Below are 72089 nucleotides of genomic sequence, written 5' to 3' on the forward strand. Positions count from 1 at the left end.
CTTCTTCTCCTTCTAGGCTTCAAGAACACTCCAACTCTTCAACAATGGCTCACACACTCAAAGAGAGCACTAGGGTTTCGTGGAATAGCTTCTGGACAATGGGTGCTACAAAATGAGGCTGATAGAAGGAGAATGAGATGCTTAAATAGTGTACAAGTCCCGGAATTAGGGCTTTCTCAACCCAGACCAGACTCGCCGAGTCAGTCTCCCCGACTCGTCGAGTCAGACACTTAAGCCGCGACACAGATCACGCTCCTTCGCGTCGAGTTCCTCCCTAGACTCGATGAGTTGACACTTTGACTTAGGGTTTTCTTTCCTTTCTTGGCCTTTCCGATCTTGGGTGCTACAACTCTCCCCCACTTAAACTATATTTCGTCCTCGAAGTTTCTCTACGGCCAATCTCCCCACAATCTGCTTTCTATACTCTACTTATTAATCCAACACCAGCTGCCTACCTTCGCTGGCCTTTCGCCCGGTCATCCTGAGGACCCTTAAGCTTTTTGAATAGTATCCTCAGGTTCACCCTAACTTTGGTCATCCTGGAAACACAACTTAATCAAATGACAAACCCTCTGGTACTCCCTAAGTACTCATGTTGAACACCCTGGGGATTCACCCCTTTCTTTCCTTGTGCGATTTTCGGCCTTTCCAAGGCAACGTTCCATAACCAACTACTTCCTCTGTCATTGTGAAGGTTCTATCCTTCACCAACTCCATCACCCTCGCTACTTCCAGTACGGGTCATTACCGCCAGTATCCACTGGACACTTCTTAACTCCACTGCCACTGACTGAAAATCTATGTTGTCCCTTATCCGCCTTTCGGTTGAAACGAGACCACCCTGGTCCCTACCAATCTATCAATATCTGGATTACCGGCTCCCACCGGTCGCTAGCCCCAACACAACCCCTAGTCGCTCCAGCGACTTCGAAGAAACTTCGACTACCTATCACTGCTCAATCTATTCTGCCATCCTGGCACTACAATCCTGGAATCCTCGATCCCCAATCTTGACACTAAGGTTCTTACCAGGTCCCACCTGTGCTACTAAAACTCATGGTCCTCGCCCACAAGTCTCACCTGCCTCTATCCTTTTGCTCTCACTTGTCTAACCACTCTCGCATGGGCCTCGCCCATGGGTCTCACCCAACGATACTACTGAGCAACCCTGCTCTCTGGTCTCACCTATACTGCTACTATCATATGGGCCTCGCCTACGGGTCTTACCCAACTACATCCTGGAGCGGCCTCTCCCAAGGTCTCACCTGTCTAAGGCTATACAGGCAAGCTCCCTATTATCCTTAACCACTATCCAGTCTTGATCCCTACCTTGATCACTAGGAGATAAGGGCCTTGCCCCAACTCTGCTAACGAAGCTACTAGGGAATGCTACAGCTTACCCGTAGTCTTACAACACCTTCCATGCCAACTGACCGCTAGTGGATGCTACGGCTACACTGTAGTCTTACAACACCTTCCATCTCTGACTGCTGCTGGAGAAAGCTGCAGCTCTTCCGTTGCTCTACTATGCTCTACAAGCTACCTCCGCCACTGTCTACTAACACGAAAGCATCCCATGCTATCTTTCCTCAAGATCTTCATTCTGACTCACTCGAGTCCTAAAGGCGATCCTCCAACCTAAATTCCCAACCAGGCTTTAACCATCACCTTTACACGCACTAACTGATGGGGAGTTTCTCAAACTCCTAACCCTGAACTCCTCAATCCATCAAACGTTGTGCCACTCCCTTTCCTTCTCAGAGACCATGTACTCATTGTGGATCTGCGTGCTCTTACCCTTGTATACTCGGAGGGTTCTCCCCCACTTCGATCTTGCTTACCCCTTGCTGCTTAATGCTCGAAAAGAAATCCCAATCTTTGCTACCATTCCATAATCAATCTGCTGAGGAACCCAAGCTTACCATAAATAGGGATCTCACCAGTCCATCTCTAAAACTATACAGCTCCGGACAAGCGAGACATACCAAGTCCCTCCTAGGTATGGTACAGTTACTGCATCCTAAGTGACCTTCTCCGGTAGGGCACATCCCCTAACTAACATTTAGATATCCAAGGTATGCAGATGGAATATAACTCAATCACAAGCGAGCCGTACAAAATAAACACTCATACCAAATGATCCAGAACCATAACAATATAATCATGCATAAAGAAAACAGAAAACGGATGACGTATACCTGCATCGTCCGACGTTGCTCAAGTCTCCATGGTAGTCATCTGGAAAGCCCTGCTACCAACCGCAGGCGCCTCTGCCCGGCCCTGACGGCCGTTTGTAATCCTCAAGGTTGTAGGGGCAAGTGCCATCACCCGTCCTGCCGAAAGCAAACTGGGACACTGGACCTTCTAGTGGCCCCGCCGACTGCAATGAAAACATATCAAGTCTGATCCCTGTGTGGTGGTAACAGTACAATCCCTGCTAAAATGACCAGTCCAACCGCACTTGAAGTAGCCAGACTCACCACTGCTACCATTCCTGCACTCGCCCCTGTGCGCCCTGCCACACTTGCCGCACCGGCTGCGGTCCTGATAATCCGTCGATCTCGAATCCGATCCCTTGGGCATTTTCCCCGAACCTGTGGCTACCTGAACCTCATCCGGCTTCCTCTTCTGGATCTACTCCAAATAAATCCCTCTCTCTCTAGCTCGCGCGATCATATCCTCCAACGTTTTGCAGCTGGACCTGCTCACAAACTGCCTGATGTCATTCCTCGACATCTCATGGTATCGGGCCTTCTTCATCTCCTCATCTGCGACATGCTGCAGTACAAGAAGAACCCTCTCCCTGAACTTGGCGGTGATCTCCACCACAGTCTCAGTGGTCTGCGTCAAATCCTGAAACTACCGTGCCAACTGCTGCACCTCAATAATCGGCGAAAACTACCCCCTGAAACTGGCCGAGAAATCGCTCCATGTCATTGCGTCCAACCCGGCATCATCCCACAAAGCATGACCAATCTCCTCCCACCAATCCCTCGCTCTGTCCTTCAGAAGACAGGAGGCGATTCTGACCTTGTCCCCCTCGGGACACCGGCTCATACGAAATGCATTGGCGACATCGGCCAACCACCTGCTGCTAGCAATGGGGTCCTTAGCCCCATGATAATCTGGCTCTCCATAAGCTCTAAACTCTAAGAATGTTACTATACGAGCTCCCATCAAAGCCATCATCTCTGTACGGAAGGCTCCCAGCCTCTCATCCAAAATCTCCAGTATACCCTCCTTAAACGTGCCAAAGATCACAGGAGTCTGATCTAGAATACTGCGCGTAACCTCCGCTAATATCAACTCCCTCATCCGCTCCTCAAGCTGCTCGACCCCTGAACCCGAGCCTGATCCCTCCCCAGTGCATGATCCACCCACTAACCTCTCTCGCAAAGTCACCATGCTGAAAACATATCACCAAAACTATTAGAATACTCATCACTACTGAGGGATCATACGCACATACTACAAGTTTCCTGGTCTCATCTCGGCCTTTCTTGAATCAAGTACGGATCCTCTGTTTTCAGTAGTACGGGCCCATACTACCTTCCACATCTATCCGTACCTTCCTCAAGAACTGCTTCGACTCCACCAGGTCCCTTTTCCACTACTACTGCTCGCAGCACTACCTCATCCTAGGCTTGCCCTAGGGAAACATCTGTCTCAAACCAAACCAGTCCTCAGCCGCTGAAGGCCTCCTTATGATTCCAATTAGCCATTACCTGGATACCATCACATGTGACGAGGCTCAGATAATCCTTCAAGTAAAAGACTCGTCCCTACAACGGTTGGACACAAACAAGAGTTGCGCAATAGGGCCAAATCCAGCACTCCGAGATTATTCAACCCTGATAACATGTGACATGACGTATCCACCTAATGGCTAGCTCCGAGCACTCGGAGTCCCAAAATGCACAAAGCAAGCAGCATTTAGACAAGGGAAAATCTAACGATCACATACTCAAGCAATCATAATCTCATATCAAGAATTGTACTAGCATGCAACACAAACTCATAAACTCAGGCATAACCTAAACAGGCTATTCTACTACTTTATAACCAGCACTATCATGCAGCTCAAAAGCACATATAACAGGCGCATAAGGCATCCTCCCTAGATCCATAGTCCTAATCTAGCATGTTGTTCTATTAACTGATAATCATAACGTAACTTGTATGGGTATTTTGGGGTACTTACTTGAGCTTGGCTGATTGCATGCACCATACCCTTTTCTCTTATAAAATTTTTTTTCTTTCTGAATTCTTTTCGCTTTTCTAAAACTGTTTCATTTCTAAAAACTCTTTTTACAAAACTGTCTTTTCATTTTGAAAACTTTTTATCCAATCCCTGAGTTTGAGTTCAGACACACCCGAGAGTATGCCCGAATCCGTCAAACTAAGGCTCTGATACCAACATGTAATGTCCTAAAAATCCGTACTAAAAATATCTTTTATAAATCATTTCTAAAACCATATTCATAAAAGATATCATAAACCATAACACAATTCAGAGTATTAATTTCCAAAACATATGCTCATTATCAAAGTAAAACATCCCAGGCTGTCTAATCTATGGTGTGTGCCATGCAATCACCCTGAGCTCTTCCCTATGCTACCGGAAGTACCTGAAACCAAAACTGAAAACCATAAGCACGAAGCTTAGTGATTTCCCCCAACCTACCACATACCATGCATAAACACATACTTCATATACTGGGCCACGCCCGCTATTCTGGGCCTCGCCCGCTACAACGGCCCCGCCTGGCTTCGAGCCCCTCTTGGATACATATCTATTTCACTTAGGCCTCGCCTGTGACTGGGCCTCTCCCGCTAACATATAATAGCACATAAACATATCACAACACATAAGCTAAACATATACTAATGGATCCTGTCCTAAGGCCTCGCCTATCTTGGGCCTCGCCCTTGTCCTGCTATTGATGAGTCATGGAACCCTGTCCACGCTCCTACTGATAGTGAGATACGGGCCTAGCCCACACTCACTCTTTCCCTAACTTGGGCCTCGCCCCTAATCTGATGCTAATGAGATGTGGAACACCGTCCACCCTATGCTATTGGTGAGATACGGGACCTTGCCCACACTCACCACCCAACCAGGCACATACAAGTATCACACAGACAACAAGTATACTATATCATGCAAACCATTCCTTGGGTACCCGCCCTTTATCAATGGACCTTGGTCGTAAATATCATATTGGCATACAGTGCCTAGGGCTACCCCTGGGTCTTCCTACTCATTTCTACATGGGCCGACATTGTGGCCTTAGACCCATTCACACAAAGGGAAACTCACCTGGTACTGCTGAACTTGCTGGTACCCCTATGGCTGCTGCCCGACAACTCTCTGAACTGCGGCTCCACTAGCTCCCCGGGCTACCAATACTAATATAACACTTAGTCTAACTGTCCTCCGAAAGTCAACTAAGTCAACTCTGGTCAAAGTCAAAGTCCTAGTCAACGTCAACCTTCTAGGTCAACCCTACTCGCCGAGTCTGCCTACTGACTCGCCGAGTTCACATGCTCAGAGTCCTTCTATTCTCGACTCGACTCGCCGAGTCTACCGATTTCCGAGTCCTGACCTGTCTATTTCACTGAGTCTCCTCTCGACTCACTGATTCGAGTCTTAACTCGAAGGGTTTGGGGTTTCGCGACTTGACTCGTCGAGTCCAAGAACAGACTCACCGAGTCTAAAGCAAACTTCAACAGACTCGCCGAGTTGTTCATCCAACTTGTCGAGGTCCTCTTAATCTTCATACTACTCGCCGAGTCAACTCGAAGGACTCGCCGAGTCTATTCAGTACTTCAAACATTTAGAGGCTTTTGAGTCATGCAGAGACTCCAAACTGTAGATCCACTCTCCCAAAGCCCATTCCCCACGTAAAGTTGCAACCTTTACGTGTAGCTATGAAGATCTAGGCTAAACACACCATAAACTAGGGTTTAAGACAACCATGCATCACCTACACTCTTAAGGCTGATACTTTATGACTCTCTAGGCCATGACACTACTGGAGCCGAAGGGATTCAGCTTGGTGACGTCCAAACCCGAAATGTATCATACTTGGTCCAAAATCTCATAAAGAGGGGCATGAAATGATCCAACAATTAACAAGGCAAGGAAGGAACTTGACAACACTCCAACTCTTCAACAATGGCTCACACACTCAAAGAGAGCACTAGAGTTTCGTGGAATAGCTTCTGGACAATGGGGGCTACAAAATGAGGCTGGTAGAAGGAGAATGAGATGCTTAAATAGGGTACAAGTCTCGGAATTAGGGTTTTCTCAACCCAGACCAGACTCGCCGAGTCAGTCTCCCTGACTCGTCGAGTCGGTCACTTAAGCCGCAAAACGGATCACGCTCCGACTCGTCGAGTTCCTCCCTAGACTCGACGAGTTGAGACATAGGGTTTTCTTTCCTTTCTTAGGCTTTTTGATCTTTGGTCCTATAGGAGTCATCGATCTCAATAAGTTGGTTTTCAAGGACATATTATTTTCCCTCGAATCAAAGAGCCATCTTGATGCTACACATCTAATCATTGTAGTTGGTTCCATCCAATGTCACCTTGGACACGATCAAAAGTAACGAGAAGTTCAAGTTGTGGGTGGAGGTTTGAGAAGCAGAAGCATCACCATGAGTAGACATACATAGAGAAAAAGGTGGTTTTAGTTAGATGACATAAATCCTTAATATTCTAACCCATAATAAATATTCAATGCTAAATCCAATTTAACAATTCACATCTAAGAAGAGAGATGTTGTAATCTTACCACAAATTTCTGAAGGTAGGTAAAACAATTCTCCAATTTCAATCTAGGAAATTCCTTGATCTTATGAGATTTATTGAATCTTATCAATGACATGTTTAATCTTAGATTATGCTCTTCTATTTGTGAGTGGGATGTCGAGGATCACAAACAAGATGCGAATAACCATGCAAACATGCTTCGCAACCTCGACATCATTTATCACTTTTAATTAATGTGTTGGTCAACTACACACACTCCATTAACAATGATAACTTTTGAGATGCGCATCATTTCTTTATAAAGTCCCTATTAGTGTGTCGGTTAACCACGCATGCTCCACTAATGACATATTAAAGTATCATGTGCATTTTCATGGATTAGCATACTTTTCACATTTTTCCTAAAGTAAATAGAGTGGGATTTTTAAAGAAAGTTATAGCACTTTTATATCATTATACCTATTAATGAGATTATGTCCTATCAATTCCGTTTGACTAACAACCGTCCACTATACAAGGGAGCGTTAGGTGAGAGTGGACACCCAATGACGGTCATTTTATAGACCACTTCCTTATACCCCCTTATAGTATGGCTTCATGAATGAGGCCTAATATTGATTTGAATGACTTGTCTTATACATATAATATATTAAGCTTTTAATCATATATAGTATATGTTGTATTTTAAAACTTTTTCAAAATACTAGGTTTAATTTTAACTTTTTGCAATTAACAAAAAAATAATAAAAATTAAACCAACTATGATTTAAACTTTATCTTTTAATTAAATATTAATTAAATTAATTTAAATTATATGAAGATTAAATAATTATTTACTATTAAACTATTAATCAAATAATTTAAGTTTAATCCTAATCCAATCCCTACTAGATTTTCGATAATTAAGGATATTGAGATTATCCAATTTTAATTATTCTATTTTAATCAATTAAAACAATAATTATCAAATAAGGAAACCCTAACAACCCAGGGATTTTGAAAATCAAAGGAGGAGGCTAGGGTTTCAAGAACCCTAGCCCAAGTCGAAAATTTCATGTCTTAGTGTTTAATTTCTATAAACCCTAATTTGATCAATTCAACTATTATGCATATTCAATTGAAAACATTGGGCTCTGATACCACTGATAGGTTTTATATGTTACAAAAAAAGCATGTGGCAGAAAATAACTTAACTCCTAAGTTCACATGCAAACTAATTGGATCTATGTTTTCATTATTGAAAAGTATGATCTATGAACATCAAAGAACCTTATAGAAATGCTAGTTTAATCGAAATTCATAAGAGTTTTAGGGTTTACATATGTTTTGGTTATTCTTGTAAATAAACAATGAAATTCCTTCTTCAAAAGCGCTTGGAAGCAAATACCAGAAATCTCGTGCTTCTAATGGTTCATACCCATACCCTAGAAACTAACGAAACTTGAAGAGAGAGAAGAGGGGATGGAATTTTCGGCTATCCTTCTAGGAGTAAAAGTGGCTGAAAATTGGTTGCCTAAGGACCCTATTTGTAGCTGATAGGAAAACCCTAGATAACCCAAATTTGAATATAATTATATCATTTGAAATTAGGTAATTATCTAGTTTCCTAATTATCCATATTATTTATATGGGATATTTCAAAAACCTCATACTCACTACAAGTTCCCTAGTTTTTTCTCAGCTCTCCTTGATTCGAGTACGGATCCTATGCTTTCAGTAGTATGAGCCCATACTACCTTCCACATCTATCTATACTTTCCTCAAGAATTGCTTTGACCCCACCAAGTCCCTTTCACTACTACTCCTTGTTGCACTAATCTCATCCTAAGCTTACCCTAGGGTAATCTCCAACCCACTCTCCAGTATTCGCTGCATAAGAAGTCCCTACTATGTCTCCCTAACTAGCTCGCGAATATCATTACATCTTACTAAGACAAGATAATTCTTCGAATGAGAGGTCCTACCCTACAACGGTTGGACTCAGTCAAGAGCTGCAAAATAGGGCTAGATCTAACTTTCTAAAATTATTTAGCCATCGTAATATGTAACTTAATGTATCCGTTCACTAGTTAATTAGAGGTAACTAGGACTCCTAAAAGCACAAAGCAAACAACATTCGGGCTTTGAGTAACCAAAACCAAGCATATCCTAATCAGGATATCATATCACTGACTAGTCAGTACTATCATGCAGTTCAATAAGCACATACAACAGGCACATAAGGCATCTTCTTAGATCCTTAGCCTAATCTAGCATGAAATTCTCATAATCATATCATATATCATAACAAACATGTATGGGTATCTTGGGGAAAACTTACTTGAGCTCGGCTGATTGCAAGCATCACACTTCTAGTTCCTTCTCAAACCACTAGCTTTAATTTTTAGAAAAATTGTTTTTATTGTAAAAATTTCTCAAACCCTCGCTTTGAGTCTAAACACCCCAAAGGTGTGCCTGATTCTCTCAAACCAAGGCTCTGATACCAACTTGTAACATCCCAAAATTTATGACCAAAAATTTCATTTTTAATTTAATAATTATAAAACCATTTCTCTGAAAACCTCATGGAATCGACTCATATCAAAAACAATGTATCCATAGTCAAAACATGTCATGAAAAAATTGTTGGATTAGTGTCTAAGTCCATAACTATATTTGGTATATACTAGACCAGGTTGTACATGGTCCTTTTGGGTTGCCTTCACCAAAGCAACTTGACTGGAGGAATAATATAGAAAAGATGATTATGGTTTATTAATATATTACAAGATTGATATAATAAAAGAGAAATCATATTTTTTTAATTAACATTGGTCAATAATTAATTAAGAATTAGTTTTGTGATCAAAAGAAGTTAACTGAACATAAGGGGCTGAAATGTAATTATGAGATAGTTACAAAGTTAAGCAAGGAAACCCTAATTAGATAGGATGGACGAACTTTAGGAATAAATCCTTAAGAATTCGTCCATGATATGGATTCTAGAATTATCTTATGGGCTGCTTGGTAGATAAGTAACCAGATAAGGATAATGACTAAAACCCTAATTCCTACACCTATACATGTAACGACCATAAAAATTCCAACCAATTAATTTTTTTTTTCAAAAACAATCCAATTTCATAAAGTTATTACAAAAAGGTTTTCAATACAATTATTATCAGAGTCTTCCCAGAACCATATCATAAACATAAACATGAGGAGCGGTACGATCACACCTTTTCCTTGTCACGGTCTCCTGAAGTGCCTGAAACATTTTAAACAACAACTGTAAGCCCGAAAGCTTACTGAAATACCCCCAAAATACCAACCACATATACCATACACATAACATGCCATATCATAACAGAACATAGAACAACCATGCACTTCAGGTCTACTGTGTGACTGTTCTGCCACACCGGCATTCAGTCCACCTGGTCCACCCTCCGAGTCTAGCCATATCAATCGAGTATGCAATGTGGTTGGTCTACAGTACCGGGCCTTCAACCCTCCTGGTCCATTCTCTGAGTCTACAATATGACTGGTCCGCCCGCACCGGGCCTTCAGTCGGCCTGATCCACTCTCCGAGCCTCGGCACGTCTGGTCCGCCCTCGTGGGGCCTACAGCCTATCCGGACCGCTCGTTGGGCCTTCGGGATATCTGGCCCGCCCTGGGTATGTTGGCCTACAGCACAAAGCAGGACCTGCCTCAACCCAACCCCAGTCAACCAACCATGCGCAAATAAACATATAACCCCATAACAATTGATCATCAGTCAACCGATCTAGCATATCAAATACATAGCATACTCTAAACAGGATACTGACCTAACCGGTCACTAACATGTACCATCCTAACTACCAGGATGCAAACATAACAAAACAATAACACAACAACAATACCCGGATTACAATCCGATAAAGGGCCGGCCTTGGTGCCTTAGACCATGTCGGTATAGTGAGGATAACTCACCTCGCAACTGCCGAAACTCTAAACTGAAAAGCATACTTCCGAATCACCGACTCACCAAAAATCCCGAACTAGCCAACATAGCAGAAATAACCATTAGATCAATCACATTATCCTTCCAAGGGTAAATTGACCAATTACCCTTAACTCAATCAGGTCCAAGACTAAGGCCCATAATCAAAATGAAAGGCCCAACACTAGGTAAGCTCTCAAGCCCACTAATGGCCCAATTTGCTACATTATGCCCAATCCCTTATTGGGCCTCATCTTGGTCCATATAATATGATTTTTGATGGCCTGCTAAGGCCCAAATACCCAAACATACCCCAAACCATGACCCAAAAATCATGATCCATACAGACAGATTACGTGGGGCGTACTTCAACGTACGCTTAGCGTAGCAGCTTTATGATGAGTACACTGGGCATACCTGCACGTACGCTCAGCGTAGTGCTCTGTTAAGTCATTTCCTCATTAAGTGCTTACTTCTCCATTCCAAGGGCTATAAACTCAGATCCAGGTCTTATTTCACGACTTAAACCATAAAGTCACTGACTTGGTGACTTAATATGGCTCAAACGAACTCAAACTTCCAAAATGATCTTCTACATCCAGGAAGAGGACTAGATCTCATGCATGGGCTTAATAGAACCCCAATGGTTGGAACTTTAATGCTTATGGGACTCATATGACTCTAAGGGAGGCAACCTTGGTCTTAGAAACGAGCTTAACCCACCAAGACCCAAACTTGGGACCAAAAAGGTCCATAAACTTGAACTAGAGGAGATTTAAGAGATTAATCATCAAGCTCAAGACTTTTTACCTTGCAGAGGTCCGAAATGAAGCACTTAACCCAGATCTAAAAGCCCTAGCTTCAAAGGTTCCTCCTTGCCAACCTTCTTCTCCTTGCTTCCAAGCTTTAACCCACCAAAATGGGTTCTCCAAGGTCAAACACACCCAACAATGGAGGTGGGACGGCTCTCTAGGGTTTCTGAGGGTAAGAGAGTGTTTATGGAGGCTAGGATGAGAACCATTATGTTCCTTTTATAATGCTTAACCCAAAAATCAGGGTTTTGAGACTCTGAGCGTATGCTGGGCGTACTCCTTGTACGCTGGGCGTACACCTTGAGCACCCATGTCCAACTTGCCCCATTACGCTGGGCGTACCCACGCGTGTCCCATCTTTCATGCATGGTCTTTTTCTTCACTTTTTCCCATTATGGGCCATAAATGTCAATATCTTTAAAGCATCATAACTCTATCATTCTAGATTCGATTCTGTTGAACTTTATATCCACGGAAAGGTGGCGAGAAGATCTTCGCTTCTAGCAGCACACCCCGATCCGAAACCTTCCTGAATAATAACCCATCGCTCATGAAAGACCGAAACGCCCTTACTCTTGGTCTCGGGAACCCATCAATAGATATTTTAAGAGTGAGTTGTTACCGTTCTCCCCCACTTAAATTAGTCTTCGTCCTCGAAGCCTACTGCAACATACATAATAGAACAACCCTTGCACTGCAGATTCCGATTTACCGATCAACTCAGGTTCTTGCAACCTTACTACCGCGTCTTCTCTATCATGGTCTCTAGGCTCTTGGCCTCCGACCGAAATCTTTTATATCATCTTCAGCATCAGTCCAAACTACTCCTGAGTTTGTTAACCTTCTGTCTCACCTTCGTTTGTTCCAAATCTCCATTCTGGAGGCACTAACCTCCTCCTTTTCCAATGAGACTAAAAATATGTCTGAGCATCACTCAAAATTGCCACTACCTCGACGAGCAGTCAACCCGCAGATGCTTCCGTATATTTGGTACAATCCAATGCCTCATACTAATGACTGAGGCACGACGGTCATCCATTTACTCTACTTCCTCCCCTAACGGAGGACCCACGCTCCTTCCGGAGCTACATACCTTTTCCAGGAAATCCACCCGACAACTCTTACGCGCCTGCGCGTGCCACTGAGCTAAACTCTACTCTACACTATCCATGTAGCAACAGCTATTCTCAAACTTCACCTACTCTGATTTTACCTGCAAGGACTCTCGAGTCCATGCACTGCCTTCCACTAACATGATCAAAACTTAGGGCCAGACCATATCAATTTCCATATTCTGGCGACATATTCTCTCATTCTCCTCATATTGATCCACTAACACACATAGTCTTCAGCATGAATGGATCGCCTTACCAGGCCTTCAGCCAATCTGGACCACTCTCAGAACCTTTAGCATGTCTGGACCGCCTCCCCAGGGCCTTCAGCCTGTCTGGACCATTCTCCGAGCCTTCGGCTTGACTGGTACGCCCACAGGCCTTCATTCTCCCCGGACCGCTCAGACTATCATATCTCATCCTAAACTGTCCTTCCTGGGACTCTCTCCTGAACATACTGTTCTAGTCCTCAAGGGGTTCCGAACTCTAACTCCATTCCGATCCTGGAATCCTTTCCATGGCCTAACACAGGCCGAACATCAAACACTATCTACCCTAAATCCATGGTCTACTTCCTGCCCCCACTAGTCCGCCTCTTACTCATACCAACCCACACTCATGGCTGGCTGGAACATCGCCGACTTCCAAACAGCTAATCGAACTCAAATACATGTTGATCCTCCTGAGAATTTTCCAACTCTCCCCTACTTAGAACACTGACCTCCAAATACCAGTGACTCATCCGACCTAGAACAATCATCTCTATCCCAAACCTTCCTTATCCATAAACTGCTTTCCTCTGAGCGATTAACCTCCATAAAACTGCTCTCCCGACATTGAACATCTCGAATCCCAAAGGAGTCCGACTTCCAGCTGAACACTTCTCACATCGTGAATGCTATACTCAACAACAAGACCATCCAACCAAATTCTGACCATCAATCCCTTGGATACTAACTAATTCCTCAATAATACCATAAACTCGAAAATTCGAATGAATGCAATACCCGCAGCCGAATCCGGCTCTGCCCTGACCTCCATAAGATAACAAGATGTCAAGAAGGAAACATTCCCACAGACGAATCTGGCTCTGCCCTGACCTCCTCTGCTATAAGCTGAAATGCAGGACCCAGAGCCCTCGGGGGCTCTGCTCCACCCTGACTTCCATCCGTAATCCTCAAAGTGGCCAGTGCTGGAGCCTGCATTGGTCCTACAGCAAGTTGTGGACAGTTGGCCGTTATGTGACCAACCTGATGACACTGGTAACAAATCCTCATATCCTGAACCGAGGCTGACTGACGACAATCCCTCGTACAATGGCCCTATCTCCCGCACTTGCGACACGCACCACCAGACCTACAAACTCCGGTGTGACCCTTCCCGAACTTCCCACAAGTGCGGCTGCCCTGACTGTTCAAACTGAAATCAACGGTCTTGGACCGTTTCGGTGCCGGCTGCGACTGTACCGGAGCCTGCCTCTGCTCTCTCAACTGAAACTCGATCTCCAACTCCTGCTGCCTAGCGGCTTCCTGCAACTCCAACAATGTCTCGCACCTCTGCATAGACACAAACTGCCTGATATCCCTCTTCAGCATACTCAGATATCAGGACATCTGAGCCTGCTCGGAAGCAAACTCAGGGCAAAACATCGCCCTCTCCGTGAACATTCTGGTGATCTCCGTCACCGACTCAGAATCCTGCTTCAGCTCCAGGAACTCCTGAGCTAATCTCTCCCTCTCAACTCGCGAACATAGCGAGTACTGAACATCCCTCTGAACTAATCCCAAGAAACTGCAGCTCGCCGCGCATCAGAATACGATCCCGTGATCAACCGCCACCAAGCCTTCGCCCCGAGCCTCAAAAGGTTCAGAGCACACCTCACCCTCTGATCAGCAGGGCATGAACACGTGAAGAAACACCCCTCCACGTCTAATAACCATCTCATAGCAACAATCGGGTCCTGAACTCCATCGAAGGTAGGAGGCTTCGTATTATCAAAGTCCCGATACTGAAAACCTCTACCGGCTCCTCCCCCTGCCGCTGCTACAGCCGCTGTAGCCGCCGCGGCAACCGTCTCTGTAAGAGCTGCATAGCGCTCATCAAAATACTCGACCATGGTGGTCTTGATCGACCCAAACAGCTCCGGCAACTCGGCCCGAAACATAGCAGCAACCTCATCCTATAGGATTTCACGAATCCTAGCATCTAACTCGTCTATGCTCATCTGACTGATAACCTTGGTTGGTGCTGATCCACCCTGACTGCCCTCTCTTGCTCCCGATCCCGATCCAGATCCACTCCCAGCATGCCTCGTAACCATCATACTAGAAAACACTACAAACATCAGAAACCTCCCACTAACCTGGGAACCAACTCTCAACCCAACCCTAGGGGTTGTGACTTCCTTGATACGCGTATGGGTCATGTGCTTTCAGTAGTACGGACCCATACTACCTTCCACACCTACCCATATTTATATCAAGTATCATTACAACACCCTAGAGAAGAACAGGCATAACAAGCATTCAGCCCTCACTCCTAGAGGAACACTAGAAATCCCATACAGAAAGAAACCCTAGGCTAGCAGGCATCATATATCAGGCAACTCTATCATGCAATTCCTGAAGATCCCTAGCCTAGTACTAGCTTGTTGTTCTATCATATCACATAAACAAATAACTTGCATGGTATTTTGGGGCTACTTACTGGCTCCGGCTGATCGTACCTCGGCGTCCTCGTTTACTCATTTTGAAAACCATTTTAAATTCTCATTTTGAAAACTCTCCTTGATTTGAGACTGGATTCACATTAATGTTCCTCCAATTCACTCAAACCAAGGCTCTGATACCAACTTGTAACGACCATAAAAATTCCAACCAATTTAATTTTTTTTTCAAAAACAACCCAATTTCATAAAGTTATTACAAAAATGTTTTCAATACAATTATTATCAGAGTCTTCCTAGAACCATACCATAAAACATAAACATGAGGAGCGGTACGATCACACCTTTGCCTTGCCACGGTCTCCTGAAGTGCCTGAAACATTTTAAACCACAACTGTAAGCCCAAAAGCTTACTGAGATACCCCCAAAATACCAACCACATATACCATACACATAACATGCCATATCATAACAGAACATAGAACAGCCATGCACTTCAGATCTACTGTGTGACTGTTCTGCCACACCGGCATTCAGTCCACCTGGTCCACCCTCCGAGTCTAGCCATATCCATCGAGTATGCAATGTGGTTGGTCTGCAGTATCGGGCCTTCAACCCACCTGGTCCATTCTCTGAGTCGACAATATGACTGGTCCGCCCGCACCGGGCCTTCAGTCGGCCTGATCCACTCTCCGAGCCTCGGCACGTCTGGTCCGCCCTCGTGGGGCCTACATCCTATCCGGACCGCTCGTTGGGCCTTCGGGATATCCGGTCCGCCCTGGGTATGTTGGCCTACAGCACAAAGCAGGACCCGCCTCAACCCAACCCCAGTCAACCAACCATGTGCACATAAACATATAACCACATAACAATTGATCATCAGTCAACCGATCTAGCATATCAAATACATAGCATACTCTAAATAGGATACCGACCTAACCGGTCACTAACATATACCATCCTAACTACCAGGATGCAAACATAGCAAAGCAATAACACAACAACAATACCCGGATTACAATCCGATAAAGGGTCGGCTTGGTGCCTTAGATCCTGTCGATATAGTGAGGATAACTCACCTCGCAACTGCTAAAACTCTAAACTGAAAAGCAGACTCCCGAATCACCGACTCACCGAAAATCCCGAACTAGCCAACATAGCAGAAATAACCATTAGATCAATCACATTATCCTTCCAAGGGTAAATTGACCAATTACCCTTAACTCAATCTGGTCCAAGACTAAGGCCCATAATCAAAATGAAAGGCCCAACACTAGGTAAGCTCTCAAGCCTACTAATGGCCCAATTTGCTACATTAGGCCCAATCCCTTAATGGGCCTCATCCTAAGCCCACAATGTATTCCTTGGTCCATATAATATGATTTTTGATGGCCTGCTAAGGCCCAAATACCCAAACATACCCCAAACCATGACCCAAAAATCATGATCCATACAGACAGATTACGTGGGGCGTACTTCAACGTACGCTTAGCGTAGCAGCTTTATGATGAGTACACTGGGCATACCTGCACGTACGCTCAGCGTAGTGCTCTGTTAAGTCATTTCCTCATTAAGTGCTTACTTCTCCATTCCAAGGGCTATAAACTCAGATCCAGGTCTTATTTCACGACTTAAACCATAAAGTCACTGACTTGGTGACTTAATATGGCTCAAACGAACTCAAACTTCCAAAATGATCTTCTACATCCAGGAAGAGGACTAGATCTCATGCATGGGCTTAATAGAACCCCAATGGTTGGAACTTTAATGCTTATGGGACTCATATGACTCTAAGGGAGGCAACCTTGGTCTTAGAAACGAGCTTAACCCACCAAGACCCAAACTTGGGACCAAAAAGGTCCATAAACTTGAACTAGAGGAGATTTAAGAGATTAATCATCAAGCTCAAGACTTTTTACCTTGCAGAGGTCCGAAATGAAGCACTTAACCCAGATCTAAAAGCCCTAGCTTCAAAGGTTCCTCCTTGCCAACCTTCTTCTCCTTGCTTCCAAGCTTTAAGCCACCAAAATGGGTTCTCCAAGGTCAAACACACCCAACAATGGAGGTGGGACGGCTCTCTAGGGTTTCTGAGGGTAAGAGAGTGTTTATGGAGGCTAGGGTGAGAACCATTATGTTCCTTTTATAGTGCTTAACCCAAAAATCAGGGTTTTGAGACTCTGAGCGTATGCTGGGCGTACTCTTTGTATGCTGGGCGTACGCCTTGAGCACCCACGTCCAACTTGCCCCATTACGCTGGGCGTAACCCAGCTTACGCGGGGTGTACCCACGCGTGTCCCATCTTGCATGCATGGTCTTTTTCTTCACTTTTTCCCATTCTGGGCCATAAATGTCAATATCTTTAAAGCATCATAACTCCTTCATTCTAGATCCGATTCTGTTGAGCTTTATATCCACGGAAAGGTGGTGAGAAGATCTTCGCTTCTAGCAGCACAACCTGATCTGAAACCTTCCCGAATAATAACCCATCGCTCATGAAAGACCGAAACGCCCTTACTCTTGATCTCGGGAATCCATCAATAGATATTTTAAGAATGAGGTGTTACAATATAAAGGACCCTTAGGCATGGGAATTTCGGCCATTTGAACCCTAGAAGTCCTAGAGCCAAAATTCTCCTCTTCCCTCTCTCTCTCTTGCTTCCTCCAGTTGCAATTGGTGTTTGTGATTCATTAGAGGCACAACACTTGAGGTGCTAAAGTTCTCAAGGCTTCAAGATCTTCAATCAACAACAAGGTAAGCATCTAGATCTGCTTTGCTATGTTAATTTCGATTATATAGAACTAGATCTAGGGTTTGAAAGTCTTGGACGAATGCATGTACAATTAGAGAAACCTAGATCCAAGCATTAGGGTTTACATGAGCACATAGGATGTTCTTTTGGCTCAAACCCATCAGTGGTATCAGAGCTTCGTTTGGTTTCTATTGTATTGATGCCTTGATTGTTCATTCATGCTTTAAATTTGATTTTTAGGCTGTCTATCTGATGAACTCGACAAGTTCCATAGGCAACACGACGAGTTGGATGAACTCAACGAGCTCCAATGTGGACTCGACGAGTTTAGTTTTCAGACAAAGAGATTTTTGGGATTTCTTGCTGTTTTTCTTAAGGATAATTGCCTAAATCATTTTTGACTAATAAAATCTGAATTTTATTACCGTTTTATGATTATCCTTACCAAATCAAAAGATAATTATCAATTGTTTGAATAATAAATTCCTTATTTGATAATATTTGATTATTTGAATTAATTGTTGAATTATCTTGTAAATAAAATTGACTAGGTCAAATTTAGATAATCATTAAATTTATTGTTTAATTTAAATTATTTGCTATTTGATCCTTGGTGTTTTGAAAAGTTCTAAACTTGTCCTCAAGTTTAGAAATTTAAATTTTATGATTAAGAGTTTAATTTAAACTATTTAAATTTCAAACCCTAGAATTTTACAAGTTTAAAATTCAACCTTATACTTTAGAATATTACAAGAATAATATATATATATATATATATATATATATATATATATATATATATATATATATATATATATATATATACACACACGTATAACTTAAACACTAGTCTTACCATTAGTATGCCTCATTCACGAAGCCGATCGATAAGGGGGTATAAGGTTATGGCCAATAAAGATGGCCATTTAATGGGTGTCCACTCTCACCCACCGCTTCATTGATTGGTGGAGGGTCGTTAACCGAACTGGTAGGATAGGGCAACTCTTTCTCATTAATAAGTATAATGAATTATAAATGTAACTAAATGTTTTTTACAAAATTCCCAATCTTAGTTACATTAGGAAAAGTGAATTGATGCAATTCCATGAAATTACACTTTGTACCCTTGCTAAGAAGATAGTGGAGTGTGTGTGGTTAACCGATATACTAATTGGTTCTAAGAAAAGGTGGAAAAGGGTGACTAATTGTTTGCCATAGTTCTATGGAGCATGTGTGGTTAACCGGAACATAATATAGGTGATTGTAACAATAAGGGCGCCATGTATATTTGCATGGTTATTCACACCCGCTTTCTGATCCTCGGCATCCCAGTCACAAACTAGAGGGGCATATCGAGATTTAAATATGCCATTAAAAAAGTTTAATGAATCTCAAAAGATCTAGGAGTTCTCAATACATTTAAAACTTAATCTCTTTTTCGTTTTTCATGGTGGAGAATTAGTGAATCGTCATTCACTTACCTTCAAATTATTTGCATGTTAGATTACGACATCCCTTTTCTAATAAGTAAATAATTTTATTAGATCCCAGCCCTAATTTCTCATTTGGGTGTTTAATTGGGAATTCATTTCTAATCAAACTTTGTTCTTTTTCCTTTTTAGATGTCGAACAGTAACAATGCTTCTGGCTCGTTCTCACTCATGAACTTGTGTGGGATAGTGATCTTTGACGGGTCCATTTTCAATGATTGGATTTGCAACATCTGAATGGTCACTCGTTTCGAGGACAAAGAGTATGTCCTTGATGAGAAGCTAAAGGAAATCAACCTCAACACTGCTACTGCTGAAGAGATCGCCGCCTTTGAGGCCCATGAGCATGATGCTACAAAAGTCCATTGTATGATGCTAGCGACCATGACTGCAGAACTTCAAAAGTCCTATGAGGATATGTATCCCTATCAAATGCATCAAGACTAGCTGGACCGGTACCACCAATGTGCGAGATAAGAAAGGTATGAGATCATCACTTCGATGATCACTACCCGAATGGGTAATGGAGAGTCCCTTACCGCTCATCTGCAAAAGATGCAGAGATATGTTGATCGCCTGCTAAAGTTAAATGTTAACTTTGATGAAGAGCTGGAAATCGAAATCATCCTTCATTCCTTGCCTCCCTGCTACAACCAGTTCCACATGACTTACCACATGAATAAAGAAGAGGTCACTTTGAGCAAGCTTCAAGGCTTGCTAAGGACTGCTAAGAGCAATCTCAAAGATAAGTATGTTGCATCAACTCTAACTCCTATTGCTGTTCCTGTCTTGGCAATAGGGCAAGGGAAGGGTAAGAAGAGGAAGGCTCCCTCAAAGAGCCACCACAAGTGAAAGTCCCAAGATGGTACCTCTTCTAGTGGAACCAAGGCTGGTTCTGCTAAACCCAACTCTAACCGAAAGGAGGCAGAGTGCCATCACTGCCACAAGATAGTGCGTTGGAAGAGAAGCTACCCAGAATATCTGCAAGCTATCAAGGATGGGAAGATCAAGTCGTCCTTCACAGGTATTTACACTATTAAATCTAATGATTCACCGCATGCTATTTCTTGGGTTCTTGATACAAGATGTGGTTTTCATATATCTTCTGATTTGCAGGGATTAAGAAGAAATAGGGATGTGGAGTATGGAAGGATAAACCTAATCATGGGTAACAAAAGATTGTCACATGTCACCAAGATTGGAGTATATTCCTTAGGGCTTAGTAATGGATTAGGTTTAGATTTAAACAATTGTTGCCATTTGCTAGATATGGCAAGAAACATCATTTCATTTCATGGTTTATATAGACAAGGATTTAGATATTCATTTGATAATGAAAAAGGTTCTATTTATGCTTATCTTAATAGTGTTTTATATTTTGAAGCATTGTCTTGTAACGGAATATATGAGACTGTGATGGTTGTAGATAACTTAGGAAATGATGTGTTTTGTGTTGATTCTTCCAATAGTATGGATAAAGCATGATTGTGGCATTGTCATCTTGGACATGTCTACAAGAAACGCATAGCCCAACTAAAAAAGGATGGAGTGTTGGAGTCATTCGACCTTAGGGACGATGACGTGTGTGAGTCTTTTTTACTTCGAAAGATGACTAAGTCACCCTTTATTGACACTTGTGAAAGGGGTGAGGGTTTATTGGATCTCATACACACCGATGTGTATGGGCCCTTTAGATCCGCCACAAAGGATGCGACCCTCTTCTATGTGACTTTTACCGATGATTATAACAGATATGGGTATATCTACTTAATCAAGAAGAAGTTAGAAACCTTTGAAAAGTTCAAAGAGGTTAAACAAGAAGTGGAGAATCAGTTGGGCAGGAAAATCAAGGTGTTTCACAATTGATGTTACCTAGGACACCGCAGTTGAATGGTGTGGCTGAGAGGCGTAATCGAACCTTGCTAGACATGGTTCGTTCCATGATGAGTTGTGCTTCACTACCTATCTTGTTCCGGGGGTATGACGTAGAGACTGTCGTCCATATCCTTAACTTAGTCCCTACGAAGAATGTTGTCAAAACACCTCACGAGATGTGGATAGGGAAAGCTCCCCTGCTGTCACATATCAAGGTATGAGGTTGTGAGGCTTTCATAAGACGAGAGACTCACGACAAGCTCGAACCTCTTAGTGAGTGGTGTATTTTCATCGGCTACCCACAGAAGTCCTTTGGATATCTTCTCTATAGACCGGGTGACAACGTTGTCTGCGTTGCGAGGAGAGGGTTTTTCCAAGAGGGAGAACTCATAAGCTAAGGGGATAGTGGGAGGCAAATCGATCTTGAAGAGATTCAAGAATCGAGCAATAAAGGAACCTCTAACGCTGGCGCTCAACCCGAGGAGGAAACTCCAATTGAACTGATTGATGAGTCCTTACCTCTTATACGTTCCGAAAGAGTTAGGTTTCAATCCCAGTTATATGGTTTTCATATTACTACAGAAGGGGATAGGTATATTAGTGACAGTACACTTGTAACATCCTAAAAATACAGGCCAAAAATCTCATTTTTAAATATATTATTATAAAACCAATAGTATAAGAAAACATCCATAATATCATTTCATGTCAAAACCCAAGTAGAAATTGTAAGCATAACCATAGTGTGACGCGTTGCGATTAAGCCGACTTCTGTCCTTCAAAAACGAAGTTCCTGAAACCAAAACTGAAAATTGTAAGCATAAAGCTTAGTGGGTTCCCCCATCATACCACATACAATATAATCACATAACATATATACTGCAGGGCAATTCTGGGGTTCCCAACCTACCTGGTATGACCATTTTGCAGTGCCGACTTACCCGGTACGGCCATTCTGGGGTGCCGACCTACCCGTGTCAGGCCATTCTAGGGTGCTGACCTACCCATGTCAAGCCATTCCGGGGTGCTGACTTACCCGTCGGTCCTAACAACCGACCCTCGGGGACTATTCCACCCCTACTGCTACTATCACATATATCATAACATAAACATACTATCAGGCATATTTGGGGTGTCCGAACTATCCTTCGGTCTTAACAACCGAACTTGGGGACTATTCCCCTCCTTCTACCACTACCACATATATCATATCATGCCAGCATATAAATATATCATCAAATACCGTCAGACATATCTGGGGTGCCTGACCTACCCTTCGATCCTAACAATCGAACTCTACTACTATCACATATAACATATCCTGCCAGCATATAACGTATTAGGTAGTAGCAAACCTTGATGATATCACAAAGACAATCATCTAACATACAAATCCTACTGGTGGGCCGGCATTGTGGCCGTATACCCACCGCTACTGGAGTGTAACTCACCTCGCACTGCTGAAGTCTCATAAACACAATCCCACACTGCTGAAGTCCCGCAGACTCAACCCCAAATGCTGGATGACAGATTCCAAAACTGTCAACACCAAAATAACACCCAATTAATAATTGGCTTCCACTACATAACCATAAGTACGTACTTGGGGTCATTACTACATTACCGCATGCTTGGCTTTATTTAAGCCCAAGGCCCATTTCATAGGCCCAAGAGTCAACTATGCGTCAAAGCCCATCATATGGCCCAATTTTCAATATTGGGCCCAAATCCTTTCAAGGTTTTACCATAAGGCCCAACCATTTAGTCAGTCCAACATTCAACATTCTAATGGCCCAATATAACATAATCATAAAGGCCCAAAATCTAGCCCATCTATGGCCCAATTTTCCAAATTGGGCCCAAACCCTTTACGTGGGCCTTACCTTAGGCCCATTAAATTATTCGACTCCAATTGCTTGACTTTGGATGGCCCATTAATAACCCAATCATCAAGGCCCACTAAAAAGGCCCAACTTAAGGCCCAAGTAAAATTTAGGTTTTATGTAAAATGATGATTAGGGTTAAGTTTCCTACTTAACCCATTAAGGACTTAATCCACTAAGGACTTAATTCATTAAGTCCAATATTGCATAGATTAATTTATGCCAATGATTATTATTTAATATCTCCAGTTATTAAATAATTGACGTGTGTCCTGTTTAATTCCCCAAATTAGGCTTTTATTGGAATTAGGGTTTTCCAATCCAAATACTAGCCAATTTATCAATTTGTTGGGCTTGTAGGTCAATTAGGGCTTTATTGGGCCTATTAGGCCCACAAGAATATCATTAAGTCTATTAGGGTTTGCATTGGGTCAATTTGAGTCCATTAGACCCATTAGGGTTTTCACTAAGCCCATTAGGCTTCATTGGGCCCATTAGGGTTTTTAGCACCCCAAACGAATCAATCACAATGAGGCAAAGCACACCGCCATCCGACACGCCGGTCGGTGGCGGTAGCCACCACCCTACGGTGGTGGTTTGAGTTTCTTTTCATTATTTTTCTTTCCCATTACATTTTACAATGCTAAAACCCCAAATAATCACACACACACACACACACTAATAGAAGTACATATACAATAACCTAATGGTGGTTGGTGGTGGCACGTGGTGGCAGCCACCCGTCTTCCGGCCAACTAACACCCCTACAACACCCCCACACACACATTCCTCAACTACACCAGGACCCAGCCACCCTTCGGTGGCGGTTGGCGACGACAGCAACCCAGAGAGGCGGCAACGACGTCTTGATAGCGACATCTTGCAGTGGCATGTCGCGGCTGATGACGAGACTAAAGAGGAGGCGAAAAGGTGGCGGTAGGCGCAACCCTTGACGGAAGGAACTAGCAGCGAGGCGGCGACGGCGACAAAACCCTCTCATGACGATAACATTGGCGGCAAGACGGAGAAAAGATGCCTGCTTGCGTCCTTGTCGATAACTGGGGTAGCAACGGTGCTGGGAGGCCGTCGGCACACTCCGGCAGCAATTCCATTAGCTGGGAAAGGAAGTCACACCAACCTCGACGTCGGTCTTCCATTTCCTCAGTTTACCAGCGACGAATTGTGGTAGCGTTGGACTGGGGATAAAGGCAGTAACAGATTCATGGAGGTAGCTTCGGTGGTTCACGGTCTCAACAATGGCGGTGTGTTGTCAGAAATGAAGAAAGAGATGAATGATGGGGGCTGGAGGGATGTGGGGTGACAGTTGCACATAAGGGGGGGGGGGGGGGTTAGAGTTTGCTAACCGGTGAAGCAAGGTTTTATACCCAGTGTTACTAAACATTACACCATATCGGCATTAACAGTCCTCCTTCCTAATCTCTTTTCAAACTCAGTCCTTATTTTACCATTTCATACCTAATCCTGGAAATCTCTTACAAGTTAGGTACAAAAGTTACCAAACAACCCCCAATATCTTAATTATGACATATTGTGCCCTTCCGCCTCATTTCTTTTTAATTTAAATCCAAATAATTACCACAGAGCCCTTGAATTCATAAATATTTATAAAAAGAGTCCGGAACTTACACTTTTGACCCCCAACTTCTAAAATTGTGATAATTAGCTCTTCGAGATCATCCTTTTATAGATAATTATTCGCTCATTAATTTATTTATTTAACTAATAAATAAGTGGATGTTACAACACTAATAAATTTGGACGAACCTAACAGCTACAAGGAGGCCATGGTAGGCCCGAAGTTTGCAAAGTGGAAAGAGGCGATGGACAACGAGATTTAGTCTATGTACGACAACCAAGTTTGGAATTTGGTTGACAATGTACCGGGTAGTAAGACGGTCGGGTGCAAATGGATCTTCAAGAAGAAGACCGACATGGATGGGAATGTGCACACTTATAAGGTGCGATTGGTCGCGAAGGGTTTCACTCAAATTCCCAGAGTTAACTAAGATGAAACCTTCTCACCAGTTGTGAAGATAAAGTCTATTAGGGTGATGCTGGCCATTGCTATATTTCATGATTATTTAATTTGGCAAATAGATGTCAAAACCGCTTTCCTTAATGGGAAGTTGGCTAAGGATGTTTACATGGCTCAGCCAGAGGGTTTTGTCAATGCGAGGCATCCTAATAGAGTGTGTAAGCTTAAGAAGTCCATTTATGGACTTAAGCAAGTGCCTCGCAGATGGAATCTTTGTTTCGATGAGAAAGCCAAAGAGTTTCGTTTTCTATGGAGCGAGGATGAATCATGTGCATATGTCAAATCCAGTGGGAGTATAGAAGCTTCCTCGTATTGTATGTCGATGACATACTACTCATAGGAAATGACTTCCCGATACTGCGGGAAGTTAAGTCCTGACTGAGGAAGTGCTTCGCTATGAAGGACCTCGGAGAAGCTGCCTATATTCTGGGAATAAGGATAGTGAGAAACCGAAGTAAGAGACTAATAGGACTTAGTCAGAACACTTACTTGGACAAGGTACTAAAACGTTTTAGTATGGAGAATTCAAAGAAAGGAGAGTTACCAATGCAAAGTAATGGCAAGTTGAGTAAGACTCAAAGTCCAAGTACCGAATTCGAGATAGCAGAAATGAGTCGAGTACCTTATGCTTCCGCAGTTGGCTTGATCATGTACGCTATGACTTGTACTCGCCCTAATGTGGCCTTTGCCTTGAGCATGGTCAGCAGATATCAAGGGAACCCTGGCAAAGCGCATTGGACCACAGTCAAGAATATTCTTAAGCACCTTCGGAGGACCAAAGAATGGTTTCTAGTTCTCGGTGGGAGTGATGAATTAAAGGTGCGAGGGTATAGTGACGCCAGTTTTCAGACCGACAGGGACAACTACCGTTCGCAATCAGGTTGGGTCTTTACCCTAAATGGAGGAGCAGTGACTTGGAAAAGTTCCAAGTAGGAGACCATAATTGATTCAACGTGTGAATCAAAGTACATTGCAGCGAGCGAAGCGTCAGAGGAGGCAATATGGTTAAAGAACTTCATTGGAGACCTTGGAGTTGTAACGGCCACACAGGATCCTATCGAAATCTAATGTGATAATGAAGGAGCGGTTGCCTTGACCAAGGAATCGAGGGATCATAGCAGATCTCAACATATCAACATAAAATATCACTTTATTCAACATCGGGTGGAAGAAGGACTCCTCGTAGTAAAGAGGGTATTGTTGGAGGATAACCCAAAAAATCCGCTTACGAAGGGACTGAGTAGAGTTAAACACTTGCAGCATGCTAGGAGCATCGGGCTGAAGGACGATATTAGTTTAGATTAGATAGTTTTGAAACGTGTAATAGATAAATTGTAATTAACATTTGATGATTAAATAAAAGAGTATTATTTATTAGTGATGTTACTTTCTTATGTTAATTGTTTACCTATTGTTTCATTTTGCATGTTTTGACTTCCTGAATAATAAGATTATTCAAACGGTCCACAGTCGTTCATATGTTGGAAGTAGGTATGAATGAAGACTGCCATGAATTGGTGTGTATATTCTCTAAAGTGTATTAGACATAGCAAAAGTTTGCTACAATGTTCATGATTTCTTATAAACAAGTTTTGAGCATTGGAATAAACCCACGCTTGCTGGAATCACTTCATGGAATTTATCACGAGTGATCGCAAGACGATAATATCATATGCTCTTAAAACCTAGATATATGGTTTATTCTTTGCTAATTGGTTGTGCATTGATAAAGTGTAACGCATCGGTATCTTGATTTTATAAACCGCATTGTTTTGTATAATTTGATTAGTGGATAGTAAATGCATATAAGTCGAAGTTTATCTGTTCCTTTTATCCTACGAGGATAAAAGCGATTTCAGGGCCCCTCGATGATTTGATTTGACTTATATTATGGGCCAGGTCAGGACTAAATTGGTGTGTTCAATTAAGTTCTATGTCAAATGAATCAGAGATCGAGAAACAAACTGTTGGACAATAAGTATGACTATGTTCCATGCAACTGTCCTCGCGATATCTAGAACAGAGGATTATACGATCCCTTATTTGAAGGACAAGTTACTGATAAGATCAAGAGTTTTGAGAACTGCGACTGCTAATCGGATCCAAAAGTTACATTTGCATTTATAGTTATTAGACTTATCTAAGTGGGAGACTATTAGATTAGTGTCTAAGTCCATAACTATATTTGTATGTAGTTGACCCGGTTGTGCATGGTCCTTTTGGGTTGCCTTCACCAAAGCAACTTGAATAGAGGAATAATATAGAAAAAGGTGATTATGGTTTATTAATATATTATAAGATTGATATAATAAAAGAGAAATCATATTTGTTTAATTAACATTGGTCAATAATTAATTAAGAATTAGTTTTGTGATCAAAATAAGTTAATTGAACATAATGGGCTAAACTGTAATTATGTGATAGTTACAAAGTTAGGCAAGGAAACCCTAATTAGATAGGATGGACGAACTTTAGGAATAAATCCTTAAGAATTCGTCCATGATAGGGATTCTAGAATTATATTATGGGTTGCTTGGTAGATGAGTAACTAGATAAGGATAATGACTGAAACCCTAATTCCTACACCTATATAAAGGACCCTTAGGCATGGGAATTCCGGCCACTTGAACCCTAGAAATCCTAGAGCCGATATTCTCCTTTTCCCCCTCTCTCTTGCTTCCTACAATTACTATTGGTGTTTGTGATTCATTAGAGGCACAAAATTTGAGGTGCTAAAGTTCTCAAGGCTTCAAGATCTTCAATCAACAACAAGGTAAACATCTAGATCTGCTTTGCTATGTTAATTTCGATTATATACACTAGATCTAGGGTTTGAAAGTCTTGGATGAATGCATGTACAATTAGAGAAACCTAGATCCAAGCATTAGGGTTTGCATGAGCACATAGGATGCTCTTTTTGATCAAACCCATCAAAAATAATATCAAAGTATAAATCCCAAAGATCTCATGTGTGGAAAAATGCAGTGTGATGCGTTGCGATCATGCCAACTCCTTTCCCTTCGAAGAGGAAGTACTTGAAACCAAAATTGAAAACTGTAAGCACAAAGCTTAGCAAGTTCCCCCTATCATAACACATACCATACAATATCATATTGCAAGGCATATCCGGGTGCCCGGCCTACCTTGTCAGGCATAATTGGGTGCCCGACCTAACCTGTCAAGCATATTTGGGTGCTTGACCTACTCTGCCAAGCATATCTGGGTGTTTGACATACCCTCCGATTTATCTCACCCAACTACGGACACTATTTCACCCCTACCGCTACCACATAATACATAACATAAGCATACTATCCAGCATATCTGGGTTGTCCGACCTACCCTATTGTTTATCTCAACCAACTACGGGGTCTAACCTACCCCTCCTACCACTATCACATAATATTATGACATACTAGCACATAAACAATAACAGATAGTGGCATACCAGAAAACTATCTTCAAGACAATCATCTCAACTATAATAAACTACTAGTGGGTTGGCATTGGTGCCTTCGACCTACTTCTACTAGAAGGTAACTCATCTCAAATTTCGTGAAGTAGCTGAACTATCCTCGACTCTGCAATCAACTCCACTCAAACTCCTACATATAAAAGATCTCCTTTAATTACCCCTTTCATACTCATAACCCTTTAAGGGTCAACTTTGCTCAGAGTCAAAGTCAACGCCTTGGTCAAAGTCAGTATTCTGGTCAAAGTCAACTCCTTAGGTTGACTCAAATCGCCGAGTGCGTCCACCAAATCATCAAGTTCCATGAATCATAAACCCTAAAAAAGCAATCCAGCTCATCGAGTTCCTCCTATCCATAGAATCCAGACTTCTTCAGTCAACTCGTCAAGTCCTCCTTGAACTCACTCGAGTTTTTCTCTTTACAAAATCGGGACATTTCGACCCAATGCATCGGGTTCCTCTATGGACTTGACGAGTTCTTCAGTCTGTTAAGCCATCTGAATAGATTAAGCTCCTATCCTTCAAATCTAAGCTCCATACTCCATCTACATAATGAAAATGTCCTTTTAAGGGTAAAGTTTCCAATTTTACCCGTTAATAGCCTTCCTTAATGGGTTTAGCTCAAACCCTAACTCTTTAAGACCTAGATCTTGATCCAAAAGCCATTTATACTTCAAGCTAAGGCATACAAACTGAGATCTAGACCGTAGACACTACATGAACATGAAAAGTCTCTAAGTTTCTCTCTATTCATGGCCTTTTGGAGCTTAAAAGGCCAAAATGACATCCTAAAGCTTGCATGGGGCTTCAATGACCATGAAGTTTGCACCATTATGCCATGAAGGCCCTCCAAGGCCCTAGATCTGGAAATATACTCACTTGGGACGTCCATTTCCCAAGGACGATGCTACTCAGACCAAAAACTCAATAAAAATGAAGATGAAGAGATCTAAGTAATCATTAAGCAAGTTTGAGACTTGCTTACCAGAAAATGCTGCAAATGGAGTGAAGTTTCTGGATCTACGCTCTTATTCTTGAGTCCTCAAGCTTCTTCTCCTTCCACAAGCTTCAAATCCACAAGTTTTCTCTCAAAAATGACTCACAAGCTCACACAAAGCATTAGGGTTTTGATATTTAGGGTTTGGGACTTGGAGTTTGTAAATGAGGCCAGACTTTGGAGGTTAAGGTGTTTAAATAGGGAGCTAAACCCTGAAAATTAGGCCTTCACTATGCTAGTCCTACTCGTCGAGTTGAGGGTCTCAACTTGTTGAGTAGACTTTACATCCCGCATTCAAGTTCCATTCATACTAGACGAGTTTAGGGCCTCCAACTTGCCGAGTTTCCATACAAAAGTGAATAAATCTTGATTTATAATACATACCAAGAACTGGACGTTACAAAATAAGTCGTATGCTTAGAGCATGGCGAATGATACCAGTATAATTCGAGAACAAGTCATTGTGTGACTTATAGGAATATTCAAAGTACTTGTGAGAACTAGTGAGATATTCTTAGTCTACAGAGTATTTGAAATAAAGCTATGTTTAAAGTTGTTACACATGTGCTAAATTTTCAAATAGATTGAGATGATGCTCAGTCACAATCGGGCGTGTCCTCATTATGAATGAAGAGATAGTTACGTGGATACTGGTTCCATGTAGATTTTCAATTATAGTTACACATCAGAGTTAGAATATCTCTTGGTTTGGAGAACCACATACAAAGATGCTTAATGTATAGTTCATTATGACTATAAGTAATCTTATTACGCAAGTATTGGTATCTAAGTCATATACAAGCATCTAATTCATTCTCATTCATTTTTATTTATATATGAGTTATATATAAAACAAAAAATGATTGTATTCATAAAGTTTATACAAATCAAGTTTCTCAAATCTACTTAACAAAGTTGCTTCATAAGCTGAAGCATGAAAGTCAAGTTGGTGCTATAGAGCATTGTTGATACAAGTAGATGTATTTGATTAAAATTTGGTATATGGATATTGGAACAATAAAGCAATATCTATTGTAATGAATGATATATTAGATATGAGTCTTTCATTAAATAATTGTTGTGTTATATATTAGCATGTTTAAATCCTTAAATAACTAGGTTATTCTAAATGTCCATAGTCGTTCATAGTTGTAGGAGCATCTATGAGGTAAGAGTAATATGAGTGGATTGGTGGATTCTCATAGAGATGAGAATGGTATAGAGCTGCTACCAACTTCATAGTTACTCGATTGGGAGAATAAGTATTGGACTTGACCCACATCAAAACCACTTTATGGATCATAATCAAGAGGGATGTTTTGATCAGGGTTGTATATTTTTAATCTTAGACCTGAGATACATATTTGGGACTTGAGGTGTAGGGAAATTGTGCTTAGACATGGTTTAACGTTGTTTCGTAAAAAGCGGTCATAACGGCCATCTTTGGGTATAACATGAATTGCATTGATAGGCGTATGTAGTCAAGATGATCTTTGTATTCTTAGACATAAGATACATATTTGGGACTTGAGGTGTAGGAATTGTTGTGCTTTGACATGTTTTAACGTTGTTTCGTAAAAGGCAGTGATAAGGGCTATCGTTGGGTATGACATGAACTACATTGATGGGTATATGTAGTCAAGATGGGATTTCTCCCTCTTATTCGTTGAGAGCATGACATCTAAGGCCTTAGTTAAAGTTGAACATAAAATGAGATTGATTACTATCCATATCTCATGTTCGACATGATGTCTGAGACAAAGGAATAATTGATACCACTCCTTTAGTAACAATTGCGGCTTAGAGCTCATGGAATTGGATATTAATGAAATGGCACCATTCATATGTTGTTAAGGGCATTAGCCCATTGCTAGATGCTAGCTATTGTCTAGGTCAGTCTATAAAGAATCTTGTGTAAGTGGGAGATTGTTGAATCTATATGCCCAAGAATCATTATGGAGTGATATTGCTAATAAAATATGATCCTATAGGGTTACACTTTTATCAAGTTGGCACATTTTGTATATTTATTATTAATATGATTATTAATAAATAATATCGATTCTTGTATTTTAATTAGGGAATAATTATTGTTTTTGTGAAAATAATAATTATAAGAGAGTATTACTAGTTACTATTTCATATGTATGAATTAATAAATCATGCACAACATTTTAGACTAGTTGGATTCTTTTGTATTTTACCTAAAGATAAAGTTTATATTTTATAAACATGGAGTTTATAAAAAATAAAGAATTTCTCTTTTTAAAGAGGCATGGCCAAAACATAATGATGGTGTGGGAGGTTGCTTTTTCAACCTTCCATCTTTTGTCTCTCATGCTTCTAAAGGCTACCATTACTTTAGATTATTTAGTGGTTAGGCGTTATGTCTCATGGACTATATAAGAGTGTCTTATATATGAGAAATGTGCACATTTTTGATCTTCTTTCTTACCTTCTACTTCTTTCTAAAACCGTAAATATGAAGGAGCTCCAAACCTTTGAAGTTTGGTGCTTTACTTTGGTGTTTAGAGGACCTCTTGATTTGTTCCCTTTATTGCTTGATTGAGTTAAGCACTTAAAGGATTTAGAAACTCAAGAATACAAGAAGGAACTGGCATTCCAAGTGCCTTACTCTTGATGGTGGATACTTGTAGAGAAGATCATACACTTTGATCTTTTGTTATCTTCATCAACACCCCAAAACCAAGTGGGTTCAAAGCCTTCAAAGGTTATCTCTAAAACATCCTATGGTTGGTTTTATTTCATTCTAACCTCTATAAATGGATCAATGATGGTTCGGTTTTGTTATGAACTAAAAATAAACTTGTTATTTTTAAAGTATTCCGTTGTCAGTTTTTGTGAAAAACAAACTTTTATTTCATATCAAAACCCAACACCTATCAGCCTCCATTGTTATGAAAACCCTAAAATGAGTTGTAGCCTGCAGTGTCAAGTTTCTAAGCCTTGGAAGGAAGTTTGGTGTCCATTTTGTGCATTGTGAAGGAGTTAGAAAATCATGAATTTTCTAGCTTGGAGAAGGAAGTCTTGGATCCATAATCCCTCCATTTCTTGCAGTCACTTTATGGTATCAAGTTCATAACTTGATTTGTAGATGATTAGATCTCCTCATTTTGAGTTTTGTTATTTTGGCCTCTTTTTGGGGATGATGATGGAGTGATGTCATTTAAGGGGTTTGTTCTTTTAGATCTGAGTTGGTTTTTGTACCATTGAGCTTAAAGGTCTAAACTTTATGAGGATTTTGGTGTCATACATGCATTAAGATTATTAAGGCCATTTTAATCTTAAGAGCTTCATTTACACATGCATGAACGTAAAGTTTGCAACTTTACGTGGTTTTCCAGCTCAAGGAAGTCAAATCTATGTTTTGGGGCCATGTCCTTAGGGATTAAGTGCTTAATGTATTAAGATGTGGGTTTCCGACGAACTCAACAAGTTTATGGATAAACTTGGCGAGTTGCCTCGGTTTTTCCCTGACTTTACAGATTGATAGAGGAACTCGGCGAGTTGGTGGACAACTCGGTGAGTTGGGTCAACTCAGGCCATTGGCCCTGACTTTTTCCCATATCTTTTACCAAGTTGTTCTAATGGGGTACTTAGGCTAATCCAAATTGTAATTAAGAAAATTATGGGCTTAGGATAAGACCCATACAGGATTGAGCCTAATTTGGAAATCTGGGCCATTAGTGGGACTTTGTTGATGTTTTGCATATGGGCCTTAGTTTTGGTTCATGTTGGGTTAGGGCAAAATGGTCATTTTACCCTAAGTAAGGATTTTGGATTATAGCTTGGAACCTAATTGCTAATTGGGTGTGTTGTTGGTATTGATAGTTTGGAAGGTCGGCAGGGCAGCAACTAGGGATTTCTTTCGGTGAGCTTCTGCATTCGAGGTGAGTAGTCCTCATTATACTCTCGGGTCGAAGGCACCAATGCCGACCCTTTGGATTATTATGCTGGTTTATTGTATGATTTAGTTTATGGTGATCTATTAGATATGTAATCTGGTAGATAGGATGATGCTATGCTTAGTGATCTATTAGATCTGCCTGTTACCTATTCTGGCTATATGTTTAGTAGTCGCATTTGTTGATGTAGTGTGTTTGGGTTGAGACTGTCCAACTTTGTGCTAGCAGTCAACAAACCCGTTGATATTTATATCGATATGTTATATGTATGTTTATCTGTTATGTATATGTCGACATGGTTTGTGTGTATGGTTGGGTTGAGGCGGTGCTGCTTTATGTTGAAGGCCAATAGACCCAGGGCGGCCCAAATAGACTGAAGGCCTGTGAGGCGGACCAGTCAGGCAGAAGGCCTGGACAACGGTCCAGACAGGCTAAAGGACTGGTGAGGTGGTCGAGACATGTTAAAGGTTCTGTGAGCTGTCCAGACATGTTGAAGGCCCGGTGAGGCGGTCCAGACATGTTGAAGGCTCTATATGCATGTTGTTGTTGGTATATGTTATTTGGTTGTGTGTTGGTACTTTAGGGGAACTCACTAAGCTTCGAGCTTACAGTTTTAGGTTTTGGTTTCATGTACTTCAGTGGATCTTGTTAGGGCAAAGGCGTGACCGTACACATCCTCACATTTTTGGACTTATGATTTTTGGGATACTCTGATAATGACAAAGTTTTGAAAACTATGTTGAGAACGATTCTGATTTTTAATAATGTTTTGGGAATAATGGGTTTTGTAAATACTTCCATAGAAAAAGCATTATTTTGAAAAGTTTAAATTTTATGAAATTTTATGGATGTAAAATTAGTAGTGCTCGTCAACAGGTACTCATAGATATAAAGAACGCCAAAATCTGAATTTGTATGAGGAAATTATGATATACAAAGTTTTGAGTACGACAAAGCATAGTAGTGTGCGACATAGAAATGAAATTAAAATTCGTTCATTGTTAGCTAAAACAATGACAAGAGTTAAAGATCTCGTAAATACAAATTCATCGATATAAAGAAAGTTGAGTAACTCGTATGTGAAGTACATAAGGGAAACGTTGTCCCTAAGTTTCGAAACACAAGCGAAATCTGTTTAGATTTTTGAATTGAAATAAAATGAGAATTAGCCGATAGATTATAAATGAAAGTTGTAGTACTCTTCAATATGAGACCAATGATATAAAGAACGTAAAAAACAGTGCCCGTATAAAGAAGTTATGATTTTCGCAACGTTATTTACAATCCAAGCCTTCTCGGACCGAGAAACAAAAAATAAATTGAAAACTAGATGACGGTGTCTAAACGAAAGTTTTAGTATTCATCGATAGTTACATGTGGATATAAAAACTGTAAAATATGGACTTTGTATGAGAAAGTTATGACTTTTAGAAGAGAATTAAATTCGGACCGTTGTGATTTTGACACGTGTCACCGCCGGATCTATGCCACTAGTCGAATGCATATAAGACCCTTCCTCCCCAAGCTGAGCAAGGTAGACGCACCCAAAGCTGGCAAGTGGGCAGAGCGTGGCGTGCCCAAGCATGACTTGTCTTTCATATTTGTCTATAAATACTTCTGATTTCTTGCACTTTTCTTTGCCAATTAACTCCGAATCACTCCCAAACTCTCTCATTTTCCCAAGGAACATTCTTGGGACTTCATAGGTGTTAGTAACAAAGCTCTGGAGCGCCAGAGAGCCATAGAAATAGAGCTGTCGCTTTTCGAAGTTCTGCCTGTGTAATATTTGATTTTTCGTCAAAAAACCTGTAAGTTGAGTTACGTTTCCAATGGTTTAATTATAACTTATATTTATGTTTATAATCGTGCCTATGTACTTATAAATAAGATCTATTAGTAATACGCGTCGTTATACTGACTAATCTACTTACGTGAATGATGACAAGGTAAGATTAGTGAGGTGTTTAAAGTGGATTTTCCAAACAGTATATCTTTATATGTCAAACGGATCCTACCTCCAATACTGTCTTACCTGGTTGTTTCTTATCAGCTATACAACAATGTTTTGTTTGGGATTATTGATAAATCTGATAAAACTTATAATGATTCAATTTTATAAATACGAACAAATACTAAGGCTTAGTAATATCCGTGTTTAAGTCCTTTTAAAATGGAATCTAAAGTGTCAGTCAAAGATGTAACTTTCTCATGAGTCTTCTAGCTATATCAAGCGAGTGTATAGTTACTTTCAAGAACATGATATTAATACAAAGTAATTAAAAGTATTAATTATCTGTTGAAAGTTTGTTGGTGAATTAATTGCTTCCTATCGGGAATATTTGTACAATGTATATTTGATAGCATATAATGAGTGAACAAGATACGGTTAAAATACGTGTTAAATGATTATATGGTATTATTACATGATAATCTTAGGAAAAGTTATTACATAAAAGGAGTAATGTGCATTAAATACCTGATGCTTTTTGTTAGATATATACCCTGAATTAAGACAATATTGTCTAAATAGGGTTAGTATTGAAAGATTGTTTTCAGGGATTATTGTCTTGTCTAGTTTTAAACTAAGACACATGAAGAATTTTTTAGATCCCGTTAAGTTGGATAAAAGTGTAGTCCTATAATGTATTGCGATAATATGGAATAAATAGGAAAATGGTTTTGAAATCACTATAAGCATTATAGTCTTAACTAGTAATAAACATAAGATTTGTAAAAGATGCTTAGTTCGAGTTAAATAAAAAAGAATATTTAGTTACACCATGTAATGTAAAAATATTATATAGAAATAAAATTATGTTGATTACACGATTTGCAATTATGTCTAGTTATAAACTAGGAATTAAAGGGAATGCCTAGTTCAAGTAAGTTTGTATATTATGTAGTTTTATACTGAGATGTGTGTGAGATTGAAACAAAAAGTAAAGATCTATTTCTCAGGTTCTACTTTTTTTGGGGGTACTATTATGTGCCAGAAAGTACAATTGTCTACAAAGCCATTTTTCGACACTATCACGTATCAGAGTACCGGAGTACTATATTGGTATCCCCTCATTCTCTTTTGATGATATCCTTGTGTCAGTGTTTCTCTTTTCATGATGATCGGATGAGCTTCGTGACTCTAACCACTACTACGTATGTCTAAGTCATCTAACTGGTTGTAGGATAGAGTGTGTTAGAGGACCACTACTAAGCAAGTCTAATCCATCTAAAGTGTGTTGATGACCATCCCTAACTTAATTGTTTTGTGATGTTAATGAATTATATCGATCCGAGGAGACTGTATTGTATGGTCATTTGAGTATTCCATTCCCCTCATTGTTGTCTTTACTGATCCCTGTTTGCTAAAAAGGAATTTTGAAGCAGCACAGTCAACTTGTTGGTTATAGTGATCTCTCAGGTAAATTCCATATAATCAATGTTATAGGATCAGTATGTTAGGATCGAGGAGATGGGTAACTAAGGATAAATGGTCTTACATTATATCTAGGTTATATGATATTGTTTAGTAACAATTGGTTTTCCAGGTTTGATAATTATAAATTATTATCATAATAATATTATGAGATTGAAAACCCTATGTGTCTCACCAAGTTTTGCAACTTGACCACTCCATTTACATGCATCACATGCAACGATATTAAAACTGTTAAAGAGTTGTATAGGATGTTGGGAGATTAAAGAGAAGACCTGCAACAGTGTTCAAGATCGTAGGTCTTTATGCTGCAGCTATGTTGTATATTAATTATGACATCCTTAGATTTTTGTATCTTGAAACAACATCTTTATTCAAATATTTTTTTTTAATTAAACGAAATAGTTTCTGCAAAATGTTTTATTATACTGAGATTATTATTTCTTTATTCAAATCATAAAGATTTATTGTAATATATATATATATATATATATATATATATATATATATATATATATATATATAACAGATTTTTTTTTAATTAAACGAAATAGTTTCTGCAAAATGTTTTATTATACTGAGATTATTATTTCTTTATTCAAAGCATAAAGATTTATTGTAATATATATATATATATATATATATATATATATATATATATATATATATATATTTGGTTCTGGAAAATAGGAGATATCACATATTCAAAACCGCATGCCATCTGCCATGGCTCTCAAATATTGTAGCATTATTATAGCTTCAGTGACTTGCCGAGAATGTAACATGGAAGATGAATCAACTCATCACCTACTATGTGGGTGTTCATTCACTAGAGTCACTTGAGAGTGGATTTTTTATTGGTGTGGTACATCAGAGCCTCATTTTGATAAAACTAGTGAGGTGTTGGAGTTTGCTGCACCCTGGAGAAATTACCCAAAGAAGAGAAAGGTGTTGGTGGATATTTGTTATGAAACGATTTGGAATGTGTAGAAAGCTGGAAATGAAAGAACCTTTAACTCGGATTACTCTCGTAAAACCATAAGTAACAGTAATGGATTGAAAAATTCCTTATTAAATTGTCCAATAAATACACACTATACTTTTTTTATAGAAAAACATTATATTGATCAACATTCAACAACACCATTATGATCAATATACAAACATATACAATAACATAAATACGTATAGATAATCAGTTTGACTGTTATACTAAAACAAATAACAATTAAATTTAACAAATATTTATTACAAATTTACGACGTTCTCCAGATTTGAATAATTTCATAAAATTATCGAATAAACATCACTCAAGCACTTCCTGTGCTGTACAATTTGCCTCCCTTAGTTTTCGTTCATCCGAGAGCTGTTTTGCAAACCTGGTTTCATAAAATGAAAACATACATCAAGAAACTATACCATATCGAAGGGTAGCTATTATAATTTGGTAATAGAGTTGGAGTTGTACCTTTTCAATGCTTCACGGTTTGTACCACCATTTGGGAGCACTTCGAATACCCCTGTATCGGAATTCACCCGAGAAACCGGCTTATCTAGCAAAGCTTTGCCAACATCGACCAAATTGTTCAAATTTTGAGTTGTCGCAACATCCACCGAAGCCAAGTCTCCGGTCAATGTTTCATCCTAGTTTTTTCCAATAGGAGCATACAAAAACTTGAATCCTTAAATTCGTCCAACTTTTAATGCTTGAAGTATAATATTCTAATTGACTTTTAATTGTACAACTCATGAATGGATGTCCATATATATTGTCAAAGTACACAAATTAATGAATTTTTAAGATCAGGGAACACCGACAAGCTGTTATAATAAAGCTACGAGTATTTAATGGTTAACTTCATAAACTTGTAACGATCTATTTGGTATATAACACAACTGTTTTAAAAAATTCTATCAGAAAGTAAGCAATTGAAACTTTGTGTTCTCAAAATACCCTTATATCATTGTTACCTATTTATGATACCTCTTTTTTAGAATAATACTTTTTAAAAGACAAATAGGTTGTTACTTGTTTATGAGATTAACCCAATATTTAAAGGTCTCCTTGATGTCCATTTTCAAGTCGTACTGTGTAATCTATCAATAAATGTTGAAAATGAGAGAACCATACCTGAATTCGGAGATAACTGTCAGTGGAATTGAGGGCTTCAAAGACAACATTGTTATGAAAAACAACCAAATCGGCACTCGCTTGCTGGAAAGAATCTATCAATGGGGCCGAACCGTTATTGACCATCCACCCAAGCACACCCCATTTCGCTGCTGTTTTCGCATCGTATATAGGTGGTTGCTTTTCGGTGCCTGTCCCTAATGATATCACAAGATATCTTCCATAATCGAGAGGTGAGATTGGGACAAAATTTGGATCTTCTTTCATAACTTGCCTTGTCACTTCCCCTATGGCTACCAATGACTGCCAATCAAGACAAAATATTTACACGTGCACTTCATATTTTAATTATATACAGTTGTATATAAGTTATTAGTGATACTTATTGCATGATAATTTTGCTTTTTGCATGAAAATATAGATATTATCTTGGTAAAGAGTAGTATTTTTGCTAAATGGTAGTTTAGCATTTGAACTAGGAAATTGGTCTAAGATTCATGAAACCCTCTCAAAGTCCAAAATATTAGACCGTCTCTAACTTTTAATACTATCTTTTATAGAATACCTATAATTATAATGTAAAAGATATATAATATATACACTAAAGTCCTCCAACCAATTTCACACTAAAAATAATATTCTAGTTATATTGTTATGTAATAAGGGCATCTTGAAGGTTATAATAAAAAGTAACTTTTACATTATAATGCTCCAATCTTATATTATACCAAACACTATATATATATATATATATATATATATATATATATATATATATATATATATATATATATATATATATATATATATATATATATAGTTTAACACTAAATATAATGTTGGATAAAAAACGATATACATATAATATTCTTCATAGCGTCAAATATAGTATAATGGGTTGGAAGACTTTAGTCTATATAGTATATACCATCTTTTAAACTATACGATTATATTTATAGTGTAAAAAAAGAAATGCTAAGGTCCGAACATATATTTAGTGTTACACTAAAATTTAATACTATATATATTATTACACTAAAATCAAATATTATATATAGGATTAGGTATAATGTAGGGTTGAAGCATTATAATCTAATTTATAGTGTAATTGTAGGTTTTTAGTGGAGGGTTGAAAATGTCTTTATCAGCACTACTTGACAATTTACCCAATGTGCTAGGATTTATAACGAATGGTGAGGTTTACCATTTTTTTAATATAATATTTTATATTAGAGTTGAACGCTAAACCTGATGTTTTGAAGTTTTTCTGGATAAGACCAATCCTAAAAAAGTCTTTTTGTTGTTATATAGTTAATAAAGATGGTACGGTGTAACATTATAAATTTGCCAGAAAGAGAAAGGATTAATAGACTGTCTTATTGTGGACCATAAAAGGGGAATAAAGCCCCTAATCCTTATTTACTACACCTTTTTGGGTTTAACGTGCTCTTAAGCTAGTGGTTGCAAACGTAATTACTTCCATAATTACTACAAGAATGGACGCATAGTAGAACAAATAACACTCTTCGGACTTTAGATTAATGTAGGAGGTCACTGACGCCACCTCTTATGCGTCCACTTTTTCGGGTTTTGTTTGGGGGATCACTTCATCATCTTTGTTTTTGTGTTTCGGTTTGGGGGGCACAAAAAAGTTTGGTGCTATCCAAAAAATTGATGGGATGATTCAAATTGCGGTTAACAGGATGGAACATCGACACATAAATTATCGACGGTTGTGGGTTGGAATGAACTGTGCTATTATGGGATGGATTCATTATAGAAAGTATTTGCAAATGTTTGAGTTTAGTGTGATGGTTTTAAAAAAAAGGTGGAGTTTATATAAGGTGTGGAGTATATATATATATATATATATATATATATATATATATATATATATATATATATATATATATATATATATATATATATATATATATATATATATATATATATATATATATATATATATATATATATATATATATATATATATATATATATATATATATATATGGACAATTTTCTTTAAAGGGTTGATTTTTTTCTCGGTGGCCGATATCCGTGCACTACCTGGGTGTGATGTAGCCGAGCCACTAAAGAGGTCACATCTAGAAAAACCGATCAATAATTTATCCGAAAATTCGGATATCCGAAAAACTGATCCAATAATCCAAAAAGACAATCTAAATTTATCTGAAATTTTGGATATTCAAAATTCCGGATATCCAAAAATCTTATATCCGGTTTTTCGTATTCAAATAAAAATAACGATTTCAAAGAATTTCGGATATCTCGAATATCTGATATCTGGAATTTATCATCTTTAATTATTTTTTATATTTTATGCATTATTTAATAATGAAAAATTCCACTTTGTTTAGCCTTGTAAGAGTTAGAAGATCACTCCTTATTCAATTGGGATATTGGCGCTTCCAAATTCTCAATTTCATATTTCCTTTTTTCTTTTCAAAGTGTGATACGATACTGGATCTTAAGAATGTCTCCTTTTATTAACATTAGTGTAGTCAATAATAACTAGAATACTACACGTCTACACGATATAAATCTTACAACTCCTATTATATATAAACTAAGTAAATCTAAGTACGTTTTAATTGGAGTTCATGTTGAGTTCTGGTTTCAAAAATTAAACTTACCTAGAGATGACTTTTCTTTGTTCTAAATTTGTAGATTGCACCATTCTATAAAAAAAAGACTTATTTAAATTACTTCGCCTATTAATTAATTTCGAATAATCGATTTCAATATCTGTATCCGTATCCAGAATTATTGAATAACTTCGATAAATTTTCAATGCACTTCCAAGTAATTGAATTTTCTTTTTGTTAATAGTTAGAATATCTATAATTCGTTTTCTATTTTTAAAAATCTTTATGAGTTTTAGAATTTTCATGAACTGGTATACTTTCTACGGTAATTAGAACAAAAGACACCAAGTTTATACAAAAGTTATAATTTAACACTATATTTTTGTCTCAAATTTGAAACTATGTTTTTTCATTTTTTTACAATTTTAGCCACTTAACCGGTCAACCAGGTTACATGTTGGCATGTCAATTTTGATGACATGCATGCTGACATCACATATTAATGTGTCAACATTTAACAAAATTAAAAAAAATTATATTTAGTTCGGAACAAAAAACAGTGTTAAAATTGAAAAAAATAAATTTAATTTAGTGTAAATCAAATAAAATAAAATTTTAGTATGTTTTGTTCAATCTTTACATGTCATCATATCATCATAATGTCCCATCATTAGAAGCGACATTTTTTGATACGACGTCAATAAATAACTAGGTTGACCGGTTAAATAGTGTCAAATTTAAGATAAAAAAAATATACTGTCAAATTAGAATTTTGTTATAAACTTTGTGGTATTTAACCTTTTTTCTATAAGTATTTTTATAATCTATAAACTTCATATGACTTTTATTGTAATTTTAATGATTTTTAATTTAATTTTTCCATTTGTTTACCAACTTTAATTATTCATTATATTATAGTATTTTTAGAATTCTTTGACATTATAATCCCTAATTAAGTATTCCCGTTTGTTGGTTTTAAATATTCAAACATTCCGTCCATTTCTAATTTCTAATAATTAATATACACGTCGCATATTTTATAACTTATATAAAGTCTTAATTCACCTATATGTTTATTTATAGTTTGTAATTTAAAAATATTTAACTTCGTCCTTTGGTTACAATCTTTTATATTTAGTATTTATTTCAAAAAAAACCAAAGTAGGATCTTTATGAACTCAAGGACCGATCTAGACCAGATCATGCATTTTTCTAAACCTCTTCAAATCGCCCATGCATCGATTGAGAGTGTTATATCTAGCTATTAAACATGATATAGGGACAATAGTTGTAGTTTGTAATTAGTTAGTTAATTACCGGGTTATTAGCCGCGACTCCACCATCAATAAGGTTAAACTCACGATCACCATTCTGAAAGTAATGAGCAGGGAGGTACGTAGGTGCTGCTGACGTACCAAGGCAAATGTCTGATAAGAGTGCATCTGTGGTTGGCTCTCTTGTCACCTTCAAAATAACCATTTTTAATATCTCTCAAGTTAATAACCCCCAACTTAAGCGATTATATTAAGTGATTTAGCAAAAACACAAACCTGAAATGAACTAAACACCACAGGTTGCATATCCCTTATGTCAAAAGTAGGTATGACAACGTTAGTCAATGTCTGACTCAGCTTCAAGGTTCCTAGTAAACCTGTTACGAGGGTTGTAAGATATTTTCCATTGTACTTTGGTCCTATCAACGCCTTCAACAGCTTTATAATCCCAGCAAATGGCCCTCTAAATTTACCAAAAAAACATTCAGAATATTAAAAAGTCGTTTAGAGAGGGATCATACGATCATAGGCGTATGCATGTACATGTAACATGATTGATCCATAATATTACCCGATTTGTTTGAAAATCTTAGGGGTGTTTTCAAGATAAAATGGAACGATGTCTTTAGCAGCATAAAAAGGTTTGTTGTTTTCGTCTGGAGCCGTTAGCATGACAGTTATTAGAGCACCCGTGCTTGTTCCAGCAATGACGTCAAAGTAATCCACTAATCTTGCTTCATCTCCGTCTAACTCCTGCATGTATATATACATGTGATTAATTGATTAAGCCCAAAAAGATACGTCTAAAAGTATATAATTATCATGAGTAATTGAATATGTATGTGGGAGTTATGTATATATACCTGAAGCTGTGATTCGAGATACTCGAGAATGACACCAGGGATGATACCTCTGATGCCTCCGCCGTCGATAGAAAGAACAGTTATGAGATTTCCAGTATTTGGAGGCCGGTTTCTAATGGAGGTTGTTGTTGTTGTTGTTGTTGTGATTTCGGTTGTCATCTTGTAATCGTAATACAAACACTACAATGATTAGACGAACTTTGAGGTAGTATTTATGTATGAGGGTTGTTAGTCTATCTATTTGTACATTCAAATGCCATTTGTTAATAATGGATAGGACATGATCACTTGTGCTACAACATATATAATATATAATATAATTTGATATTTACACGTTAAGGAACACCGGTAATTAATCTCTATGTATTTTTATAATATTTAAAGATTTTTTTTAGTTATATAAAAAATTGAAGGTTAAAATTTTTGACGATAGATCTATATATATAAAGTTATCTATTCATTCAATATTGATTGTTATATATAGGGTTTTTTTTTATTGTTTTTGCTACTAAGTAAATATCTTAAAACATTTATTAAATTAATCATAGTAATTTAAAGACGAAGGAATGCAAACAATGAGAAGTAAGAACATATTTGACTGCTTCATAGTTGACTTTTATCAAGTTTTAATTGAATCTCTTTGTAAGTTTACAATTATTTAAATAGAAGAGGGAAAACATGAAAAGCTTATAGGAATATATTACACGAGGATTGATTCATCCTCACAATTCACAAATACTTGTTACAAAATAAGCAATAACTTATTGTCCCGAAAAAGTCAAAGTCAACTTTGAAGAAAGAATGTTCATCCGCAAATTCTTTTAGTTTCTTTATTAATTTGCAATTGAAAGCAGCCCCCTATTACAGTCAGACGACTGGTTTCGTTTTGGATTACTTGCGTATAAAACTTGTAACTGAAAATAATTCAAGATTTGTAACAAGTCTGAATTTCTTTCGTAATATGTTAAGTAATCTACTACAAAAATATAAACCTTAAGATGAAAATCTTCAATTAGGTCGTAATGTATTGGTTGTTGAAAATTTAATAGATATGTATGGTTGTAAACGAATCGATCGAACACGAACAAAGTTTGTTCATTTTTGTTCGTTTAAGTTAAAAGGACAAATGAATAAACACAAACAGATAAAAGAAGGAAAATTTTTCTTCTTGTTCGTTCGTTTAACAAATTACATTGTTCGTGTTTGTGTAAGTACGTTTGTTAAGGTGCTAAACAAACATAAACGAACAAGCCAATCATCTTGTGCCTTCTTCTCAAGAATAAAATTCGTCATACGAGGGAATGCAACAAAAAACCTCAGAGACAAGGAACTAGTCAATTTACTAAATTTAGACCTCGACTAGTGACATCAAGTAAACCTAGGCCCCTTATATGCATAATAATAATCTCCAAATCTTCAATGAATTAAACGTACTAAAATAAAATAAGAATTCGAGGTCACAAAGAACTGAGAGTCTAGTCTCTCACTAGCATCCCGAAACTCATTAAAGTATCTCATTATAACAATTACTCTTTCAACACAAGCGATCGACTCGAAAATTAACAACCAAAGAGAATGCTTCTCACTTAACAATTGTGGGGTGTATAGAGTCACAATCAACCCCTCCATCTAAGTTGTAACCTAGATAACGTGAACAAAAACCAACCAATCCTAAATAGTCACACACTCCCTTCATAGCATCTTACGATCTCAAACAACCAAAATAACCCCCCCCCCCCCCCTTCTCCTGAAATGCCCTTAGAGAACATGCAAAATGGAGGAATAATTGACCCATAACTATCTTACTATAACCAAGTCCAGCAACTCCATATTTGTTTCATACTATACCCAGAAAGTTAACACGACTTTTATGGCACAAACCTCTAACATGTGAATGTTAACTCGGCTCCACGCTCCGTGAATATTAATAGAGTGGAAAATTATCGATGCATCGAACTCTATCCCTTCCTAACAATCAACACTTTCAAGACCCTCTAACACCCTTCCATGGAATATGTAACAAATGGGAAAATTAGGTCATCGTTCATCAGTCTCGGTCATCTTGAACACTCTTTGTAATATACTTAATGTATTGTATTCCATCATCTTCTTGCAAATAAAGTTTTCATACTTAGAATTGCATACAGAATACCCTTTTTGTCTTCGATGAATTCTGCTCGTTAACAAACAAAACACTATACATAGTATGTAAGTATTCAATTAATGCATCGAAAATAAGATTTATGTGTTAGGTATACATATGAAAAATAATAATCCAAACAGATAGTGCCTAAGAATACAAGCATGGATATAAAGAACGTCAAAAATCGAGATCGTTTGTGAAAGTTACGCCCTATTGAGAAAACAAATAAGTTATATAACTAAGTTTTTCATAAGTAAACGTTGAAGTGATTCGTTGGGTTAGCTATGCATCTCGTAAATAAACGAAGTTATAGTTGTTTTATGAAATCAGTCGAAACGAGAAAAATATAATTATAACTAGATAATAACTCCAAATGCGTTTATAACATAGTTACGTCATTCCTTTGGAAATTTCGATCACATATTGGAATCACCATGTTCGGGAGATCTGACTGGCATACTCGGAAAATAAGAACGTGATAGTTCTTCGTTGACATTTGACATGTGGTTTGAGAGCGTGACACGTCTCATGTTCGTAATGAAGAAACTTGGCTCATTGTGAGAGTGACAAGTGTCAAACACTCTCACTACACCAATCTCTCTCCCTCATTCTTTCTAGAGTTCCACCACTCGACCATCGCTTCACCACTATGCCGCCACCTTAGGCCGCCACCGGAGTACTACTGAGGCTTTGTTCAACTATCCAATTACTCTGACCACCTCTCCAACAGCTCCCATACCTTCGACCATCAAAGAACCGACGAAAATAAGCTCCTATAATTAAGAACCATCGTTATGTAGCCGTCTGCCACTAGCTGCTGCTGTCGACCACTACCAACAGCCACCAAAATCAACAAGCAGGTTCTTCTTTTCCTCTTCCTTGATCCGTGCTAGTTTTCGCCACCACAATCCACCATTGGAAAACCATTTTCCGGCCATCTTTTTGTTCAACGGCAGAATTTTTGGAAATTTTCTGGCTAGCCTCCAGGCAGTTTTCTGGTGAATTGGAATAGTTTTTCCAAGTCACTTTGACCTAATCTACATCCCTAGTGAAACATCCCAAAAATACAATCTAAAAATTTCGTTTTCAAAATCATTTATCAAACATAAATATCATTGCCATAGTGTAAAACCATAAAACATGTATTTTGAAAACTCATAAAATATAACAAACATATAACAATCTCATAACAAATATCCGTGTAAGCTCCCAGGCTAAGAAACTGTGGTGTGTGCCACACCATCAGCTCGAGCCTTTCCCCTTGCTAGTTGAAGTACCTGAAACCAAAACTGAAACTATAAGGATGAAGCTTACTGAGCTCCCTCAAACTACCACATACCATACAAAGCACATATAACAAATAGCATAACTCCGGGACTCTTCTCAACTGCATCGAGATGAATCCCAGCATCGGCTTACCCGACATCAGACTCCTGTCCGGCATAGGGCTCACCCCGTGATGTGCATAAAAGTACCCACTAATTTTAATATTTATAACCTAACAAACTTAGACTAACTATGCACTTATAGGCAGTGTATCTAGTCAGATTACAGTATAGCTTAGGTAAGTCAGGTGTCGATCACAGGGAACGGTGGTGAATTAATTTAAAATATTTGATTATAGGTTACACGTCACATGAAAGAATAAAGAAATAGTTTAATAAATCTCAAACTAACAATTAATTAACAACTTTCGATAAACTAATAGGAAAACAAATCTCTTCAGGTACTTTGATTTAGATAAATTACACCTTAAAAACATAGACAATTGCATAAATAAATTCATTTATTTATGTTCACCGATTTCTAAAATGATTAGATCCGCGTTCACTACAACTAATCCTTTAGCAAACAAGTCAATTCAAACAGTGATCAGTTGATTAAACTAACATGCTTCCTAGTGTTCAGTTCGTATCAAGCAAGACTTGTAAATATAGTTAATCAAATTACTAATTCAATTTAACCTCTTGTTGATGGTCATCAAACAAGGCTCACACATTAACTTACTTATTCCCAAGTTAATCCTAGTTTCACATGCGTTATTCTTAGACTTATAATCTCGATGGTCATCAAAATCATAAGCAACAAGCAATCAAGCAGATGTTCATACAACTCAATTTACTTAATAATTAACAGCAAATAATTATCATTAATACGTAAGGATCTTTTAACAAGCTTGACAAGATAAATTAAACATAAAAAAAATAATTCAATATAGCAATTAGTCTAATAATCAAAGCTTCATTCAATCATAAACGCAAAGTAAAAGGTTTTTACACCCAAATCAGAAACTAAATACAGAATAGTAACACAATGGAATGTTAAACATGGTCACGTTAACAACCCATATGATTACCGACATGTATCCGCTCTCCAATCCTTCCGATCTCCGCTCCCGTTAGCTTAACGGCCTTCAGGCCGCCTCCTAGACCCTCAAAACGGCAACTATGAAGTTTTCTTGTTGCACAAGTCGAAGTGGAATATCATAGATTATGAAAAATGGTGGAATGATATGGGGTATTTATAGTTGATGGAGATGAAATTTATATGGAATATTAGAGTTGGATTGGAATAAGGAAACTAATGGTGGCTTAGGGATTAAGCAAATAAAGATAAGATAAGTGGTGCTTGGGGAATAAGTAACTTGGAGGGAATTTTCGTCCAACTTTTATGTTTCATCTTCAAGGCCGATTTTGGATAAGATAAGTTCCGAATTAGCCAAAACTCCCTCTCACATAAGTCGTAGGAAATCTCGTCTAGTTTTCAGAACAATTTGAATCTGCCAGCAATATACCCGAAACACTGAAGAGAGGTCAATCTGCCAGCAATATCCTTTTTGCATCTTTTCAGCTTCATTCTCTTTCTTTTGCATTCCATCTCCCATTTTAACTGTAATTAAATATTTCAAAGCATATTAAGTATATTTTAGTTCTAAATAATAATAATAAAGGCTAAAATACTAAGATATGTTATACATAAATATATATAAAAATACACATATCACCTCGACATCCGACTGCATCAGGCATCAGACTCACCCTGGCATCGGGCTTACCCCGACACATACACAACATAACATATATCATAAAAAATAAAATACTCATGTAAACTGCATCGGGCTTGCCCCGGCATCGGGGTTACCCCGAAACTTATAACATATAACTTAATCACATATACTGCATAGGGCTTGCCCGACATCAGACCGGAGTCCGGAACACATAACACATAACACATAAACACATAAACATGCATGAATCACAAAGACATCAAGCATACATAACTAATTCTCAGGACCGCCCCGACATCGGACCTAAGTATGGAAACATATAGACAGCATCGGGCTAACCCCGACATCAGGTTCACCCCAACATACTCTACCACTTAAACAGGTCGGCCTTTGTGCCTTAGACCCGTTTCTACTGGAGGAAAACTCACCCCGTAAAGCTGATTGTAAAATCTCGCGATGAGGAATATCCGGTAACTACATCGGCGTCCCTCCGGCTATCAAAACACAATAATACTTAGTCAATATCTGAAACTCCTTCCTAGGGTAAAATGACCATTTTACCCCTAATCAAAGTTAACGCTCTGGTGAAAGTTAAGGCAAGGTCAACTCCAGTCAACCCAACTCGTCAAGTCATCTCTCTACTCGACGAGTCTCTAAAATGCTCTAACTCGTGGTCCACTGAGTCAACTCGTCGAGCCCTTCTACTGACTAGTCGAGTTCTGTCTGCAATAATCATCAGGACATTTCGACTCTACTCGTCAAGTCCCTCCTTGAAATCATTGAGTCCTAATCTTGTTCAACTTACCGAGTCACCCTTCCCCCTTCTCAACTTAATGGTCTCACTCACAACCAGAAAAGGTTTGGGGGATTCGACCCGACTCGCCGAGTCCTAAGAACAACTCGGCAAGTTCCTTGCATGCTAAAACCATATAGTTGATTCTAAATGATTCCAGTGCTTCTAAATCATAGATCTGGACTCCCTAGAGTAGCATTACACGTAAAGTTGCTGACTTTACGTTCATGCACGATGTTATGAAGCAAAAACACTCATTCCAAGCCAAAATGAAGGCCTACATCATTTCATGGAGTCCTTTCATCCCCAAGGTTCAAATCTCAGAATGACCTTGGTAAGGACCCATAATGTGCAAATAACAAGTCTTTAAGAAGATCTAAGTGGATAGAAACCAAGGTACAAGCTTATACCTTCAAAGGTTCTGAAATGCAACACTAGCTCTAGATCTACAACCTCTTCTTGAATCACCAAGGGTTTCCTTCCTTCTTCTAGCTTCAAATCACACAAAAATGGAAATAAAAGATTAATAATACTCAATAGCTGCTTAGGGTTTCGATAGCAAGGAGTGGAGATAGTGGAGGCTGGGATGGGGGCCTGAAATGTTGCTTAAATTGGATGCAAACCCTAAGAATTAGGGTTTCCTCCTGATGGACCTACTCGCCGAGTCCATGCTTCGACTCGTCGAGTAGACCACTTAAACCACGCAATCAAGCTGACATCTACTCTTAGAGTGTCTTTTTGTGAAAATGAGGTTTCGTTCATGAAATCTTGAGTCGCAGTTCGAATCCCAGTTTCCGAGTCAAACTACTTTTTGGCAAACTATTTTTTGTGAAAACGAAGTCACTTTTGAGAAATACAGAGTTATTGTTTGAATATCGGTTTCCGAGCCGAACAACACAACGATAAAGTAAGCAACGAAAGTGATTTTCACAATCCCATTTTAAAATTTGAACGCTTTTGGGGGGAGAATAAATGCAAATAATTGTTATGATTTTATACAAGGTTCTAAATGGCGTGAGGTGTGGCGTGGCGGCAAGGCCAAGCCTCAAGCTTAACGAGCCATGGCGTTTTTCAAGGCGTGATGTAAGGCGACGATTTTGTATTAATTTAAAATTATACTACCACATAAATATAAATTTATATTAAATATAACTACTTTTTAGAAGTGTTAAATCAATAACTAATAACAAAAAGTTAACAAAAACCACAATACTTGTATCTCCGATTTGAAAAGACATAACAAAGAGCAAAAAATTGTGTCTCAAACGAAAAAACACGCGCCATAACACGCCATAACGTGTCATGGTTCGCCATATCACGCCTTGGCACGCGCCACGCCTAACAACAACGTTATGAAGCTTTTCGTAACGGCGAAGCCACGCCTCACGCCATGGTGCGCCTTTTAGAACACTGATTTTATATAAATGTTTGATTTACTATGTAAATGTTTTTATAAAACTGGTTATATATCGTTGATAAAACTAATTATTTAAAATGTAACACTATAATTTTCGTTTAAATCATATACTTTATTCTGATGTTTATTAATAAAATAAACCTTATATATTATAGACTATGTTTACGATTGATTAAATCGTTAAGATTATATAGTTTATAATATGCTAAATAGTTTTTAATTTTTTAAAGAGTAAATTACATGAATGGTCCCAATGGTTTAGATTAATTTGCACGTTTGGTCCCTAACTTATTTTTTATAACTTGGAAGGTCCCTACAGTTTGATTTTGTTACACTTTTGGTCCCTGTCTTACCTAAAAAGACTATTTTGCCATGAATTTTTTAATTTATTTAAATAAACACACCCCAAACTCCATTCCCCTCACATTACCTTACCTATTCCACCATTTTTCCATATTTAAATAATAGTGTTTTTAGGTAAGATAGGGACCAAGTGCGTAACAAAAATAAATAGTAGGGACCAAACGCGTAACAAAAACAAAGAGTAGGGACTTTTCGAGTTAAAAAAATTAGTTAGGGACCAAACGCGTAAATTTGTTGGATATAGTGTCTAAGTCCATAACTATATTTGGTATGTACTTGACCCGACCCGGCATGGTCCATTTGGGTTGCACTTCACCCGAACAATTTATGGATAATATTTGAGAATAGTACAAGTTATGATTTATTAATATATTATAAGTTCTAATATATTAATATAAGATCATATTATTTAATTAGTAGTGATCTATAATTAATCTAGGATTAATTTAGTGATCAAAGATATTACTAATTAAATATGGGCTTCTATATTTATATAGTGTGGGCTTATGCTTATTTGGAACTGGCTAGGCTTGGATGGAGAAGTCCATGGATCTCATGGAAATGAAGAGACATGGGTATTAGGGTTTACATGGATGTAACCCTAATCCACCACACTATATAAAGGAGGCTTTGGCTCTTGAAATCAAGCTAGTGAATACTAGTTGACATATGTTGAGGTGAGGGCCGATTTCAAGAGAAGTGTGACTATTCTCTCAAAGTTCCAAGTTTGTGGTGATTTGTGACTTTCATTTGAGGCATCCACATTATTGGTGCTAGGCTCTAAAACTCCAAGGAATCAACTACAACTACAAGGTAAGTGTTTCTACTAGCTTTATTTGATTCAAGTTCCCCATGCCATGCTAGTAAGGATATAAGCCTTGGAAAAATAATTATTTGCATGTATCTTAGACAAACATAGATCCAAGGTTTATTAGGGTTGCATGTACACTTATGAAGTGTTAGAATGCTCAAAACCCATCAAAATTACCCCAAACCATAGGGACCATTCATGTAATTTACTATTTTTTTAAAAACAATAATTAAACATCTATTTAGGCTTGTTAGTATATTTGGTATTGTTGGTTTTAAGTTTGTTAAGACCTGGATTTCGTTCGATATATAGTTGTTATACTACTCAAATTTTGTTAGAACTATATGCATGGTTAAGTCTTTTCTAACACCTGTTTCCCAGATTGGAACAGTAGATGGTATAAAGGAGTCAAAGGCTTGGTTTTGAGGAAAATCATATGCCATGACATGGCACGATGGGTGTCACAACATGGCATAAAAATTAAGATCGTGTATCCGAGATGATTGTCATGACGTGGCATATAGAGTGTTACGGCGTGACAACTATTGCAGTCCATAATATGACCCTAGGGTGTAACACCCATTTCCAGGTTTTTCCACTATTAACTTAAAAATGAAATTATTTGACAAATCTAATCCTCACACGAAGCACTAAGTGGATCGCGATGGAGTTCGAGTACGCTGGGTGTATACGTGAGTACATCGGGCGTACATGTGATGCCCATAAAGCCTACAATTTTAGGATTGTATTCCATATTTAAGCATCTTATCCCCCCTTGGATATTCTTATGACCAACCTCCATTCCTCTAAACCCTAAAATCGAAGCCCCAACCCTTGTGAGTAACATTTGAATCTTTTGAGTGATTTTTGAATGTTCATGGTAGGGAAGGAAGGTCATTTAAGAAGTGGTGGTGTAGTCAAGCTTTTGGATTCAAAATCTACATCTTTTTGTTTATCGTTTGAAGGTATAAAGTTCATACCTTGGAGTTTCTTTTGCTAAATCTTGTTTAAGCTTAGATTTATGTTAATTTTTTTTTGAAACCTTGGTCTTTGTGAGTATGGAATACTCCAGAGCATTGGAGTTATCCTTTCAGATGTTTTAGGGTGCATAGAGTCATAAAATTGCTAGCTTAGCCTTTTCCCTGCTTCAATGCATGAGTTATGGAGCGTTTGGTGGAGTAAAATGTTAGGTTTTTGGGATTAAGCTCTCTTTAGCTTTGTAAATGCATAAAGTTAGAGACTTTACAGATTAGGATACATTTTAGAATTAGATGAGCAATGGGTAAAGTGCCATTAAGACCTTAAAAATTAAGTTTTGGGATAAGCCAGGTACAATATTAAGTTATGTGTCTTACCAAGTTTTGCAACTTGACCACTCCATTTACATGCATCACATGTAACAATATGAAAACTGTTAGAGAGTTGAATAGGATGCTGGGAGATTAAAGAGAAGACCTGCAATAGTGTTCAAGACCGTAGGTCTTTATGCTGTAGCTATGTTGTTTATTAATTATGACATCTTTAGATTTTTGCATCTTGAAACAACATCTTTATTCAAAGATTTTTTTAATTAAACGAAATATTTTCTACAAAATGTTTTATTATACTGAGAATTTGTTCAAAACCGCATGCCATCCGCCTTGGCTCTCAAATATCGTGGCATTAATATAACTTCAGTGACTTGCTGAGAATGTAACATGGAAGATGAATCAACTCATCACCTACTATGTGGATGTTCATTCGCTAGAGTCACTTGAGAGTGGATTTTTTGATTGTGTGGTACATCAGTGCCTAATTTTGATAAAACTAGTAAGGTGTTGGAGTTTGCCGCACCCTGGAGAAATTACCCAAAAAAGAGAAAGGTGTTGGTGGATATTTGTTATGAAACGATTTGAAATGTATAGAAAGCGAGAAACGAAAGAACCTATAACTCGGATTACACTCATAAAGCCATAAGTAATAGTAATGAATTGAAAACTTCTTTCTTAAAATTGCCCAATAAATACACACTACACTTTTTTATAAAAAATATTATATTGATCAACAACATCATTATGATCAATATACAAACATATACAATAACAGAAATACATATAGATAATCAGTTTTACTGTTATACTAAAACAAATAACAATTAAATTTAACAAATATTTATTACAAATTTACAACCTTCTCCAGATTTGAATAATTTCATAAAATTATCGAATAAACATCACTCAAGCACTTCCTGTGCTGTACAATTTGCCTCCCTTAGTTTTCGTTCATCCGAGAGCTGTTTAGCAAGCCTGGTTTCATAAAAAGAAAACATGCATCAAGAAAGAATACCATATCGAAAGGTAGCTATTATAATTTGGTAATGGAGTTGGAGTTGTACTTTTTCAATGCTTCACGGTTTGTACCACCATCCGGGAGCACTTCGAATACCCCTGTATCGGAATTCACCCGAGAAACTGGCTTATCTAGCAAACCTTTGCCAACATCGACCAAATTGTTCAAATTTTGAGTTGTCGCAACATCCACCGAAGCCAAGTCTCCGGTCAATGTTTCATCCTAGTTTTTTGCAATAGGAGCATACAAAAACTTGAATCCTCAAATTCATACAACTTTTAATGCTTGGAGTATAATATTCTTATCGACTTTTAATTGTACAACTCATTAACGGATGTCCATATATATTGTCAAAGTACACAAATTAATGCATTTTTATGATTAGGGAACCTTTTTACTGACAAACTGTTATAATAAAGCTACAAATATTTAAAACTTAACTTCATAAACTTGTAACGATCTATTTGTTATATAACACAAATGTTTTTAAAAAATGCTATAGAAAGTAAGCAATTGAAACTTTGTATTCACAAAATACAATCATATCATTGTTACCCATTTATTGATGTCTTTTTTTTCGAATAATACTGTTTTTAAAAGACAAATAGGTTGTTACTTGTTTATGAGATTAACCCAATATTTAAAGGTCTCCTTGATGTGCATTGTCAAGTTGTAATGCATAACAATTCAGTACATGTTGAAAATGAGCAAACCATACCTGAATTCGTAGATAACTATTAGTGGAATTGAGGGCTTCAAAGACAACATTGTTATGAAAAACGACCAAATCAGCACTCGCTTGCTGGAAAGAATCTATCAATGGAGCCGAACCATTATTGACCATCCACCCAAGCACACCCCATTTTGCAGCCGTTTTCGCATCGTATTTAGGTGCTTGCTTCTCGGTTCCAGTCCCTAACGATATCACGAGATATCTCCCATAATCGAGAGGTGAGATTGGGATAAAATTTGGATCTTCTTTCATAACTTGCCTTGTCACTTCAGCTATCGCAACCAATGACTGCCTAATCCAGAAAAAAATGTTTAGGTGCCTTTGAGGAACTAATAATATACACTTGTACATCAATTATTTGTTGTATTTTTACAGTTTAGCTTCTTTCTAGCATTAATAAATTTTCCGCCCATTTAGGAAAACTGTTTTTCTTTTTGCATGAAATATAGAGTAGTATTTTTTTTTCTAGATGGGAGCATAGTGATTGAAATGTAAAATTCGATACAAGTAGTTCAAGTTTAAACTCAGTCACGTCCAAAATATTAATAGATCAGTTTTTTCCTCTTAACCTTGCTTGTGTCCCATAAAAGGGGAATCAAGCACCAAATCCTTATTTACTACACACCTATTTTAGGGTGTATAACTCGGTTCCTAGAGTAATGTGCTCTTAAGCTAATGGCTGCAAACTTTACTTGCATTGGGGTACCAGTAATGGATATAGTAGAACAAGCTAGACTTTAGATAATTAGAGCCGCACCATCGTCTTTGACTTTTTATAGCCAATATAATACAGCACTACTAAAATAAACTATCAATAATTGAATTCTATAACTATTACGAGAGCAAATAACGTTCAAGGCTCTGAGAAGACGAAATTGAAAAAATCATTAGGCAATTTGATTCGTTTTCAAAGTTTGAGAATCTTTGTGAATTTCTTAATTTTCTATAAATATTTTTATATTCTTAAATGTTAATATAGCTTTTATTGTGATTTTAGTTATTTTAATGATTTTTAATTTAAAATCGTTTGTTTAAATTTTTTGAATTATTCCTTATGTTATACCTAATTAATTTTGTTATTGGTTTTAAATATTCCAAAATTCTGTCAACTTCTAATAATTAATATAAATGTTGCATATTAGAAAACTTATACAAATATTAATTTAACTATAGTGTTATTTATAATTTGTAATTTAAAAGTATTTAAGTTCTCCCTTTGACAATGTTCTTTTTTTGAAGGGCATTATTTTTGTTCAAAGTAAGAGCTAGAAGAAAAAGAACATTATAAGAAAAGTAAAGGGTTTTGTAACCACCAAGTTGATAACATATGTGATTTTTTATTTATGCTAAAAACCACAAAAGCATAATGTAAAATGAAATCAATAATGAACTCCTTAAGACATGACATATTTCCAAAAGCCAAATCATTTCAAAACTTCCAAAGTAATGTTCTTAATTAAAAGCGGTTCGAATCGGCTGGTTGCATTGAGACCGAGGTAAGAAGCGATTTAACTAGTACTTATTTTGTGTCTATTTTTGAACCAGAACACCGACGGGTTTTCACAAAATCAGGTTGAACCGGCTAAATGAAATAAAAAGACATGTAAATGACATAATTTGCATACAAACTTTAATTGGTCTTCTTTTTCATATCTATTTATACATCACTTTTAGTTGTATACAAACAAAAAATCTTTTGTTTGATAATCAGTTGCATATTCACTATTTGTGATTCTAGAAAATGAATATGAAAACCTTTTAAATATGAGATAATCAGATGGACAAATTTGACTTCATATCTAATGGTCATATTGACCAATTTTATAGACACTCAAAATGGCAAAACTCCTTTGTATTAGATCTTTAATAAGTTTTTCTCTAACTTTTGTTGTGGTTTTGTAACAAAAAAAATGATAAATGCTATAATTTTTTTTTTTTTTTTTTTTTTTTGTGTGATGTATATGTATTCATTTAAAACTATATTATGTTTTAATATTGTACATTATGTTTTTTTTTTTTTATGTATTTAGATTTATGTGTATATGCGTGCAAGAAAAAAAATGCATGAAAATTTTGAAAGCTAGGTTGATCCAACGGTTGAATTAGCTGAACCGAGAATCAACCATCATACCGTTTCAATTAAAAACTCAGTTTTTAAAACATTGCCCTTTGGTTACAATCTTTTCTGCATAATATTCATTTGAAAAAAAAAATCAAATGACCATGCTTATGAACTTACGGACCGATCTAGACTAGATCATGCATCTTTCCAAACCCCCCATAACCATGCTTTGATCACCTGACCACAGTTCAGAAACCTGTCCGGTGGTATCTCTATTAAGCATGATGCATGGAAAATAGTTGTAGTTAATTTGTAATTACCGGGTTATTAGCTGCAACTCCACCATCAATAAGGTTAAACTCACGATCACCGTTCTGAAAGTAATGGGCAGGGAGATACGTCGGTGCTGCAGACGTACCCATGCAAATATCTGATAATAGCGCATCTGTGGTAGGCTCTCTTGGCACCTTCAAATCACCATTCGTAATAACTCTCAAGTTAATAAACCTCATCATAATCGATTATCTTAAGCGATTTAGCAAAAACACAAACCTGATATGAACTAAACACCACAGGTTGCATATCCCTTATGTCAAAAGTAGGTATGACAACGTTAGTCAATGTCTGACTCAGCTTCGTGGTTCCTAGTAAGCCTGTTAGGAGGGTTTTAAGATACTTTCCATTGTACTTTGGCCCTACCAACGCCTTCAACAGCTTTATAATCCCAGCAAATGGCCCTCTAAATTTACCAAAAAAACATACACAGTTTTAAAAAGTCGTTTAGAGAGTGATCATACGATCATAGACGTATGCATGTACACGTAACATGATACATGATGTTACCCGATTTGTTTGAAAATCTTCGGGGTATTTTCAAGATAAAATGGAACGATGTCTTTAGCAGCATAAAAAGGTTTGTTGTTTTCGTCTGGAGCCGTTAGCATAACTGCTATTAGAGCACCTGTGCTTGTTCCAGCAATGACGTCAAAGTAATCCACTAATCTTGCTTCATCTCCGTCTAAGTCCTGCATGTAGATATACATGTTATTAATTGATTAAGTCCAAAAAAACATGTCTAAAAGTATATAATTCCCATGAGTAATTGAATATGTAAGTGGGAGTTATGTATATATACCTGAAGCTGTAATTCGAGATACTCGAGAATGACACCAGGGATGATACCTCTGATGCCTCCGCCATCGATAGAAAGAACAGTTATGAGATTTCCAGTATTTGGAGGCCGGTTTCTAATGGAGGTTGTTGTTGTTGTTGTTGTGATTTCGGTTGTCATCTTGTAATCGTAATACAAACACTACAATGATTAGACGAACTTAGAGGTAGTATTTATGTATGAGAGTTGTTAGTCAATCTATTTGTACATTCAAATGCCCTTTGTTAATAATGGATAGGACATGATCACTTGTGCTACAACATATATAATATCTAATTTGATATTTACACGTTAAGGAACACCAGTAATTAATCTCTAAGTATTTTTATAAAGTTCAAAGATTTTTTTTAGTTATATAAAAATTGAAGGTTTAAATATCTACAATATTGCTTGCAATATATATACGGTTTTTTAGAGTTTTTGTTACTAGATAAATATCTTAAAACATGTATTAAATTAATCATAGTAATTTAAAGACGAAGAAATGCAAATAGAGTGCAAACAAAAAGAAGTAAGAACATATTTGACTGTTTCTTATATAGTTGACTTTTATCAAGTTTTAATTAAATCTCTTTGTAATTTTACAATTATTTAAATAGGAGAGGGAAAACTTGAAATATTTACAAAAAATATTGCTCGAGGATTGATTCATGCTCACAATTCACAAATATTTGTTACAAAATAAACAATAATTAACTTATTGTCCTGAAAATCTCGAAGTCAACTTTGCAGAAAGAATGTTCATCCGCAAATTCTTTTAGTTTCTTTATTTGCAATTAAAAGCAGCCTCCTATTACAGTCAGAAGACTGGTTTCGTTTTGGATTGCTTGCGTATAAATCTTCTAAGTATAAAGAATTTAAGATTTGTTAGAAGTCTGAATTTCTTTGGTTTGGTAATACGTTAAGTAATCTACTACAAAAATATAAACCTTAAGATAAAAATCTTCAATTAGTTCATAATGTATTGGTCGTTGAAAATTTAATAGATATGTATGGTTGTATCGAATCGATCGAACATGAACAAAGTTTGTTCATTTTTGTTTGTTTAAGTTAAAAGGACAAATGAAGAAACACATAAACGAAGGAAATTTTTTCTTCTTGTTTGTTCGTTTAGCAAATTACATTGTTTGTGTTTATGTAAGTATGTTTGTTAAGGTGCTAAATGAACTTAAACGAACAAGCCAATCATCTTGGGCCTTCTTCTCAAGAATAAAACCCATCATACGAGGAACACAACAAAAAACCTTAGAAACGAGGAATTAGTCGATTTACTAAATTTAGAAGCCGACGAGTGACTTCAAGTGAACCTAGGCCCCTCTATATGCATATCGATAATCTCAAAATCCTCAATTAATTGAACGGAATAAATTAAAGTAAGAGTTTGAGGTAGCAAAGAACTGAGAGTCTAGCCTCTCACTAGCATTCCGAACCTCATTAAAGTATCTCATTATAACAATTACTCTTTCAACAAAAGTGATAAACTCGAGAATAGACAACGAAAGAGAGCGCTTGTCACTTAAATATTATGGGGCAATCAGAGTCGACACATCAACGCCTCCACCTGAGTTGGAACCTAGACAACTTGAACAACAACCAACCAATCCTAAATAGTCACACACTCCCTTCATAGCATCTCACGATCCCAAACAACCAAAATACCACCCACCCCCCCACCCCGCCCCCTCCCCATTTTTTTTCTTCTGAAAGGCCCTTACAGAACATGAAAAATCGAAGGAATAGTTTCCCCATAACTATCTTACTTTAACCAAGTCCAACACCTCCATTGTTGTTTCATACTACACCCAAAAAGTTAACAAGACTTTTATGGAACAAACCTCTACCCTATGAATGTTAACTCGGCTCCACACTCCCTAACTATTAATAGAGAGGCAAATTATCGATGCATCGAACTCTATCCCTTCCTAACAATCAACACTTTCAACACCCTCTAACACCCTTCCATGGAATATGTAACAAACGAGAAAATTAGGTCATTGTTCACCGGTCTCGGTCATCGTGAACACTCTTTGTAATATACCTAATGTATTGTATTCCATCATCTTCTTGCAAATAAAGTTTTCATACTTAGACTTGCATACAAAATATCCTTTTTGTCTCCGATGAATGTTGCTCGTTAACAAACAAAACACTATTCATAGTATATTAGTATTTAATTAATGCATTGAAAATAAGATTTATGTGTTAGGTATACATATGAAAAATAATAATTCAAACATATACTGTCTAAGAATACGATTCCATGGATATAAAGAACGTCGAAAATGGAGATCGTCCGTGAATGTTACACCCTTTTTGAGAAAACAAATAACTTATATAACTTAGTTTTCCGTAAATAAACGTTGAAGTGATTCATTGTGTTAGCTATGCATCTCGTAAAGTATTTCTGAGAATGTTTTTGGACTTAGACTATACCTTATTATTTGATCCCATCATCGGAATATTTTTAGCGCAAAGTTCTAGTTGTTTTACGAAATCAGTCGAAATGAGAGAACTATAATTATAACTAAATAATAACTCTAAATGCTTTTTTAGCATAGTTACATCATTCCTTTGGAAATTTCTATCACATATTGGAATCAAGATCTGACTGGCATACTCGGAAAATAAGAACGCGATAGTTCTTCGTCGACATTTGACACGTGGTTTGAGAACGCGACACATCTCATGTTCATAATGAATAAATTTGGCTCATTGTGATAGTGAAAAGTGTCAAACTCTCATGGTTTCTTGATACCTATAAATAGGAGGTGATATCCTCCCTCTCTCCCTACTCCATTCTCTCTCCCACTTTCTTTCTAGAGTTCCACCACTCCACCACCGCTCCACCAACGTGTCGCCACCTTAGGCCGCCACCGGAGTACTACCAAGGCTTTGTTCAGCTACCCAACTACTCCGAAAAACTCTCCAATAGCTCCCATACCTTCGAACGTCAATGATCCAACAAAAATAAACTCCTACAATTAAGAACCATCGCAATATCGTCGTCCGCCGCCAGCTGCTACCGTTGACCACTACCAACAGCCACCAAAATCAACAAGCAGGCTCTTTTCCTCATCCTTGATCTGCGCTAGTTGTCCCCACCTCAATCCGCCATTGGAAAACCATTTTCCGACCATCTTTTTATTCAACGGTAGAATTTTGGAAAATTTCCAGTTGGCCTCCAGGCAGTTTTCTGGCGAATTTGTATAGTTTTTCCAACTTACTTTGGCCTAATCTGCATCCTTAGAGTGTCATTTTCTGAAAATGAGGTGCCGTTCATGTAATCTCGAGTCGCAACTCGAATCTCGGTTTTCGAGTCGAAATATTTTTTAGTGAATCTGAATTGTTTTTCCGAATCACTACTCTCTGAGCTTGGCGTGTCGTTTTGTGGAAATGAAGTCACATTTTAGAAATACAAAGTTGTGGTTTGAGTATCAGTTTCCGATCCGAACAACACAACGATAAAGCGGGCAACGAAAGTGATTTTCACGATCCCCTTTTAAAATTTGAACGCTTTTGGGGGAGAATAAATGCAAATACTTGTTATGATTTTATATAAACGTTTGATTTACTATGTAAATGTTTTTATAAAACTTGTTATATGTCGTTGATAAAACTAATTATTAAAAATGTAACACAATAGTTTTCGTTCAAATCGTATACTTTAGTTTGATGTTTATTAGTAAAATAAATGTTATATATTATAGACTATGATTTCGAATGATTAAATCATTAAGATTATATAGTTTATAATATGCTAAATAGTTTTTGATTTTTTAAAAACAATAACTAAACATTTATTTAGGCTTGTTCGTATATTTGGTATTGTTGGTTTTTATTTTGTGAAAACCTAGATTCCGTTCGATATATGGCTATTATACTGCTCAAATATTGTTAGAGCTATACGTATAAAGGAGTCAAAGACTTGGTTTTTGAGGAAAATTATATGCCACGACATGGCACGAAGGGTGTCATAACATGGCATAAAAATTAAGATCGCGTATCCAAGATGATTGTCATGACGTGGCATATAGAGTGTTACAATGTGACAACAGTTGCAATCCATAATATGAACCTAGGGTGTAACACCCATTTCCAGGTATTTCCACTATTAACATAAAAATGAAATTATGTGACAAATCTACTCCTCACACGAAGCACTAAGTGGATCGCGACAGAGGTCGAGTACGCTGGGTGTACACGTGAGTACGCCGGGCGTACTTGTGATGCCCTTAAACCCTACAATTTTAAGGTCGTATCCTATATTTAAGCATCTTATTCCCCCTTGGATATTCTTATGACCAGCCTCCATTCCTTTAAACCCTAAAATCGAAACCCTAGCCCTTGTAAGTAAGATTTGAATCTTTTGGGTGATTTTTGAATGTTCTTGATACTGAAGGAAGATCATTCAAGAAGTGGTGGTGCAGTCAAGATTTTAATCTAAAATCTACATCTCTTTATTCATTGTTTGAAGGTATAAACTTCATACATTGGAGCTTCTTTTGCTAGATCTTGTTTATGCTTCGATTTATGTTCATTTTTTTCCCAAAACCTTGGTCTTTGTGAGTATGGAATACTCTAGAGCATTAGAGTTATCCTTTCAGATGTTTTAGGGTGCATAGAGTCATAAAATTGCTAGCTTAGCCCTTTCCTTGCTTCAATGCATGAGTTATGGAGCGTTTGGTAAAGTGAAATGTTAGGTTTTTGTGGTTAAGCTCTCTTTAGCCTTGTAAACGCATAAAGTTAGAGACTTTATGGATTAGGATAAATTTTAGAATTAGATGAGCAATGGATAAAGTGCCATTAAGACCTTAAATATTAAGTCTTGGGATAAGCCAGGTACTCAATGCATAATTTTTCCAATGCCCGACATAGCCAGTTGCAAACCCAATCTGTTCCTGCCTTTCAATATACTCCTAACGTAGAGATGAGTACGCTGCGTGTAACGGTCATAATTTGACCATTGACTTTCATTGACTTTTTGATCAATTGTAGCTTAGGTGGATTTGTGAGGGTTTTTGGATTTGGAAGAGGAAAATGGTCTTTTTCTCTAAACATGGATTAGACTTGGCTTGGTACTAGTGGAGTATAGAAAATTACAAAAATTATTAATTAGGGTTAATTGGTGTAATTAATCAGCAGAATCTGTTTTCTGCAGTTTGGCTGTGAGTTTTATCGGTCATCTGTTCAAGGTGAGTCTCCTCACTATTCTTACCTGTGTGGTAAAAATATATTATATGTGTGATGAAAAGATGGGTCTGTGTGCTATTTCTGTGATATGTCTCCAGGGTTGCTGATAATCTATAAAGCATGTTGTTTGCCCACTAAGACTTCGGGTAGTCTCCAGGGTTGTTGATACCCATAGCTATTTATTATGTGATATGTTTTATATGGTATTTTGGGGAACTGACTGAGGTTCATGTTTACAGTTATTGATTAAATATATTTCAGGTACTTTTGAGGATCATGGGAAGGCGAAGGATTGATTCTACACATTCACCTGCAGGTTATGATTCTTGATATTTTGGGACACTATGATATTTTGATGATGATCTGTATTTGATGATGATCTGTATTTGACATTTGTGATTTTGTTGAGGTGGGTTTTATGAATAATTTTTTTATATGAATTTAAAAACGAAAAATTTGGTTTGGAAATTTGGATGTTACAAATTGGTATGTAAACCCTAGTTTAAGGGATTTGGCTAAACACTTGTGGGATTTCAAACTCAAACTAAGGATCTAAGGATTTCCATAAAAACTTTTCAAAAAGAAGCAAATAATTTCAAAGGAGAAAAGCTATGAAGTAGTGTGTACAATTAACCAGAGTTTGTGTCACACCCAAAACCAAGAACGACGGAAATGTTCTGGGGCGGAGGACTTCATGTACAGTATCACAACAATGTAAAGTAGTAAACAAGCAACAACATCATCCATTGCATTAATAATAGAATTATTATACAAGTGTGTTCTGTCAAATTTCGATAAACACTAAAGCATAAATCAAAATGAAAGATGAGTCTTCAACGAGCTCCATCTTCCCTAGTCCTTGCATCGGTACATGTCTATGATGACCTGAGGACAGAAGTAATTTTGAAAGAGAGTATCAGCTTTGAAGTTGGTGAGATCATAAGTATTTTAGTGTCTTAATTTGCATGAAAATACTTGTATGTATTTGAAATGTAAGTATTTGTATGTATACGAATTGTAAGTATTGAAAATGTAAATGAACTGTAGGTATGAAAATGTTTGTAAAACAACTGTAAACGTTTGAAAAGCCCTAGAAATCCCTATGATTCCTATTAGTAACAAAATGAGTCTTCTATCAAGACTTAACTATTCTCAATGTAGTCTTCTACCTAGACCTAACTGCTCTGCATGTAGTCTTCTACCAAGACCTAGCTGTTTTGAATGTAGTCTTCTACCAAGACCTAACTGTACTGAATGTACTCTTCTACCAAGACCAAGCTGTATTAGTATTACCCTTTGGAACAAGGGAAACTAACGATGTTAACTGAAGACATCTGTAGATGTACATTTACCTCTGTTGCTAACAGCTGGGTATAGGAATAGTCAGTCCCCAAAAGTATACCTGTAATGGTATCAACCGTTGACATCCGTGGATGTGCTTTTACCTATGTAGCTAATAGAGATTCTAGGAATGGTCAGTCCCACAACGTATCCTTGGGTACTAGGATATTAAATCCAATCTATCTTGTCGATTATGTGATTGAATAACAAGGTAAAAATAAGAATGAGGATTATGTAACAGAATCTATACATATAAAATGTACTAGTAATTCTTGTAAGTGTACTCATGTAAATATGATCATGTGACCATATCTATGTAGTAGTATGGTAATATACTATAATGTTCTAGCTAGTATTGTACGTGCTCTCTAACTAGCAAGTATACTAATGTACTCGTTCTAGTATCGTTGTATATGTTCTCTTTCTTGTATAGTTGTATATGTTCTCTCTCTAGTATAGTTGTATATGTTCTTCTCTAGTATAGTTGTATATGTTCTTCTCTTAGTATAGTTGTATATATGTTCTTCTCTAGTATAGTTGTATATGTTCTTCTCTAGTATAGTTGTATATGTTCTTCTCTAGTATAGTTGTATATGTTCTTCTCTAGTATAGTTGTATATGTTCTTCTCTAGTATAGTTGTATATATTCTCATAGAAGTAAGTATTGACTCATGAATGCACTGACTCATAGTATGATATTGTGTTCTAGTAATAGTTCTAGTATCTTCCTAAACTACCCATATGGTAGTTTACTAGTAATCTAACTGGTACGTATGGACATGGATGTATACCCTTGCTACCCAAGGGCATGGGATGAACTGGAAGGACCTTTATGACTATATATGTATATATGTTATATAACTAATATTTAAACGACCTTCGGACGAGTACCCGATATCCCACCAGACCACATCTCAAGCGCGAAAAGGAAATAGGGTGGATAGCCTTCCTAAGTCTTTTAAACATTTCTTATATAACTATACATATAGAGGCATGCAATTTATAATATAAAAACATAAATAAGTTTTGTAAAACCTTTGAACATAGTTATTATCTTAAGAAAAGATCGACTTGATGTCAATTTATAAAACGGTTTGAAGGCATGGGTTTGATAAAGCATTTTAGTATAAAGAACATTTGTTTGAAACACAATTGTAAATAAGTTTGAGATGTAATATACAGAGTAAAATGTACAGTGTATTAAGGAGTTTTAAAACATATAAAATGTTTATGAAAAACATTTGAAGGAAACTGTTTGGTAAAACGGCTGATGAGTAGCCAATCATTTGAGTGCTGCTTATTAATCACATGTGATTGATATAATAATTAGCTTAATTCTACTTGTATCCCCCCATAAAACATTGATTAAGGGGTATGAACTCACCTGTAGTGAGTGGTTCAGATGAAAATGTTGGATGAATTGCTAAGTGTCAAGTGGTGACTTGAGTACACACGCGAATCCTATTTAGCATATATTTGCACACATATGAGTATAATTAGTGTTATGAACAACTAATAAATGAATTGGGACCACCTTAGGGATTAGTAAACACTTATATTGAACTGTTACAACCATATATGATTGTATGAAGGGGTATAAGGCTTTACAAAGGAGTGTATGGCCAAAATACACACTATATGTGTGTGTGCGGCCTAGTGTGTTGCCAACACTTGTGTGCGGCCCTGTGTGCGGCCATGTCTGCTGCCAGATGGTGTGTGCTGCCATGTGTGTGGCCAGATGGTGTTCTTGGTGTTCTTGGTACCTTTTATGAAGATCTTCAAGGAGAATGGATGATACTTGAGAGGATTTCGTGTTCTATGCTTGAAGAAGTGAAAGAAATGTTCAAAAATGACTAAGTGTGGTATATATAGGTGTAGTGTGCGGTTGGGAAGGGTGTGAGGTCGCAAACACATGTGTGTGGCCGCACACTCAAGTGTATGGCCGCACACTCCATGTGTTGGAGTGTTTGGCCTCTTTTTGATTCCTACACTTTGAGTTAACCCATTTCCACACTCCAACCTTGATTATAACACGTTTAGAACGCTCCAATAGACCCTAATTGGTACTACAAGATAGCAAGACGAGTCTATTATTGATAAGAAATGAAGAATGCAAGTTAGAAATTTTCGGGTTGTCACATCATCCCCCCGTTAAAGGGAATTTCGTCCCGAAATTAGAATTTAGACAAGGAAGTAGGTACGAATGATCGAGTCATGAGGAGGAAAATTCCTAATCGATTGGTTCCAGCGCTCCTAAGTGAAATCGGGTTCTCGGTTGGTATGCCAACGAACCTTCACTAACGGGCGGTAGCGTTGCTTCGTCCGCTTGACCTCTCGGTCGAGGGTCACTATGGTTCTAGTACGAAGGCGAGGATCTCGTTAATCATGACCTCGTCGAGTGGCTTACGAGAGTCCTAACGGAAAGGTACTGTTTCAAGATCAAGACATGAAGGGTAAAATGTACGTTACCGAGTTTGCGGAGTAGGTTTAGTCTGCGAGGTATAGGACCGATTCTGGTAAGAATCACGGAGGTCCTGACTAACTTGGATTTAGCATTCCGCGTGAAGCGAAGCGCATTAGGCCATTCCTAATAGTGAGTTTTCCTAAAGAACTTGGTCTCTCACTTGGAATCTCCAAGGTTTCTTTTTCGCGTTTAACTTCCCAGTCAAGGGCCACCCCTTGCTGGGTCAAAGTCGTAAAGGTTTCTCTGATTTGCGAGGAGTTCTGGATGAACTATGACAATAGGTCTGAAAGACCTAGAATTTGGCGAATGACTATCGGTGTCTTTGATGTCGACAAATGCTCAACGGTTTTGACAAATTGAAAAGTACTCAAAATTTCCCACATTACTATCAGTGTGTCGTAGAAATTTGACTCTTCAATTTCAAAACTCGTGCCTAGAGAACTTCGCTAAAAGTTCCACTGTAGGAAATGTTTCCATGGGTTTTCTTCTTACTACGAGGGTAGATAAGTAAGTCATTACATGGAAAAATGACGAAATGATCCAAGTAAGAAAGACGTACCCTACTCGTTTAGCTCAGGAAAGCTATGGGCGTATTGGTCCTATCCGAAGGGTATCACTACGGACTCGAAGTGTCCGCATCGAATTCAGAAGATAGTCTTTCGGACATCCTTCCCTAACACTCGAACTGGTGATATTCGGATCTCAGACCCATTTCTGAAAGTAATTCTTTCCTTGCGTTTGCTCAACCATTTCATCTATGCGAGGCAGAGATAACGATTTCTAATGAAAATCTTGACGGAGTCCTCGATATCCGAGGCACATACGATGCAATCCGTCGATCTCTGGGAGAATAAGACTGGGGGTTCTCCTGGGTGAGAAGCCTAGTCTTCTTATTCTATCGCTGTGCAGTTCGTTAAGTTGTTTGTACTGTTCTGGTATCTCCGTAGGTGTTTAGACTATAGGGCGATCTGTTTACAAGAGTCGTACTGGGTTCTAAGTTTGTTCACATGACGATGCGATTACTCGTAGGCTTAGGCAGTTCTCCGTCCTGAAGTTCATATTAGGATTCATACCTGGTTTCACAATCACAATTTCGTGTATACGAGTCTTATATAATTAAGATTGAAAAGGTAGTCAAATAACTGATTCTTCTTTAAGCTCACATCCCATCGGGGAAAAAGAAGTTAAAGTGGAATCATCAATTCTAAACCTGTAGGACCTTGATTATATATCACTCTTATGCATACATTCCTCAGTGATAGATCAATCGTATAAATCCTTGGATTGAACTTGACGTACTATATGAGTGGTACTTCGGGGATTTCTTCGGAAAGAAAATAACTAAGAGGTGCTCCTGGCATGAGTACTTCGGTGTTCTGATATGACGGCTTCGCTGGAAAAGTGATCTAGAAGAAAGAGATGTACGTATGAAGCTGTTTTTGTGAGGATCAAATTGAATCGAGTCGTATGATAATGTCGGAATCATACTGAAACTTAAAGACATTAGATTTGAACATAAGACGTTTACAGACAAAACACAACTGTGCAACCATGAACAGAGTTACAGTACTTCAGATTTACCACTAGACTATTGCTGCGAGTAAGATATACTACAAAAGACAAGTATACGCAGCACGAGAATCCCTATACAGACAAGATCTTGCAAAAGGTAAGACTCTAGTTGCACTTGTTCTGGATAGTTTATAAGTCTGTTACAACAACATGCCTAAGTTACATTAACGAGGGTTCCGGAGTAGGCTCTCCTGCAGCTGTGATAATGAGAATCCTCCCATCTGCGCCAGAGTTCTTTGCTATAGGGCAATCCTTCTTGACGTGCCCTATCTCACCGCATTGGTGGCATGACTGGCTAGTACTTGCATTGGTGACGGGATTGCGGTGTTTAGCCAGCGTTATGTGAACACGAGTGCCTTCCTCGTTACTCCACTTTGAAAATTGCTTCCTAAAGCGTTCGGCGTTATAACTACTCTCGTGTGTAGGGTTAGTCCCGATGAAAGGGACTTGAGTGATGGGTCGTGCCGGTGCTCCACAGCCACGAGCATGGTGTCCTATTTTTAGGCAATTGCAACATTGCATCTCATGGAAAGTCCCATGATGGTGGAAACTACACTTATCACACTTCGGGAATTTTCCCTCGTATGGCCTGCTTGGTACGGGAATGGTAGGGGTTTCCACTTGTTGCTGTTGCATGGCAAGTTTTTGGGATTTCTTGCGTTCCTTCTGAGCTTGACGCCTTCGTTTCTTGTTCTCTGTCTTTCGGCCTTGCGAGCCTGTGACTGTTACTGTTTGTTGGTTTCCCGGTTTGGTACTACCATCGAAACTCTCGACTCCATTGTCAGTCTGGCTTGTGATGCTTAGGTTGAGGTGTGTAAGGAAAGTTGTCATAGTAACTGCTACTGCAGCTTGTAATGTAGCGACGTCGATATGGAGGATAGGGGTTTCGTTGCTCGGCTGATCGTTTGTGGATGACGACATGATTCTGTAACATGAAAGATAAGGATTTTGTGAGCGATTCTGGTTGACCCTAGGTGTAGTTCGACTGTTATGTAAAGAATAGAATTATGTTTTCGAAAATTTGACCTACATCCCTATGATGCAGTCATAGTACTGAGTGGAGGTGTGTTTATGAAGGGGTTGACCTACATCCCTATGATGCAGTCCTAGTAACGGGTGGAAGTAAGTTCGTAGAATGATCTCAAGACGTTTGTCGTTCAAGCCGAGGTATCGTGGGTTGGTGAATAACAAGATCCAACCACTGAAAGAGACTTGGAAATGTCTCCGGAGCTAAATTACTATAGTCCAATGACTTGACTAAAGCATGTATCAGATAGACTCCAATGAAAGTATGATAAGAGTACTTGAATAAAGAATGACACAGAAGTTAGCCGACTATCAATATCTTTGATATTAATGACGTAAAGATTCGGGAAAATGACCTTGTAAAGGTCTTACATCATATCCAGAGAAGATAGTTCTTGACAGCAAAAGGACCTAACCAAAAGTACTTACAGTACAAGATAGTTCCATAGAAAATGCCACATCGGGCATAGACAGAAAAAAATTTCTTTTAAGCAAGAAAATAAAGTAAAGCATCTACTCCTGGCAACGGTCATCTCTCTGGTGAATTCTCAGTTCAGCCAGTTGTTGTTCCATATTGAGAAGGTATCTTTCGTACACCCTCTGGCGTACTCGGAGCTCTATGACTTCGGCTCGAGTTTCAGCTAATGTTTGCAGCAAGGTCTCATGGTCTCTCTCAGACCTCTCACGAGCATGTTCAAGGCGACTGGTGCGAAGCATATGCATTCCTCCATTTGTATCAACTTCTGCGATACGTTATAGAGCTGTCATGCCCTGAATTTCGTTTCGGGCCACTCTACGGATCAGAATTGGTAGGACTCTGTCTGCTGTGCTCCCTTCACTTACGTTGTAGAAACATCGGTCTCCATTAAACGGCATAGGTTGATCTTGACCTTCGCTCCATGTTTCCAAACATTCCACCCATGGAGGCGTCGGGCCATGAAAAGCCGGACAAGGGTTAGGAATTTGAACGGGAGTTGCCTGGGGTAGGTTCTCCACCTCTACTTCGGAACTAGCATTGTCCGAAAGGTTTTCATCATGGTGATCATTCAAAGGGATCGGATGATCATTCTCTGGTTCTTCTCCAAACCAGCCAGCAATGACCTCATTCGGGAGGTATTGGTTGTCGTGGGGATGGAGTCCAGCCATGTTATCTATGCGGGAATTGGGGTATGAAATAATTATTAGACGAACTATCTAGATAATTATTTAGAAAATCTTCATCAGTTACATCGCTATTTGTGAGGTGCATACCAGTTATATGTAATCGAAACAGGATAGGCCTTCAAATATGTGACCTTAACTCCAAATTCACACAGAATCGGGGTAAAGTAAAATTTCACAGATTCTAAGTCTATAACATCCTAATTACATATATCCTTAGTGTATCCACTTAGCAACTATCAACTTAGTAATGAAGATCCCATTTTAGTTCTCAAGTATAAAGTACTTATAGTAACACCAAATAGTCCTATAGTATTTTAAGTTTAATGTTATGTTCTATTGTTCTCATTATGGTAGGGTTGGTAAGATTTTAACATTGTTGCAACCACACAATTAAACTTAGGCACATGCTGGTCAACCC

General features: G+C 37.9%; 2 protein-coding genes across 2 annotated transcripts; both read right to left on the minus strand.

Annotated features, from left to right (window-relative positions):
* Window positions 1-38266: 38266 nt before the first annotated feature.
* LOC111908963 (patatin-like protein 1) lies at window positions 38267-44307 on the minus strand. Its single transcript, XM_023904762.3, has 7 exons — window positions 44087-44307; window positions 43795-43976; window positions 43500-43686; window positions 43267-43413; window positions 39341-39643; window positions 38678-38853; window positions 38267-38588 (listed from the first exon to the last, which is right to left on the minus strand). Exons 1-7 carry the CDS (start codon window positions 44243-44245, stop codon window positions 38516-38518), a joined length of 1227 nt encoding a protein of 408 aa, XP_023760530.1. The 5' UTR covers window positions 44246-44307; the 3' UTR covers window positions 38267-38515.
* A 10279-nt stretch (window positions 44308-54586) lies between these two features.
* On the minus strand, window positions 54587-59122 carry LOC111908962 (patatin-like protein 1). The gene is made up of 7 exons (XM_023904761.3): window positions 58879-59122; window positions 58587-58768; window positions 58296-58482; window positions 58064-58210; window positions 55667-55969; window positions 54995-55170; window positions 54587-54905 (listed from the first exon to the last, which is right to left on the minus strand). The coding sequence occupies exons 1-7, from the start codon at window positions 59032-59034 to the stop codon at window positions 54833-54835; spliced, it is 1224 nt and encodes a 407-aa protein (XP_023760529.1). The 5' UTR covers window positions 59035-59122; the 3' UTR covers window positions 54587-54832.
* Between the last annotated feature and the right edge of the window lie 12967 nt (window positions 59123-72089).

This window comes from Lactuca sativa, chromosome 4, assembly GCF_002870075.4.
Source record: "Lactuca sativa cultivar Salinas chromosome 4, Lsat_Salinas_v11, whole genome shotgun sequence".
Classification (NCBI taxonomy): Eukaryota; Viridiplantae; Streptophyta; class Magnoliopsida; order Asterales; family Asteraceae; genus Lactuca; species Lactuca sativa.

What these genes read in the sequence shown, in the direction of transcription:
- LOC111908963 (XM_023904762.3), bottom strand. Translation starts at nt 44,245, where the DNA reads ATGACAACCGAAATCACAACAACAACAACAACAACAACCTCCATTAGA. An exon ending in ATCTCGAATCACAGCTTCAG is followed by an intron (nt 43,977 to 44,086) that starts GTATATATACAT and finishes ATATACATGCAG; the next exon opens with GAGTTAGACGGAGATGAAGC. An exon ending in TGGTGTTTAGTTCATTTCAG is followed by an intron (nt 43,414 to 43,499) that starts GTTTGTGTTTTT and finishes GTTATTTTGAAG; the next exon opens with GTGACAAGAGAGCCAACCAC.
- LOC111908962 (XM_023904761.3), bottom strand. Translation starts at nt 59,034, where the DNA reads ATGACAACCGAAATCACAACAACAACAACAACAACCTCCATTAGAAAC. An exon ending in AAGATTTTCAAACAAATCGG is followed by an intron (nt 58,483 to 58,586) that starts GTAACATCATGT and finishes TGGTAAATTTAG; the next exon opens with AGGGCCATTTGCTGGGATTA. An exon ending in GAGTTGCAGCTAATAACCCG is followed by an intron (nt 55,970 to 58,063) that starts GTAATTACAAAT and finishes TGGATTAGGCAG; the next exon opens with TCATTGGTTGCGATAGCTGA.